The sequence below is a fragment of the Teleopsis dalmanni genome, chromosome 1 (genome assembly GCF_002237135.1).
Source record: "Teleopsis dalmanni isolate 2A chromosome 1, ASM223713v2, whole genome shotgun sequence".
Lineage (NCBI taxonomy): Eukaryota > Metazoa > Arthropoda > Insecta > Diptera > Diopsidae > Teleopsis > Teleopsis dalmanni.
The window spans coordinates 65,887,361-65,949,920 of NC_051846.1; the positions used below are offsets into that span (position 1 = coordinate 65,887,361).

Below are 62,560 nucleotides of genomic sequence, written 5' to 3' on the forward strand. Positions count from 1 at the left end.
TCTGACCAGTTCGTCTGTTTTGTAATTGCCGAAAATATTCTTATGACTGGGAACCTATATTAAAGCTATATTCAATTGCGTTGGCATCTCGTTTAGACATGTGTAGCAATCAAAACCGTGCTAGATGTAAATTGGTTACTGATTACTGGCTTACTACCATATATCGAAACAGGCGGGTTCACAGAAAACCTAAAATGTTGATTTTTATACAAAAATGCATACATATATTTTTTCTATAACAGATTTTTCTCAATTCTTCATTTGTCACTATATTAAAGTAGTAAATTATTTTTTTATCTCGGTAAAAAAATAGTTCTAAAGCCAATATTAAAATTTTATTACATAAAACTAAAACAGAAAAATTTTTTTTTTTGGTTGCCTCAAACTACTTTGTTTTTTGTATAAATTCAGGATACCAACGCGCACAATTTAATTTGCTTAACCGAATTACGTCCTTGGCATGAACTGCAGACAGCGGTTTTATATAAAACAACAAATCCAAAAACAAAGGCGCAAAAAATTGCAACAAAACCCGGACAAATAATTGCGGCCGAAAGCTACACAGCAACACTAACGAAACGAAATGTAAAAGCTGCGGTTGTTTTGTTGTTGTTTTCATGCTTAAACTGTGCTGCGCGGAGGATGTTGTGTGGTTCCCCTTCATACAAAATAAAATGCAGTGACAATGGCAATGGCGATGGCAATGGCGACGGCAGCGGCAGCGGCACAGACAAAGGCAGAGGGTTTAGATTTAGTTTAGTGCGTTTCTTTTTTATATGCAACATTGTAAAACAAAATAACAACAATAATAACAACAACTACAGCAGATACAACAATGCCAACAACAACAGCAACAGCATTTTAAGAGCATAAAACAAAACGTTTATTAAGGATAAGAAAGCTTCACAGGAAGGATGCTTGGCAGTAAAATTTTAGGTTCATTTTATTATTTTATGAGCGGAAGTAAGCACAAAATTTGTTTTATTTTTTTTTTTTTTGTATTTTGCAAAATGAAAATAAAACTCCTCAAAAAATTTGCCAAAATTTATGCTAATTTAAAATATTTAAAATAAAAAAAATATAATTTTAGTATTGAAATATATCACTTTTGGAACTAATAAATATTACGAGCACGAAATAAATTTTAATTTATTTTGCAAATAAACATAATTCAAATAATTTTAATAAAAAAATATTCAGAGAGGTTTTGAACAGTAGTAGGAATAGGAATAAACGGGGTACTAGCCCCCAACGATTGATCTTTTTTGCTGCAACAGACCCTAAACGAACAGAACCGCATTTTGAATAGGGGAGAATAGGTCTCGACCCAGTGATATTCTCCTGGCCAAGATCAAGTCAGGGCAGTCACAGAGAATGTGACTGGAAGTTTCGTCTGCTTCTAAGCAGAGTCGACAATCTATCTCTTCGGACAGATCTATTTTGTTAAGGTGATAACGCAGTTCATGGTGACCCATTAAATATTCCATCAGCAACCTCAAGGATACCTTACTATAATTTTAGGGATGAACCAGCTCCTTAGCCTGATGGTTACCTGGAATGTCGCGCCAGTAGCGACTTCTCTCGGCTGAAAACCATTTATCAATCAGAGACCTAGTTGTAGACAAACTTAATCCACAATATGGCTCCATTCCACAGATTTAAATGGCAGATTCTGACCTCGCAAGACCAAAGGTTGAGCTTCTGCCCTGCCAAATTTTAAGCTTAGAGCGATACTCGAAAAAGATGTAAAATCAACCAAAAATTCAATTATTTAAAAATAATCAAAAATTTTGTTATTATAATTCACTAGTGTTCGAAACAACCCTTTTAACAATAGTTTTTATTAAGTAAAATAGTCACTACCGTCAAAACTGATACTAAAATCAGAATTAATATGAAAAAATATATATATAATTTTCGGTTTTTATTATCATCATCATTTTTGCCATCATTTTAAGACCCATAAGATCAGAAGTTCCTTTATAGACCCATAAGTTCAGTGTCTTTCCAATGTGCATAAATAATATCCTGAATTTTATAATTTCAGATGTTCTTGTTGCTTAAGGTTCTATATGTAGTAGAGTGTTCAAAGCAGCAAGCGAAGGTGTGAGGCTTTAACCCACGAAAATCATTTTTTGGGAATGTATTGTAGAAAGAATCGCAACAGTTAGAACATAAAGGTCAATAGTACTGCAAAATTTATTCCGATAATTACAGTCCAAAAAATGTTCGGCTCTATTTAAGCAATAAATCTGATATTATAGCTATAATAGTGCTCAATAGTATTCTTCAAACAAAATCAGCAACTCCAAGACGAAAAAGGTATTTTGCGCAACTGATGCAACTAATGATAAAACTAAATTAGTATACTATGTTCAGACATACCTTAATTTAGTAAAAATCTTAATTTCATCTTCGTTTCAGTGAAATTAAGCTGTTTTTTTATACAAAACTCAGTTTTAAGGCTATAACGAAATTAAAGAAAATGGCTTTAAATTCGTTGAAACGAAGACTGAAATTAATAGGGAAATTTTAAATGTAACTATATCCGTTTAAAACTAACGAAAATGAGACATTTTTTTTTAAATAAATGTCAGTGACAGTTGACTTTAATAAAACCGGGAAAATATTTTGAAAGTAGTGCAAATGTTTAAGTTTGAATATACAGAAAAAACTGTGACTGTTATTAATTTAAAATAAAGTGAAATTAATAATTCCCATACCTGAAATTAGCTAAAGCTAATAAAACTATTGAAAGCTGTCCTTTATAGTTATAATAATCAACATTCAAAATTTCCCAAATAAAAATGGTATTTGGAGCATATAATTTTTAATATTCGATTTGTAAACAAAAAACATATGATTTCCTTCATTTGGGGCAGTATGAACACTTTCAAAATTAACTTAATTTTATTTCTACGAAATTAAGAAAATTTTGCTATCTGAACATAGTATTACTTCTCTTGTCTGATAGGGAAATGTTTAAAATAAACAATTTCCCCTTTTGTGGAATCTTACTTTTTATACATCTGTTTATTTAACACATATGTACTTTGTTGGCAATGACTAAAACAATAAGTTATTTAAAATAATTTTAAATTTCGTGCTTATAAATAACGACTGAAATACACGTTAAAGTCATTGAGAATAGCCGCTGGTAATAGCCGCTGTACATATACGCAACCGGCGATTTCTATATTTTTAAGCAAGTTGGCATCACTAAATTTTGACACAAATTACTGCAGAAAACACAGTAAAAGAAATTCGATTGCAAAAGAAAAGATTGTGCTGCTCATTAAATTCATGTTTTTGTAATTTAATTATATATATGTTATAAAGAAGTTAAGATTTTTGTAGTGCTGTAAAGTTAAAATAATAAAACATATAAATATGGAAGCTGTGCCGCGTTTGCATATGCTTTGGTTTGCGTTAAAGTCGAGTCCGGAGGGCACGTCTTTCGCCAATTTAAAAAAGGTGAAAATAATTATATGCAAGTAATATTCTGTTTGATATAAAAAATAATGACTAGAAATACAATATAAATCTAACAGAAATTCAAAATATGCATTACCCGCAGCATCAATATGATATCGTTTATATTAGTGGGACATATTTCACTGCTTCAATTATTTTCTATTAAAATTAATAAAACCAAAAATGTATTGTTAACAAAAGATTTTGTCATAAAGAAACCATATCAATGTATTTTTGTTACACAAAGGCTTCGAATTTCACAAATGCTAAATGCTAAAAAATTCTGTTGCTGAGTCATCTGATTATTATCTTTTTATTGCAATTTTCGGTTTCTCTTTCCACGCAATTTCGTAATAAAAACAAACAAAACAACAATCCAATAAACAATTATATTCAGTTAGTCATAATATTTGTTTTTAATTACAGTATATTGCAGAGGTGTATCAAGAAAATCCCGATGCCTATTCGAAGGATGTATTTGCATTGGAGACGCTACGCAATCAAGCCATGCATCCCACAAAAGATGGTTATGCGATAATGAAACGTTATTACTGTCAGCTGCATTCGCTGCAAAATCGTTTCCCACAACTTGCAGGCAATAACTTCTTCACTTTTACCTGGAAGGATCTTTATCAAAGCCATGTACACGAAGTCACAGATATGCGCTTTGAAATGGCTGCTGTGCTCTTCAATATCGCCGCATCTCATACACAGGTGGGTGCTTCAGTTACGCGTGGTGATGTAGATGGCATGAAATTGGCATGCACACACTTCCAATGCGCCGCCTGGGCCTTTGGTGAACTACGTGAACGCTACACTAACGTCAACTCTGGTAATGACTTCATGACAACTGAGCTTTTGGTGTTCATGCAACAAGTGTCCTATGCACAAGCACAAGAGTGCATTTTGGAAAAATCACTCATTGATAATCGTAAACCTAATATTGTGGCCAAAGTGACCGCGCAGATAATTGTGTATTATGGTGCTGCGTTGGCGGCCCTACTGACTGGAGGTGATGATGGTCCAGTGTCACAAGTGATTGAAAGTTCAGTTTATAAATTGTGGAAAAAATATGTACGCTTCAAAATTGCATATTTGAATTGTATATTGTTTTTATACCAAGGACAGCATTCCGAAGAACAGCAAAAAATGGGTGAACGGGTTACCTTATATCAGGTATGAAAAATAATCTTTAAAGTTTTAATTTAACTTATTATAATAAAATGTCTTTAAAGGCTGCCTGGGATAAGCTGGAGGAAGCACGTAAAGAATCGAAAGGGTTACCAGATCAAAAGGAAATAATGGAGTCTCTAGTTTTCACGGCTGACGTAGTAGAGGCGAAACGAAAAAATGCTAAAAATGAAAATGAATTCATATACCATGAGGCAGTGCCTGAACTTACAAGTATAAGCGCAGTACAGGGTGCGAATCTAGTTAAAGGTACACCATTTAGTGTAACTGATCCTGAAGTTTGTGGAGAAGATATATTTGCGCGTTTAGTACCAATGAAAGCGCATGAAGCAAGTTCGTTGTACAGTGAAGAAAAAGCAAAATTATTACGAAAATATGGTGAACGTATAGAACAACATGAAACCGAATTAGCTACCTTCATGAGTTCCCTGTCTTTAGATAATCTCAATATAAATGAGGAAAAAGCTAACAAAATACCACAAGGCATAGTAGACCGCTGTGCAGCTTTAAATGCAAATAATAATGCTATTCCAGATTTAATATCTGCTATGTCACAGCTTGCAGAAATATGTACAGATGTTGAAAATAATCTCAAAGAAATGAGTACTGTTTTAGCAGAGGAAGAGCGACAGGAACATGAATTTCAAACGCTAACAGGTGTGAAGCGAACGCCTAATACACATTTCATAGAACTTACTAGGGAATACCAGAAATACACTGAAGCACACAGTCGTGCTGGTGAATCAAATGACACATTACGCAAAGCAATGGAACTTCATGTTAATAATTTAAAAATACTCTCACGTCCATTGCAAGAGATACAACAATCAGTTCCGAAACTTAGCTCTGAACTGAATACCGCAGAGATTTTTAAAGAAGTCAAATTAATTGTGAATAAAGTAAATGAGATGAAGGCACAACGTTCTCAATTTCATGCAGATTTACGTATCGCTGTCAATGATGACGACATAACTTCTAAAGTAATTGCACACGGATCCGAGGAGGGTCTAGAAAATTTATTTGAAAAAGAAATCAGCAAACATGAACGTTTAACACAGCTAATCGATCAAAATCTACTAGCACAGAAAAATATTTTACAAGCTCTGACGGATTCTTATGCTAAAGCAGCACCAGTGCTAAAAACTTTAGCGGATGTGAAACATAAAAGAGATTCTTTCTTCTCTTCATTAGCTGCATCATATGATGTTTATGAAGATCTTCTAGCCAAATCTGCTAAAGGCTTGGAATTTTATAAAAAACTGTCAGGTAAAAAAGTTTATTTCTCTAAAAATAAAATTGTTTACAATTTTTTTTTAATCGACAGGTAATGTACAAAAACTACTCACCCGTTTCAAATCAGCTCGTGATGTTCAATCAGAAGAGCGACAACAACGTTTAAAAAGTGTTAGCAACAATAAAACTCCGGTACCCAATATGTTTGTTCCCCCAAACACTAACACAACTTCAAATACGCCAAAATTACGCGATTACTTAAAATCCAAAAATGCTACTGCTACTAGCACTTCTAACACAGGACTAACAGATAATACATTAAACACAAATCAAACAATATCTGCAAATCAATATATACCACCGGTAAGACCAAGTCCTTTGGGTTCAGAAAATCCTACTCAAGCTGTATGTTCAAGTAATTACTATCCAACTGCTGTAAATTCAACAGCACCAAATGAGCCACCACCACCCTACAGTTTGCAACAAACGCAATTCTATAACCCCAGTGCACCGGGTTATAATCCTATGCACCAACAACAACCACAGCAATATATAGCACCACCCGCATATACTTTACAAGCATCGCCAAATTCACGTTTTACTAATCTAAATGAGAATATGGCAAATATGTCACTTGCCAACAATTATAATTCAACCCAACAACAATTATTGCAGCAGTATAGTCAAGCTAGTAATGCATTACAACAACAACTACCCATGCAACAATCACTTCAACAGCAACATTTATTGCAACAGCAGCAACAACTATTGCAACAACAACAAATGACGCAACAACAGCGATTACAACAGCAACAACAACCTTTACAACAGCAACAACAACCTTTGCAACAACAACAACAGCCTTTACAACCGCAACAACAGCATTTGCCACACCCACAACAGCAGCAACAGTTATTACAACCGCAGCAACAAGCATTGCAACAGCAACAACAGCCTTTGCAACCGCAACAACAACTTTTGCATCAGCAGCAACAGATATTACAACCGCAGCAACAACAACTTTTGCAACCTCAACAACAACAGCCTTTGCAGTCTCAGCAGCAGCCATTGCAACAACAACAGCCATTGCAACCACAACAAACATTGCAACAGCAACAATTATCAGTACACCAGCAGCAACCACTGCAACAACAGTTACCGACAATGCAACAATATGCACATCCACAACAATTGAATTATGACGCTGGACTAATGCAACGAAATCAACTGGTAAATAACACTAATGCTACATCCAGTAACTCTAATTTGCCACAGCAATTTGTTGGTATTGCAAGCACATCAAATCCACAAACTTTAAGTGGAGTTAACGCTGCACAACAACCTATATCGAGTAATACAAAACAAATAGGAGGCATGCCAGCTACGCCTTACAACAGCGATCAGCTGTCACAGCAAACAATAAATTATCCAACACCGAATCTACAACAACAAAATAATAGCATCAATACTAGTAAACCTAATGCAACTATATCTTATGATAACCAGGCGAATATGGTAAGAATATATTTTGAAATTCATTAAAATTAAATTTTCTCTAACACAGAATATTTTTTTAGGGTCAACAACCGCTCTCCGCTCAATTGCCAAATCAAATAAACGCAGTCTTTGGCCAAACTCAAAATATTCAAGGTTCCTTACAACAAAATCCCATGCAACAAATTCCACAAACACTGCAAGCACCATATGTTGTAAGTTCACAACAAAATATGCAAGAATTGGCTGCTAAGAATATGATGGCTTCATCTACATCTACTACAACGGCTAACACATCTTTCAGTAAGTACGGCTCTATGACCAAACATCCTGGTTATAGTTTCAACCCACAAACTGGAATTTATGAATATGGCAGCGGATATCAACAAACAAACAATGCAAATAAACAATTCTATGGACAATATACATCAGCATTAGTTTTACAGAATGCGACACAAGTTGCAACCACAGATTCTGAAAATGCAAACAAAATGAATATTGCAACTGGATTTGAGGTGAGTTTATAGCACCTAATTAACATCATTCCACAGAACAAAAAATTATTTATATATATATTTTTAGTCTCCTGTTATATCTCACACAAAAGGCCATGTCACAGAAAATAAACTTGATAACTTACAATACTATACACTTCCATATGGCTATCAATCAAATGGTACAGCTCACCAGAACGTTCCAAATTCTGCTGCGCCAAATGCAATGCCAGCTGTTACTAATCTAAATGCTCAGCAGCAATTACAGGACCCGTATACATCACAACCACAGCAACAAGCACAACGACACTCCACTTACATGCAGAGTGGCAGTGCTGCTATTGCTAATACACAAACTACCAAAAGTGCAGCTGAGTACGCTTCAAGTTCTCAGCAAGGCACACCAAATAATATACAAAAATCGAATACGGAAAGTCCGAATGTTACCAAAAGTGCTACAACCGCACCAGCTGCAGCGAGGAATGTAAAAAAATCCTCCAATATTGATTTGCTTACTGGTATAGATTTTTCCGAAACTGCGACTAATGTACCAGCACCTATTCTGCCAGCACCCATTTTAAAACCAGAAATAGTCGCCAGTCCTGCACCAAGTCAAACAGGTGCAGCAACAGAACCGCAGACAGAAGTGGTAGAAGAAATAAAAAAACCAATTGAGGTATTTAAATTATACATTTTTGTAGAGGTATTATAAATGAAAACATTTTTTATAGGTGAAAGATATTAAGACCGTAATCCCCAATGAAACCGTGCAATCAACCGTATATTCAACATCGTCAGTACCATTGCAATTATCAACGCCTACCGATGCGCCTATGACACGTAAACTAAGTTTCGATAATATATCGATTTGCTCCGATCTAAGTTCACTTGATAATAACTTCGATTGGGATTCTGTCTCACAAATAAAAGCAGATAAACATTCCACAACAACGTCCACAACATTCCTACTGAAACCATTCGATCCTTTTACCGATGATAAAATACTAAAGTACTTTCACAAAGAAGTTGAACGTTATGAAAAATTAATCGAAAGCTTAAATATAAAAATGTTGAATGGTAACACACAACTTTCTGCGAAATGGAAAGAACTTCAAGATATGTTAGCTAAAGACATGAACAACCGTACAACTACAGTTGCAAAATTATTTCCAGAGAAAAATCGTTCATTGGATTGCTTACCGTACGATCATGCACGAGTTAAATTAGAAAAAAATACCGATGATTACATTAATGCAGCTTATTTAAATGTAATTTTTGTTTTTAATGAAAACTTTAAATTAAAATTAATGTGTTTTTATTTATTAATAAAGAATCTTGGTTTTGGTTGCCCAAATTTGATTATTGCGCAAACACCACAGCAAAACACAATACACGACTTCTGGTCAATGGTTTGGTCACAAAAAGCACGCACTGTTGTATGTTTACATACACCAAATGAGGTGAGATATTTTCTTTCTTTATAAAAGTTAGTGAATTTTTGCTCATAATAACATTTTTTTTAGATGCTCGATCCCTATTGGCCGCAAAATATTAACATAGAAACACATTATGATGATTATACCATAAAATGTACTGAAATTAAAACATTGTCATATTGTACGAAATATAGTATAAAATTGTCAATGCATGGCGCTGATCCTATAATTGATGTGTCCGTTCTACAAATTAAAGCTTGGACTAAAGGGTATTTATGAGAGTTCCAAATATAATTCATGCTGTTCGAAATTTCAAGCATTTTGATGTCTGTGTAAGCTTGTACTCATGCATTGTTAGATAGACAGCCAGCCGCTCAAAAAATATTCGAATGCCATATGGAGTTCGAGTAGCTCAATTATTTTCGAGTATCTCGAACATCTTCGTTCAATATTATCTTAAGTTGCTCGGTCAATGTCGAGTAGTTAAATGATTTTCGACTAACTTGATCAAGTAGCTTAATCATCATCATATAGGTCAATCATCTGCAAAAGTGTTGAACATCTTCAAGCAGCTCGAATATATTAAACACCATATGAAGTTCGAACATTTTCTATTAAATGTATATAAAATATATATTTTAAAAAAAAATAAGCGGAAACATAAAGATTTGCTTTTCGATCATTATCTGGTTGCTCGAGTAATCTTCTCATCTCGATAATATAGTGCTCATCTAGCCAGATTCAGATTTCGGTACTTATCCACTGCTTATCCCCTTATAACGGAATTAGGCAACATCTCTCCATGGGAGATAATGACGTTCTTAACTGCTACTCGTTTATGGAACTAAAGTGGGTATGTCACAACAATCCTCAAAGTATGCAGTGACGTGATGACAAGTTCCTAACCCGTTTTAAAATCTAATCTAATTTAGTACTCATCTTTAAGTGGTTCGTTCATCCTTAAGTATAGCAGTTCGAACATCTTCGAGTAGCTTAAAAATCTTCGATTCGGATCAATCTAGATGTTCGAATTTGAGTATAATCAAGCTTCTCCAACGTCGTTATGCTCGAACATTTAAATCATTATTTATTATATCTTAAATTTTTTTAATGTAAATATTTTTTTTCCCCATATAATTAGTATACAAGCTCAACTCATTGGTATTGCAAGTAATGCCTTGAATGTGCATCAGGAAAACTGTTTGGAATTCAACACTTCAAACTCTCCCTTAATAATGAATTGTTTAACAGGCTCTGAACGCTCTGAGTTAGTTACGATAGCACTTTGTGCCATTTTAGCTACACAAAATAAACGTCCAACTCTGATAAGTATGTTAACTTTTTATTATATTATTTTTTATTAATAAATTTTTATTTTAATAATTTTAGATATTGTTGATGTTTGGTATCATATTTCGTGTCAACGGCAAAATGCTTTACGCGATTCAAATACGCTGGAACAATCGATGCAAATTGTTTTGAGTCATGCACATGATGTGCTTAATAAACGTAATTATTTTTTTTTTTTTTTTTGATAATATACTTTAATTTTGTATAATATAACCTATTCTTTCCCACTTAGGTGGCATTATGACTTCATATCAAATGAAGATTGCACCACAAGTTGCTTCTAAAGAAAAGGAAGAAATGAAAGATCCACTTAACGAACTAGATCCACTGTGGAAATTAAAATGAAAAATTCAAACTACTACAAAAATAAATATAACTGAAGGTTTGAATAGAGTTGAATTGACTCAACTATAACTGCATACAGTCTGAAAGTGAATAAAAATAATTATCTGGATTTAATTCAATTTAATTTTTATTTGAATTAATTAATTTTTTTTATATAAAATCATACAAATGCTCCTTAAAAGTAATATTTTTAATTATTTCGAAAGTATCTACAGTTGTTCTAAGTAAATTTTAATATCAAATGTTTAGAAATTTTTAAACTTGATGAATGTAATTCACTTTAAAACATATTAGGAATAGAAAAAATAAAAAATAATTTTAAAAGCTTTGCTTAGGTATTTATAAAGGGAATTTTTTCAACTTTTTCAAAATTGAATTTATTCTAACTGCGCTTTAAAAAAAGGCATTCCAAAAGAATTAACTATGCGATAAATTACATTTGATTCAAAATAAAGATTTAGAAATAATCTATTTGCTATCAAAATAATAATTTTCAGTTGATAACGAAATGCAAAACACGATAAAAGATATCAAAAAAACTATTTAGATTGAAATCAACAATTTAAATAATTGAAAAATCTGGCAAAGCAAAACAATAAATGCGACCTAATAAAAATAATCTTTTTTGCGTATTAAAATGAAACAATTCCAAAACAGTTAAAAACTTTTCAGTTCAAAATAAAAATATTATAAAAATAAATCATGGTTTTTAGTTTTACTTTTTTTTTAATTGGATTTATCGTATAAAAAAAATTAACAATCATTATCCCAAAATTAAACGAACTGTTATATATATATATTCCTTTGTACTTCAAACTAATAACAGTTAAAATTGGATTTTATAAATAAAACACAAAAATTCATTTAATATTCTGAAAGTACTACCTAAAATATTAAAATTTTTCAAGAAAATTCTTTGACTGAAATTGTTAACCTCGAAGGTATTTATATCGAAACTAAACTAAAAACTGAATTTTATTATTATAATTTAATTTTGTTTTTGAATTTTTACAAATGAAGAAAGGTATCCATAATTTTATTAAAGCAAATAAATTTTTATAAAAATAAAAAATTTAATTATATGCACTAAATATACATATATATACAAATCATTATATTATTTTACAGTAAAAAACCTAAATACTTAAATTTTGGAATTAAAATAATAAAATTCAATTAAATTAAATTTCCGTAATAAATTAAAATAAATTTTTTTTTTAACAAATTAAAGTCAAAAAAATTCAATAAATTTCTAAATTTTTTCTAAAATTAAAGGAAAAAAAAATTTTTAAAATAATTGCCAAAAAAAAATTTTTGTTTGCTAAATTTGCCTACAAAAAAAATTTATTTAATTAAAAGAGTTTTTTTAATTAAAGGGAAATTGTTTTTTAAATTAACGGGAAGTTTTAAATTAAATTAAAAATTGTTTTTTTTTTAAATAAAAAAGTAATAAATTATTATTTTTTAATAAATTAAAATCAAATTTGTTTTAATCAATTTAAATAATAATTATTTTTTTAAATAGATTAAAATTTTTTTTTTTAATAAATAAAAGTTTAATTTATTTTGTATTAATATTAAAAACTATTACAAACATATATATTAATTATATATTCATATATTATTTTTATATAAAAGCAAACATTGTTATATACAAGTGTATAGGCAGTTATTACAGTTTCGGAATTTTTTTACATATTACTTTATACATCCGGTTTTTTAATTTTTAAATTTCTAAATATTTTTATAAGGAGCTTGCTTATTATCATTTTATTATATATTTTATTATTATACATTTAACATTATTATATTATAACATTATATTACATTTATCATTATTATTATTATATTATAATAATTATTATATAAATTATGTATTACATATTAATAAGTTTCAACAATAAAAAACAAATTATACTTATTTGCTGTATTGTTTCTACTTGCTATTTTTAAGCCTTGTATTTTATTTTAATTTTAAATTAAAATTTAAAAAAATGTATAGCCTTTAAATTTTAATAATTTTCACTTTTATTATTCATTTAATACAAAATAAATCTTGCACCTTGTGTAAATATATTAACGTAATAATAATTCAGAATCATTTTTTTGTTCCAAATAAATATCTGTTAAATACACCCAATGCCGTGAAGTAGAATGCACCCAAAGTCGTAATCGCTCCAGTACACCAAAATTTGGATCTATTGTTCCCACGGCAATACCATCGTCATTAAAACTCCCGACAATATAAAACCCATCCCTAGTAACGTTATAGCGCTGTGCTAAAGTTGTATCAAATATTCGATCGCGCATAGGGAGTGGCAAAATTTCCACCGTTGTATCATAGAAACGTTCATCAGGGTGTTTAACAGTTCCACTGCGAAAAATATATCGTGTCAATTCAGTGGGTTTGACAAATTGAAAAATTATGTTGTCATTTTTCCGTGGTATACCACCATGGAAATAAGATTCTCCAGAATAAGCTAATTTCATTGTATAACCATGTATAGTTCCAATAGAAGTTTTTGTGTACGCAGTAGGATTCTTATGGTGTTTATGAAATCCTATTCTCTTGTCTGTAGTGTGATTATTATCAGAAGTTCGCTTATCGAATATCATAGCAGGTTTTACAGCACCTTTTTCAAACAGCAGAATATGTTCATGTGACCATAATTGGGCAATAAGGAAATTGCATAGTTTATCGCTCATATTATCACTGCATAATTTAGTTTCAAGATATTTGTATAAGAGCAAATGAACTGGTTTATCCTTATAGAATAATTGAAAATATGTTGCAAGATATGGCAAATCACTTGTTTTAAACAATTTTCCAATAAAATCATCATTACAGAAATCTAACCAGAACCACTTCTTTTCATTGAAATGCTCTTTATCCATAATTGCTATTATCGTTGATATAAAATTTTTCCTGCTTACAGTGTTATCATCCAGATGAATATAGTATTTGCCTATAACAGAAATAAAATTATAATATTACGTATTGTCTATTTATTATTTACAATATAACATGTGAACACAATAATCATATCAATTCATTCAATATTGTCATTCAATGAATAATAAAAAGATCTATAAAACATACAAAAATACAAAATACGAATCAAAGAACGAGGATCAAAGAAATCGCATAGAGTAAAAATAGGATCTTGTTTTATAAGTAGACTTCTAAATGCAATACAATATGAACCATATAATAAAATAGTATCGTAACCAATACTTTAAACGGCTGAACTGAATAAGTTATCCCAGTTAACATGAAGATCCAGTGCGGATTTCTGACTTCTTTCTTCTGTAAACCTGATCCATACATCTACAAACAAAATTCATTATACATTTCAAACAATTGACTATAAAACTTTCTCAACTAATTTCTGGACAAAAACACGCTTCAAAGCCAAAAAGCCGGGTTTACACTATCCATTAACCTATTGCTTTGATTCAGGATCATACTACTAGCCTCGTTTTTGAACAATTTTCTTAATACTTAGAACCGGGTATATAGCCAGGAAGAGAGGAGCCATACACGGATTTAGGTCCCCCAAAATTAATCGAAAAATTATATACATATATACATATTCATTATTAATGTGTCATGACTATTTTATAAAATAAAAAACTATTTTAAATTAGTAAAAATATCTAAAAGAACCCATCCCTCTAACACCATTACAATAAACGGGGTACTAGCTTCCAACGGAGCGGAGCACTGTGATCATGACTGATCTTTTGTGCTGCAACAGACCCGCCTTCCGAATAAAGGCCAGGATGTCGACCGTTGAAGACCTCCCAATGTCAGAAGGGGAGAGTAGTACTCGACCCAGTGACCTCCTCCTGGCGCAGATCAAGGATGGGCAGTTACAGAGAATGTGATTGGAAATCTATCTCTTCGGACAGACCCGAAGAGTTAAGGTGATAACGCAGTTCATGGTGACCCGTTAAATATCCTACCAGCAACCTCAACTCTGTTGTGCTGTAGAAGGATATCTTACTATAACTTTAGGGATGAACTAGCTCCTAAGCGTGACGGTTACCTCGACAGTTGCGCTTGTAGCGACTTCTCTCGACTGAAAAGTATTTATCAATCAGAGACCTAGTTGAAGATCAACTTAATCCCAAATAAGGCTCCGGTCTACAGATTTGAATAGCAGATTCTGCTCTCGCAAGACTGTCGGCGGACTCATTACTATTGATTCCTGTGTGATCAGGCATGGCACCATTAGAAACTTTTGTTTAAAAAAATGAACTCAAGACAATTAACGTTTTAAATAGAGTAATTAATGAGAAAAAAATTAAAGAGAAATTAAATTAAAGATAGAAACCGAATTAACTAATTTCATTTAAATTATTAATTAAATAATTGTTGTTGATCACATACAGAATACATGTATAAACATTATTCAATAATAAAATATTTTCCATAAATTATTTATATGCACATACCTTTTACACTTACATAACCCATCAGATATGCTATATCCAGATTTTGTTTACTCCAATTTTCAATATCCGTGAAATCCTTATATGATTTCTGTAATTCCTTCGGATAATATTGTGGTGGTGGTGCGATTATGTCAATAGTACCATTTCTAGTATACGGACTAAAAAATGTATTTAATAGCCTAACACTTGCGATAGCTCTATTAAGATTTATATCTGCTACAAATATAACAATTAATGAAGCTTTTTGTTCCATTTCATTCATATTTGTCAAAAGGTCTTTCAATTTATTTAACAGTTCAATTTCCTTGTTTCCTGGTGTTAATATAAATCCCAGTACAAAACTTACTTCTTCGTTATGATGACTGATTATATAAACCGGTTGCCATACAATCGGATCCTCTGGCAAATATGGCAAGAACTTGAAAGAAATCGGTAATCGTAGATTTAGTACTTCTTTGTCAACATTGTTAGACGAGTTATGGTACATCAATGCACATATACTAGTTACGAAAACTACAACTGCTACCACAACCATTCGCAAAAAAATTCTTTCCCGGAAACGCATCTTACCATTTACGACATCATAAGCTGCAGAGATGTGAATTTTCCAGAAAATAGATGATGTATGGATTTAAATTTTTTATTTTTTAATTTTTTAGTAATAAGTTTTGACTTTTTTCTCAATGTCACTTTTTTAGTAACAATGATATTTAAGATATATATTACTATTATTTTATACTATGTCCTTTTGAGTATTTTCCAGATGTTAACCTTTCTAACTGGTCGTCCAAGCGCGAATGAATTGTTTTTTTATTTATAGTTGGTGGAATGCATCAAAAACCACCGTGTGAGACTTGAACCCACTAAAACCACCTTATGTGAATGAATATGGAAAATGTCAGCCACGTTCAGCGGATGCAACCCCGTTTCAGTAATTGAAAGCAGAGAGGATGTCATATAGGCTTAATATCTAGCGTGCTAGACGTATCTAAGCCAGAAAGCATTGATTAGGTATTGGAATGGAGTAAGGGATGTTGGTGAAAAGTGTGGGATGAATTGTGTACTAATAGGAGTGCACATTTCGTGCTGCCACACGATCATTATGTTGAGTTAATAAGCAAAAATTAAACCCTACAATTGTGATTATAATATAACATTATGCTAAATTAATAGCTAAGGTTAAGAGCTATTAATTTAGCATTCTCAGCCATAACAAACATGACAAAATACAATCCTGTAATATATCAACAATGACACACCTATAAAACTACGGGTTTAACTTAAAATATCGAAAAATATACAGCGCGCGAATTTTAAATGAGAACCTCCGAAAACTTTTCGGTCACAATGTATTACAAATGTCTTATTGATAAGAATATTGAACTGCATGTAAACTATAAATTTTGCATAATATAATTTAATTTATTATATAAATATGCTCCTTTCATTACAATAGATCGTGCTGATCTAATACGATTTGACTCAACACGCTTATTACTTTGTTCTGGTGTTTCATCTGCTCTAACAACGATAAGTCTAAACGATAAAGTCTCATAAGCTCTATGTTGAAGAAAATATTTTATCATTAATTTTTACATTAAGCGATAAATATAATACTTTAAATTAAATTGTAAAGAATTATAAATTGTGTCGTGAAGGAGAATATAATTAGTCGGGTCCTACTATCCCCTTCTGATATTTTAAAAACATCAACAAGAGACATTTTGGCGTTAATTCCAAAGTTTGAGTGTCTTCTCTTCGATTACTATCGATTACAAGTACATAAGATCTCCTAAGGTCACAGTGCTTCCCTGTACCAAAAGACCGGAACCTTGTTAATTTTTAGTCTATTTTATATACATATTTAAAACATATATCTTTTTTTAATTAAATATTTTCAATTACATATTTTATTACTTTTATTTTATTTATTATATGTACATATTTTAAAATACGAAATTGAATCTTTGTATTATTAATTCATATTTCTCAGATATATTTTATGTTCGAAATGAATTCTTTGCTTTACGGGGATGATGCAACAATCAGTTTCTTACTATAATAATTTTATTTTTACTTTCAATAATTATTAGTTATATCCGAGTTTCTATATAAATCGTATTCAAGATCACCCAATTTTCACTATCACTGTGGACATATAAGCGCATTCCTCTAATTGCGCCAAATAATGCTCCTAAGACACCGTGCGTCATACCATATACATTAAACACTCCAACAATTAAGTAACCATCGGTAGTAGAATTGTACGTGCTCCAAAAGTATGCATATTTGCTTAAACTGACGGCGGGTAATACTTCTACAGTTGTGTTGTAGAAACGATATAAAGGATTTTTCAAATTACCACTTCGAAAAAAATAACGACGAATTTGTATTGGTTTTTCAAATGTAAATTGCACGATGTCACCCGATTTTGGTGGTTGACCCCAAAAGTACGTTTCACCATAATAAGCGCGTTCAATTGAATAATCTTTATATGGAATTATGGTAGACATAACTGTCGCTGGTGGATTGGGTGAAAGCAACGATCCAAAATCATTGTCTGACAGTCGTTGGACTTTACCCTTCAGAGATGAACTTGTACCAATATGCTGAAATAATGATATTCGATAGTGTAACCAGTATTTTGCTTTTTCCTGATTGCACTGCTTTTTATCTTTATCATTGGTACATACTTTTGATTCTATGAAACTAACAAGCAACCAATCGACCGGTTTATCATTATAAAACATATGAAAGAATGTTATGAGATATGGCAGATCAGTCGACTTAAACATTTTCCCAATAAAACCTAATTGGCAAAAGTCTAAAATAAACCAAGGTGGATGATACGAATTAGTTAGAGCACTTTTAGTGATGGCAAACTTTTTCATCGTTGTTATGAAACGGCGTTGAGTTAAAATATCATCTTCCAGCTGAACGTAAAATGTACCTAATAATTAAAATAATTAAAAATTTTACATAATTTAAAAAAAACTTAAGTAGAGGGTGATCAATTTAGTACCATATATATTTTTTAAATGTGAAAGCGGACATTTTTTTACAATTCGCCCTCAAATTGATATCTGATTTTACCATGCCAAACCACCATAGAAGAATATAAAAAAAACTTAAGTAGAGGGTGATCAATTTAGTACCATATATATTTTTTAAATGTGAAAGCGGACATTTTTTTACAATTCGCCCTCAAATTGATATCTGATTTTACCATGCCAAACCACCATAGAAGAATATAGAGTCGACGAAATTATAATATAAGATACTAGTACCAGCCCGACCATTAACACCACGCAGCAAGGTACGCTTTCTTTATCTAGGCTCATTGTATGGGAGCATTGAATAGATAATTGTTAAACTACTAGTGCTAGTCCGTCCCACAAAAAGACTTAGTTCACTCACCTTCTTTGAGTGCGGTCATTGTACAGAATTTACGTTCAGGCTCAGTCAATACGTAAATTCTATGATCATTATAATATAATATAATATATGGATATAATATATAACATATAACACATAATAACATATAATATATATATTTGAGTTGGTAAGAATCTAACCCGTTAACAACGAGAACCTAACATAATATAAAAAGTATAAATGTACGAAACTGAAGTGGGGATGCAAATCGCCAACAATTAATTGCATGCCACCTTCTGGAAGATTAGCACTTCAAGACATAGGTACATTGTATTTACTTTAAATGACGAACGATACAAATACATGATTAGATTATTTCAATTTGGACGATATGTGATTTCAATAAAATACTACAACCAGTAGCGAGGCGTCAGCTTTTTGGCAAGGTGTTCACAATTTGATCAAAACTGAATTCCAACTATAACGTATTCCCCCTACTCCTGAGTTTTGTCCTTTCCACAAGCAAATAGCGTACAAGACCAACAAAACAATTTATTTAAATGTTCGCAGTCTGTGATCCACTGGTTTTTATTTACCATAAAGCTGTAGCTGCAGGAAAACGGCGACTTACCACAGATTTCGACATTTTTACATCAGGTACCAAATTCTTCATATCTGGAGTTGATCTATTCATTTTATGAATTAAAATCTTTTTTTCAGAAGATCGTTTAAAAAATGATATTTAAATCAAATCTTTAATCACACATTTATCCATTTCTAAATATTATTTTTCATTTCAAATTTCTTTAATTTTTTTCTTTACTTTTACCATTTGCTAGTATAATATTGCAATAATGACTTTGATTTTGATTTATTTCCAATCTCTATATAAGTGTAAGAAACTCACATGCATTCATTAACTCTTTTACTTTGTATTTACTATGCACGGTTCAGTTTTTTTATTGAACCATTTGCCCATATAAAACGGCAACCGTGACTTTGATTGTATTTGCACGCTTTGTATGAACTTGGGATTCAATTTAGTCGATTGAACCTCTCGTCAAATGTAAAGCGATTATCGCTTAGTCATTTCTTTTCTCTTTTGTATTTACTTGGAGGTTTTGTATAACATTGGAGGTTCACTTTTTTTATTTAACCGCTTGTACGCATTAATTTAAGAGTTATGATTATTTTACGTACATATTTTGAGGGGCTTTCTCTTTTATTTTTATATTAGTTTGTATGTTTTGTGTTGTGTATTCAATATTGAACATAGTCCCAATGTGAATGTTATTTCATTAGCATGCTTTGTAAGCAGCGCGGTGCAGTTTGTATTCTGAACCTTAGTATATTTTAAGAGGAATGTGTTTTCTCTTTTATGAATTGGAAGTAATGTTGGGTGTAACTAACATATGTATGTGCTATTTTGTTTGTATTATACGTTTTGTGTTTATGTTAATCTGTTTGGAAAAGCTATTATCAAAAATGTTAAGTAGCAAAATAGCGACATTATTTGCCTAATAAAAAAAAGATCTAAAAAGGAAGCATTGTTAAGGTGTTCAGTGAACACTCTGAACCATTCGACGCCTCGCCTCTGACTACAACATATCATAGGAACACATGGCATAATCAATCAAGGTCAAGTTTAAAATATACACATCTTGTTCGATCGCCCTCTATAATAGATATTATTTATTGCATACCTTTTGATTGTGCATAGGCCATTAAGTACGCAAAATCCAAATTTTGTTTACTCCTCCATTTAACCCGTTCTAAAGAATCATTCAGTGTTATACGCAATCTGTTAAAGTCAGGATAATACGAAGAAGCTGGTGCAATAACATCGATTAGTCCACTGTCGACGTATGCTTCGAAAGTAGTAACTATTTGTTTCGTGATGAATTGAATCGTACTCTGATCCATTTCCCCAATGAAAACTATGATAAGTGTTTCATTTTGCTCTTCTTCATTCATATTTTCTATTAGATTTTGTAATGTGCCAAGTAAATAGGATTGCTTCTCTCGTTTAACCGTTGGTATGCCCAAAACAATACTAACATCAGCGCGACCCTTACTATATAAATAAGCAGGTCGTAAAGATGCGGAATCATCGAGTAAATGGGGCAGAAAATGATAAACAGTAGGCAGACTCACAGCTGTATTTGTGGAGTAACGTTGTGCAGAATGAGCATGTGATGCATTTTTTAAAGTTTGGCGAGCTTCAGGACTCAAAGATTTCAATAAGTTAGCAGCAGGACTACCAGTTGCAGCAGATACGAACGTAAGTGAAGAAGACGCATGAATATGCAATGGTGGCTCAGTGGACAACTGTGGACCCATCATTATAAAAAGCACAACAAATGGTATTGAGAGCACAAGTGACGTTAAAAGTAAGCAATTATGCAGACGTGGTTTCAACATTTTGGTACCGCATAGATGTTATATATTCTCAAATAATACGAATAATGTTACATTTTTCAAACTTTTAGTATTGTAGTATTATTGTAGTATGTAGATTGCATCAAGTGACTGCAATACTCTAGATCAATTTAAAAAAAAATGTATATATAGTTAATCTCTACTAAGCTTTCTTAGTTTTTAAATGTGTATCCTTCATCATATATACCGCGGTTCTGAAAGTAGAAAACAATTTATTATATTTATTTAATTTTCTCTAAATTAAAGCAATCCATCACCAAGCATATTCTCTTTATTCTAATACTACATATCATCATGATACTTTAATTAGCATCAGAGTTGTAGGAATTTTGATGCGACTCCCATAGATATTTTAGAGACCAATTATTTTTTTAATATTTGAATATAGTCTTACCTAATTTTTTTCAATCAAGAAATCGTTAGTATATCGTTAAAAGATATAGTGGCGATAACTGAAAATTAACTTAATTCCTTAAATTTTTTCTAAGAACTAACGGAATAATTAAGTAATAAACGTTTTGGTGCTTTCAAAAAAACATTCTTCAATTTTTTATTTATTCATTAAATAATTATCAAATTATGACAACGAAATCAGAGTATAAACGTTTATAACCTCATTATTTATAAAGTTTTTTCAACGATAACAATAGCAATAATAGTGATTCCCAATTCATACTTTGAAACTGTTTGCACTTACTACATTGAAGGAAAAATATTCTAAAAGTGACTGGAGCTACAGACACCAATATATTTTGAAGTAAAATAGCTTTATTCCCAGACAAATCCGATATAGTTTCAATTCTGTTTAAAGCCAAAATCGTCGATCACCGCTTATTGTGAATACAACTGTCTGGCAGTATAGGTATTAATATTATGTTGTGTTTTGAGAAATTTTTTAATCAAATTTTTAAACTAATCTAGATAAAGTAAATATTAAGTCTAACTACTCTAAACAAATTGTTGACACATCAATGGAACCGCTCAGGAACTTAATTTCCATTTATTATTCATGTGATATTGGGATATTGGTAGATATATTTGTATTTCGTTTAATTTCATGCTTCACAAGGTCAGAGGTTAATGTGTTTTTATCAACTCCGTTATGTACAAGTCCTTTTACATAGAGCGTTACGATACTTTACCAGGCGTCATAATTCTTCTCCTGATATTATTCATCCAGCTCAATTTTCCATCGATCTACTTAATAATATAAAATGTAAGCCTCCATAATTTATACCTATTTATCTGGGCGACCAGAGGCGAGGCGTCGAATGGTTCAGAGTGTTCACTGAACACCTTAACAAAGCTTCCTTTTATATCTCGCTATGTTGCTACTTAACATTTTTTATAATAGCTTTTCCAAACAGATTAACATAAACACAAAACGTATAATACAAACAAAATCACACATACATATGTTAGTTACACCCAACATTACTTATAATTAATAAAAGAAAAAACACATTCCTCTTAAAATATACTAAGGTTCAGAATAAAAACCGCACCGCGCTGTTTACAAAGCATGCAAATGAAATAACATACCCATTGGGACTATGCTCAATATTGAACACTCAACACAAAACATACAAACAAATATAAAAATAAAAGAGAAAACAAGCCCCGCAAAATATGTACGTAAAATAATCATAACTCTTAAATTAATGCGTGCAAGCGGTTCAATAAAAACAGTGAACCCCCAATGTTATGCAAAGTAAATACAAAAGAGATAAGAAATGACTGAGCGAAAATCGTTTTACATTTGACTAGAGGTTCACTCGACTAAACTGAACCATAGTTCATACAAAGCGTGCAAATACAATCAAAGTCACCGTTGCCGTTTTATATGGGCAAATGGTTCAGTAAAAAAACTGAAACGGGTATAGAAAATACAAAGTAAAAGAGTAAATGAATGCATGAGAGTTTTTTACTCTTATGTAGAGGTTGGAAATAGTCATTATTGCAATTTTATACTAGCAAATGGTAAAAGTAAAGAAAAAAATTAAAAAAATTTGAAGTGAAAAATAATATTTAGAAATGGATAAATGTATGATTAAAGATTTGATTCAAATATCTTTTTTTAAACGATCTTCTGAAAAAAAGGTTTTAATTCATAAAATGAATAGACCAACTCCAGATATGAAGAATTTGATACCTGATGTAAAAAAATCGAAATCTGTGGTAAGTCGCCGTTTACCTACAGCTACAGCTTTATGGTAAATAAAAACCAGTGGATCACAGACTGCGAACATTTAAATAAATTGTTTTGTTGGTCTTGTACGATATTTGCTTGTGGGAAGGACAAAACTTAGAAATAGAGGGAATACGTTATAGTTGGAATTGTGTTTTGATTAAATGTGAACACCTTGCCAAATAGCTGACACCTCTCTACTGTGGGCGACGTCGTCCGCATTTCTCCTGTAATCCCGCTCTACAATCGTGTTTATAACAACCCTTTACATAGACTTTACTCTTAGTTAGTAATTACTACCTGTCAATAACATCCTTTTTTCCACCAGCAAGAACATGCTTTCTACCACCGGAAAAAAATTTATTTTTCCTACCGGAAATCTTAAAAATGTTTTTTGATCGTGTTTAGATTTAAATTATTTTGAATTATTTTGAATAAAGATAAAATAATACACTTTTTTTATGTTATTTTTTTTGTTTGATTTAAATGGGTTGATCATATATCCGGAGAACAGATAACCAATCAATACTTTTACAATCAACTTACCATTAACATTGGCGGTGAAAATATATAGATAAAATGGATAATGAACTATGGGGAATAGTCGTCACTAACTTGAAAGAAAAAATTAAGAATAAACAAGAATGGAAATCTATCATTCGACTGGCTTGATGCTTTCAAGGACTGACACATTATTTTAGGGAAGATCTATGTTTTATAAGCGTTAGTAACGAGTTTTAAATTTGATGGAACAATGTATGAGCTATACCTCGGAATTGACATAGTTAAAGTCGTACGAATGTATGAAAATGTTCTGGCTAGAAAGGTGTTTCATTTGGTACCCACTGATGTAAAAACATTAGAAAGAAAGTGTCCGCATCTTCAGTAAAGAGACTAAGTGACTATTGATATTATAACACACTTGGTGCTACCAACTCGCAACAACAAGCGCTGATCAAAGTAACTGGAGGAGTTTACTGAACGCAAACAAGGGCCACTAACATCAATTAAGAATAACAAAGTAAAAAAATTTTTAGAATTTTGTGAATTGTACATTAAAAATATTTTTTAGTATAACCGATTCATTTATATGAAAATAGTCTCTAAACAACGATTTTCGAGGTTTAACAGCATTAGCATGAATAAATGTTTTAGATCATTGGCAGTGATATCCTTAAGGGAAACAGCACAAGCTTTTTATATGGCTGTTGCGTTTACAAAACATTTTCCAGTAATTGTCAAAATTCATTTTTCAATTCAGTTAAATATGTGGACTAGTTGATCTTACCAAGGCTAATACATGAACTCAGCCAATTAACAGCCAATCCACATACCTTGGCAGATCATACATCAATATTGTTGAGCCCAGAGAAGTGACGGTAAGAAGGCAAAGTTGGAGGCAATTTGTAGATATCCTAAGCCCAGTATAGAGGCAACTTGGAACCATTTGACGCCAAGCAGGGGTTAACGGACTCAGCACGAAAGACGTGTTTACTTTGGAACGGAACTTATCAAGCTGAACTTGTCAATGCTTTGACAGTAGTTAAAATGTGACAATATGGACAATATGAATTTTATTCTGTACCTGTGAAAAAATAAAAAGCATTAATGTTTTTTTTTTAATATTTATTTTTCGTTAAATTCACATCGATAAAAAGCTTCGAATATACAGTATACACATATTACATATATATATATATATTTTCTTTTTTTTTTTTTGTTTTGTTAATTTTTATTTACATCGCATTTTTTTTTATTAATCGAATTATAAATATGACACCTAATCAAATTGTGTAAATTTATACTAAAAAATAAATTTTATTTGATTTGGGAAGTTCTATGAATTAAATAACAAAAAGGAGCAAATGCATTTCTATTAGCTATAAAAAAAATTATTTGGTGTGAATCAGTTTATTGCAAAAGCTTAATAATTAATAATTTAAAATTAAAAAAAAAAAGTAATGTCCACAAATTATACAGAATGTTTAAGAATTTAATTTATTTATTTATTATAATTAATAGCCTAAATTAGCACACAATTATTCCAATATAAAAATATATTAAAGAGAGCTCAATTCGTTTCATTTTGGCAACATAGATATTTTTTAGATTTCACTATACGACACTTTATACTCTTTTTCGATTTTTCAACAGTTTTAGTTTAATTATATGTAACTGAGGTCACGTCAGTTAAAGTTTAAAAACCCTTTTTTCTTACACTAAGCGACAGGTATTTATGGGCGTTCGGCAAACTAGCTGCGAATAAATGGACATGTATTTATATATAATATAATAAATTTTGTCTTAGACATCATTTCCTCGATTGTCTTCAAATGCAATGATTATTCTAATATTTCATAAAATCTTTGATAATCCTTCCTTTTGAGAAAGGAAGAGTTCCCTTAGGAAGATTGACTCCCCAGAAGAGAAGAGAAGAGAAGAGAAGAGAAGAGAAGAGAAGAAAAGAGAAAAAGAGAAGAAAAGAGAAGAGAACAGAAGAATAAGAAAAATCTTCGTCTCTCAAAAGGAAGAAAGAGTTTTATGGTGAAGGTTGACTTCTTAGAAGGGGAGAGAAAGAAAAAACTGTTCCTCTCTCAAAAGGAAGAAAGAGTTTTCTGGGGAAGGTTGAATTCCTACAGGAGAAGAGAAGAAGAAAGAGAAAACTCTTCCTCTTTCAAAAGGAAGAAAGAGTTTTCTGGAGAAGGTTGACTTCTCAGAAGAGAAGAGAAAAAAAACTGTTCCTCTTTCAAAAGGAAGAAAGAGTTTTCTGGGGAAGGTTGACTACCCACAGGAGAAGAGAAGACGAAGGAAGAGAAAACTCTTTCTCTCTCAAAAGGAAGGAAGAGTTTTCTGGGGAAGGTTGACTTCTCAGAAGAGAAGAGAAAGAGGAAGAGAAAACTGTTCCTCTCTCAAAAGGAAGGAAGAGTTTTCTGAGGAAGTTTGACTTCCCACAAAAGAAGAGAAGAGAAGAAGGAAGAGAAAACTCATTCTCTCTCATAAGGAACGAAACGTTTTCTAGGAAAGGTTGACTTTCCAGAAGGAAAGAAGAGAAGAAGGAAGATGAAAGGAGAGAAAAGAAAAGATTATCAAAGATATTTACATAATCATTGTCTTTGAAGAGAATCAAGGCAAGAATGTCTAAGACAAAATTTATTATATTATATATAAATAGATATCTATTTATTCGTAACAAGTTTACTGGGGACACAAAATTCTTATGTTTTCAAAAAAAAATTTATTATTAAGCGTTTACAAACTTTTCTTTTTGAAATTTAACTCGTTATTGTCTGAGATCCAGATATCTACGAGAAATATGATTTGCATATTTCAGCTCAAAAATCTCAAATTTTTCTAAAACCATTGAAAAATCAAAAAAAAAGAGATAGCTTTCAAGCTTTTTTAAAAAATTACTTAAAATTAATAAATTGTGAGCAAAAATATTTTTTTTTTTTATAAAAAAAAACATTATTTAGTTACACATAACACATTTATAAAGCAGTCTACAAATATTTTATATAAATTTTATTTGTTTTTTTTTAAATTGTAGTTTTAATTTAATTTTACTTTTATTTAATTTTTCTTTTTTAATTTTATTTAAGGGTCAGTTTTACAATACACACAATAAGCTGATTTGACAATAATTTTACTTTTATATTTATATCTCATTTTAGTGTCTAAACGGTTACTTCACTTAAGTAAGGTTTGTAAAACTAGCCCTTCTGAGTACCATTTCTTTATTAACAATTATTTATTTTTTTTTTATTTAGTTTAATTTAAGCAATCGCTTTTTAGTAAATGAATTCAAACAAAGCTTTCTTCAAAAATTTTATTATAATAAAATTATTAGTTCAATTTAATCAATATTTAAAATTTTTTGTTTTTAAACAGAAAAATTTATTTATTTTATTGTTGATTTAATAATTATTTTTACTGAAACCTATTAGCATACACATTTACAGCAATAAAAAAAATCACAGTAAACAGCAACAATGTAAAAATCTTAACTATTTATTTATTAATTGTTATTCAATTAGCATTAAGTTTTTTATTTAAATTATTCGAGCTTATATTGAGCTGCCATTGGAACTGATATTTATACAAAAATTTATTTAAAATTTACTTAACATAATGTGATACTAAAATACATCAAAAGCTCGTAAGCAAGTTTTTTAAGATAACTATTAAAAAATGACAGTGAGTTGTTAAAAAGCTATTTATAAGAAAAACTCAAACTTATATATAAATATTTATATTGTATCTAAATTATAGACAATAAAAAAAATAAACATTATATGTAATAATTCGAGTGTGTTGGTTTTTATATAAAAATCATTTGAATCATTAAAAATATTTGTAAAAAATTTATGCAAACATAAATTTACATGTTGTGAAATAGGCTTAGTTATATATACAAGCATGAATTCAGCAATATATAATAAATTAAATAATTTTATATTTTAACAGGCTAATTGGTCAGTAGTTAAATAATACACATTTAAAAAAAAACGTTATTTCGAATATTATCTATTTCTAATAATAATCAGGGTGCTATGTAGTACCTACTGTCCAATTAGTCCGTTAAAAAACAAAATTATTATTAAAAATATTTGGTCATTAAAACAATTAATTAAAAAATTATTAAATATAAAAAATGGAATAATGGAATACAATAAAAAGCTCTATGAAAAATTTCCCGATTCAATAAATTAAGTCTAATTGATTAGAAACCGAATTTAAAGAATTTAAAAAATAACTTCAACTTATATTAAGGTTTTAATTATTTTTTAAATTCTTATCATTAAAAACTTTTAATATATTAATAATTTTTTTATATAACAAAAACGAAATATAATAAAATTTAAATTAATAATGGAATGTTTAAAAAAATGTAATACTTGGATGTGTTCGATTTAGTTTTTTTTATTATGCTATTATTATAAAAATTTTAAATTGATTTTATTTTTTCAATTTAAAAATTGGCAATTGGCAATTGTTCTTATACGTGGAATAATTCGAGGCATAACTTATAAAACAATAAAACTAAAGCTTAAAACACTACAAATGTGACATGGCTAAAAAAATGTTTTTAAGATGTTTATAGCATAAAAAAAATACGCAACTTAGAAAGTAAGTATAACAAAAATTAAATATATAATTTTTTTTTAAATTATGTACTGGAAATGTACGTCCATTAATTTTAACAATATATTAAATAACAAATTTAAAGTTTTTAAATCTAGAGCTGACATAGCAATCGATAAAGATATTTTAAAAATTAAATTAAACATTTTTTATTATATAAAATAAATTGAAATATAAATATCAATATTAATAAACAAAAAATTAGATAACAAATGAATTATGATATTATATTATATGATATTATATTATATATTATTATTATATATATTATTATACATATTATTAAATATTATAAATGTATTTGAGATAATATAAGTTAACGTAACAAAAATATTTCAAAAATTAAATTAAAGGTTTTATATAAATTTAAATTGTTTTAAATGTATATTTCAACTTAACAAAAAAAATTTTAACTTAAATGAATAACAAATTAATGAGTGTAAAAGTATATTCGAGATAATGGAAATTAACATAACAATAGATAAACGATCAATAAGGTAAGACAATGTATATAAGCTTCTTTGAATCTATGAAGCACTTATCAATCGAAAAATTATATTATTATTTGCTCAAAAAATATTTTAAATGTTACTTTTATTATTATATTTTACAAAAAAAAGATAAATCAAAATATTTCAGTAAAAAATTTGTGCAATTTATTTAATTTAAAATACCACAATTATATTTCTTTGAAAATCTTTAAAATATTTGGATTAATAATTGAAATTCAAATAGTAAATAAGATTCAATTTCATAAATTTTTTAAATTTATCCAATATGATTTCTAAAATAAAATATAATTATTTAAAAAAAAATTAATGTTTTGTTAATAATATATGTAATTTGTGCTCTTCAATTCATACCTATTCGATCTTGTTCATTTCTTTGGCTCTTTATGATTTCTAACAAAAATTAAAAAAGTACAGTAGACTCTGTCTATAACACAGTTAAAAATGTTCTGTGTTATATCAATTCGTATAATACGTATCTCCTAAATCAGGGTTCCTCAACCACTAGTTGGCACCGATTCTTAAAACATTTTCGCCATTAACGATATTATTTAAAAAAAAGATATTGGTATTGGCCTTTGTTCAAAACGATTTACTTGTTATAAATATTATTAATTTTTTTTTTTTGAAAAAATTTTAAAACAGAAGAATAAATCAGTTAATTGAAACACAAATTACGGTTCTGTAATAATATTTTCAAAAAAAAAAACATAATATATTTCATTATTTTCAAGAGCACCCCTAAGATGAGTATCGAATGTTGCTTAAAAACATTATTTCGAAATAATCATTTGTGTTGTTAATAAGTGACTTATCAGCTTATTTCATAATTTATTTAGATATATTTAAATTTATATTTATATTTCCTTTTTTATTATTTTTATGGTCAATACCGTGTTATAGATGCCTTTTTTAACGTCTTATATGAACACGATCACAATTTTTCTGTCATATTATACGAATCTGTTGTATAAGTAGGGACTACTGTATAACAATTTAAAAATATAATAATAATTTAAAAATTTTAACTTGAAGTAAACTATATAGAATATCTGAAAGATAAAGCAAAAGTCAAAGAGCACATATATATACATGGCATATTAATTAATATCACAAAAACTTAAAGATTCTTTTAAGGCTGTCAATACAAAAGTTTTATACAATTTACACTAATAAAATAGTTTAGATTTAGTCGAACAAATACATTTTTTATATAACATAAACAAAACACAAATTGGATTTGACAAAAGGAAATAGTTTAAAATGTTTAAAAATTAATAATTCGAACAAATATTGAATAAAGGCAAAGTATAGATTTTTTCCAAAAATTAATAAATACATTGTTTATACAATATTAATTGTTTATACAAAATTAATTGTTTATACAATATAAATTATTTATACAATATAAATTGTTTATACAATATTAATTGTTTATACAATATTAATTGTTTATACAATATTAATTGTTTATACAATATTAATTGTTTATACAATATTAATTGTTTATACAACATTAACTGTTTATACAATATTAATTGTTCATACAACATTAATTGTTTTATACAATATTAATTGTTTATACAACAGTAATTCTTCATACAATATTAGTTGTGTATGCAATATTAATATTAATATTCGAAATTATAAATGATCGAGATTATTAATACACATAAGAAATTAAATATATATATATAATATAAAAAATTAAATATATATGTAATATAAGAAATAAATATATTAATATAAGAAATTTAAATATACATTATATAAGAATATAAAAATATATAATACGAAATTAATTATATTTATATAATAAAAGAAATAAATTATATGGTAATATAAATTTATATATAAATATAAAAAATAATTATATATATATAAGAAATTAAAATATATATGTAATATAGAAATTAAATAATAATGTAATATAAGATTAAAATATATATAAATATAAAAATTTAATATATATATAATATAAGAATTATAATATTAATATAATAAATATATATATAATATATATATTAAATAGTTCTTATTTAGATAGAGCGAATATTTTTAGTTTGTGTTTGATCTTTATCATTTGTATGATGTATATTAATTTTCTGTTATAAAAGAAAACAATTTATTATAAAATATAACAAAAAATATCAATAACAACATAGTCAAAAAAATACTTAAATATTATATATCAATTCCAGAGGCAAATTAATTACAAATATTAATATAAAAAAAAAATATTATCTAATTTCTATTTATATATGCAAAAAAAAATCATTAAACAAAAATAATTTCATGTACAGTAATTTTATAAAGTAGTAGACCTATAACTTTTTTCAGTGTATTTTAGAACTTAATGATTATTAGCAATAATATTTCGAACTTCTCAAAGCATAAACAATTCTATATCTCCTATTATAAATTATATATATAAATTCAATTTTTGTTTATTTTGTTTATTAGTATACTTTTTAATTGAAATTTTTTCTTCTTCTTTTGAAAGTTAAATTCATAATTCATTTTTCTTCATAAATATTTATATATCATTTTGTTTACTATTTCAATATTAAATATTAATACAATTATTCACAACATCAATATTTTTGTATTTTTAGTACATTAGTTACACATAATTCAAAAGATTTAATTTTCTTTCATTAAATATATTAAATTAATTTGGTCAGATTTTATTATTTGTGTGCATTTAAAAATATTTATAGTTTTATTAATTTTTTGTTCTGAAATTCAAATTATACAATTAACACATTTAATTAGTTTAATTCTATTGTTATATTTCGTTGTTCTCTAAAAATATTTAGCTAGAGAATACAATACAATCAGACTTCAAAGCATTTTTAAACTAACAAAATTTTAAGTAGCAGATTTCCAACCTCAGTTACACCAAAGTTTAAACCATACATACGACTAACCTAAATTATAGTTCTTGAACCGGTCCAATCAATGGACGTTTCGCACAGTAATGCTCATTTCGTTTCATACATAGTAGAGCAACGTATTAACTAAAAAAGAAATCCTTTACAAGTTGTGCAAAATACATTAACTTCAAGCGATATTTTATTTATTCATATTTCTCAGATCCTTTTTTCTGTTCGAAAGTGATGAGCTTTCGCACATCAGTTTTTCGAAATTAATTCTTTGCTTTACGCGGACGATGTAACAATCAGCTTCCGACTGTAGCAATTTTATTTTTATTTTCAGCCTCAGCATTAGCCACACCCGCAGTTTGTAGATCAATCTCACTTAAGAGCACCCAGTTTTCACTATCACCGTGGACATGTAAACGTATTTCTTTAATTGCGCCAATCTTTGTATCTAAGGCACCCTCCGCAACGCCAATTGCATCAAATGCTCCCACAATCAAGTAACCATCATTTGTGGAATTGTACGTGCTCCAAACGGATGCGTTTTCACTTAAAGTATCGGCGGGTAATACTTCAATTGTTGTGTTGTAGAAACGATCTGAAGGATGTTCCGAATTACCGCTGCGAAAGTAATAACGACGAATTTGTGTTGGTTTTTCAAATATAAATTGCACGATGTCACCCGGTTGAGGTAATAAACCCCAAAAGTACGTTTCGCCACGATACGCACGTTTAAGTAAATAATTTTTATATGGAGCAATGTTAGACTTAACTGTAGCTGGTGGATTGTGTGGATGTGCAAAGAATGTGGGAACTTTCCATCCAAACTGTTTATCTTTAAGTTTTTGGACTTTACCCTTTAGTGATGAACTTGTGCCAATATGCTGAAATAATGATGGTCGATAGTGTAACCAATATTTTGCTCTTTCCTGATTGCAATGCTTCTGATCTTTATCGGTACGACATACTTTTGATTCTATAAAACTACCAAGCAACCAATCGACCGGTTTGTCGTTATAAAACATTTGGAAAAATGTTATAAGATATGGCAACTCAGCTGATTTAAACATTTTCCCAATAAAACCTAATTGGCAAAAGTCTAAAATAAACCAAGGTGGATGATCCGGTTTAGTTAGAGCACTTTTTGTGATGGCAAACTTTTTCATCGCTGTTATGAAATTGTGCTTAGCCAAAATATCATCTTCCAGCTGAACATAAAATGTGCCTAATAATTATAGTCATTAAATAATTTGTATAACTTAACTAGAATATAAGTAGAGGATGATCAATAACTAGAATATAAGTAGAGGATGATCAATACCAATACCATATAATTGAGTTTAAAGTTAAAGCGGCTATTTTTTCAGAATCCTTACAAAAATTGTCATTTGTCTTCAATATTGTTTGGAAAAATATCATGGAAGAATATAGAGTCGGTCAGTGTGATGAAGCTCGTACAAGTCCCATATATGGGACTAAAAGAAATAATGCTATTTGTATAGGGAATTGTTAAAAAACTATCGCCAGCCTATCATAATAGAGCCGTTGTACAGAAAATCGTTAGAATTTATTATATATATAATGAATTTACGCGGACTACGTTTCCTATATAATGTGAAATTTATGATCGATATAATCCATCTAAGTTAGTGATGATAAGTATCCAATCCGTTAAAAACATGAACCTAATAGTAAAAGTATAAATGCACGGAACTAAAGTAGGAATAAAAGTTGTTAACATTTAATTATGTGCCTTTCTCAAGAATTTGGAGTTTGCATTTTAAAGCATATAAGTTGATCCAAAAACTTGAACCAAATAACCAATATTGCAGAAAAATTCTGCAAATCGGCCTTTAAAGTAACTTGAAATGAATTTATTATTTGATAGAAAAATAGATTTTAGTAATTAAAGTCCTTTTAATGATCTGATTCAATAGATCGGCATTGATATCCACATCAATGATATGATCGACATAATATATATAAAAAAAATTGGCATCCACGAAAATTAAAACTTTGGTACGGTTTATGGTCTAGAAGTCTAATTGGGTCTTATTTTTCTAAAAATCAAAATCACATGACATAATCAATTAGGAAAAATGGTCGAAATATATAGATCATATTCGATCACCCCCTATAATAAATATTATTTATTGCATACCTTTAGATTGTGCATAGGCCATTAAGTACGCAAAATCCAAATTTTGTTTACTCCTCCATTTAACCCGTTCTAAAGAATCATTCAGTGTTATACGCAATCTGTTAAAGTCAGGATAATACGAAGAAGCTGGTGCAATAACATCAATTAGTCCACTATCGACGTAAGCTTCGAAAGTAGTAACTATTTGTTTAGCAATAAACTGAACCGTACTCTGATCCATTTCCCCAATGAAAACTATGATAAGCGTTTCATTTTGCTCTTCTTCATTCATATTTTCTATTAAATTTTGTAATGTGCCAAGTAAGTAGGATTGCTTCTCTCGTTTAACCGTTGGTATACCCAAAACAATACTAACATCAGCGCGACCCTTACTATATAAATATGCAGGTCGTAAAGATGCGGAATCATCTAGTAAATGGGGCAGAAAATGATAAGCAGTAGGCAGACGCACAGCTGTAGTTGTGGAGTAACGTTGTGCAGAATGAGCATGTGATGCATTTTTCAAAGCTTGGCGAGCTTCAGGACTCAAAGATTCTAATAAGCTAGCAGCAGGACCACCAGCTGCAGCAGATGCCAACGTAAGTGAAGAAGTCGACGTAGGTACATACAGTGGTGGCGTTGTAGGCATTTGACTTATTACTGAGCCATTTTGCAGTGCGCTCAGATACTGCGAGAGTATTGCAACATCTTCCTGGCGAGCACGATACATTGATTCGAGATATTGTATACGCATATGACTTTCTGCTAAGCGTTGCGTCAATGATTGCTCGGTGGATAACTCTGGACCCATCATCATAACAATCAAAATACATGGTGTTAAGACCAACAGTGTTGTCAAAAGTAAGCAACTACGCTGACGTAGTTTCAACATTTTGGTACTGTGTAGCTTTATCGAAGTTATGTATTCGAAAATAATTTATATGCTCTTTAAAAAACTATAGTCATCTTCTAATATACTTTGATCAATCTTATATAGATTAGTTGTAAAATTAATTTTTTATCAAAAGGCTTAAATGTCGTTGGTTTAAGTATTTTTATTTCAAATAATTATATTTTTTTATAAATATAGAATAGATTTCGTTCGAGAATTAGTAGTTTTACAATATGTATGCAGATAGTTTGTTAAAATAATCGTTTCGCAGGTCTGAAAGTAGAAAAATTATTTAATAGTTTAATATGTATTAAATGTTATCTATTTAAAACCTTGTTATAGGTTGTTATATTATATTATATATACAATATTACTTGTAACTCAAAGAATGTAATTCTTAACAGAAACAGAATCTATCAAGAGATATTCAGTAACCCAACAATTTGTCTATATATGCACTTCAGAGCTGGCTCATCTCCTAATTTGCGGGTTCAAATAATAATACTAAAGGAAAAATTTTATAAATTTGAACAGATAATTGATTTATTAAGTTATGATAAAATCAAGAAAGAAATTCTCGGTTTTCTCCTATTCTATTTATACGGCAGATATTCCAAGTATAAAACTTAACTTATTATTCTTGTACTTCAATAAAAAAGGAATGCTCATCTATAAGCAAATAATCATCTTTGTTGTATGATTCTGTTGCCTTTAGTACTGCAGCTAACGCTACGATTTAGAAATTTTGAAAATTTAAAAACATCACCCTAACGAATATATGAAAAATTCCATGGTATATCAGAAACTATGATATTCATAGATGTTTTGCCGATATCCGCAGTATCATACTTCAAAAAAAAAAAACACCCCAATAACTCTTTAACATCGGTTAAACTGTGAGATGAAAATTACCAAGTTCTTGCAAAGCAGATTGCTAGTAGGTGCTAGCTATTACTAAACTCATTAATCCACATTTCACAATTTATTGATAATTGAATGAATGGAATCAATTGGTTATCTTATAGTTTAATCTATCATTAGAAGAATATTCAACTAAATCTGACTATAATTCCGGTGGGTCAATTAACAAGAGGCACATCCAACATTCAATATTAGAAGACATTGAATATAAAACAAGTGGGTTTGGATATGACTTCGCTATAGATATGTTGCGGTATCCGAAATAAATGTAGTCTGTTCAAAACATTACTTCATTAAAAATTCATAAATTTTTTACATTTTAAAACTTTCTCTTATGACATGATTCAATCAGTGAGATCCCATAAACATATCAACTAATGTTGATATATACGACTGGCCTCAAATTAGTTTAACATTTTGTAGCTATAATTACCTAGTTTTTATAAAAACAAGTAATTGTATATTGCTTTGGCTCATACTATATAAATGAGTTTCATAAATATTATATCCCTGAATCCGACTGTTTGAGCGGAAACTTCTTCAGGATTGCACTAACTATAAGCGCAAGCCTGACGGCAAGCACTTCTCCATCTCTGTCCTTTACGACAATGCCAAGATCACCAGCATTGACAAGTACCTTTTGACACTCTCTCTCTCGTAGGTACCTCACCCGGCACCATACCCGGCACCCGGCTCTCTATTTCTATTGCCCTCCCTGAAGATCTTGTTCTAGCCTAATACCTGTCCCACTACCTCGATGAGTGGGACCGTAACCTCCACTCCATTTCCCTATATAACCGCGGCTTTCGTGATCCCATTCACAAAGTTTACCGCTAACTTCGCCACCCGCTCATCTGCTCTAACCCCACCCCTCTTCTCTATAACCCAATTTTTCTAATGTACGCCCTTGCTTTCTGACTGAGATAAATCTAGTTCGCTAGGTACTAAGTCTATTTGTTCTCCTCTCTCCCCTGATTACTGGAATGAAGTTTTCACAATGATGTGCAAATCTCATCCATTCATTCCTAAGAGGTGGTTTAGTGGGTTCAAGTCTCACACGGTGGCTTTCGATACTTGCACCTACTGTCAAAAAAAAAATTATATCTCATATTTTATTTGGATGTAATTTTCTGCAGCACCGAGACATGTTGTAATTGATATTGGTCAGATCCCCTTTAAAGTGTTAAAAATATATTTTCTAACTTTTCGTTTATTTTTTAACCTGTTAACTATTTTTATCGTGTACCGCTTTATGTCACTACATGTAGAAACAGAGAATAGCATATTTTACATACATATGTATATTGAAGATTTTTCGTTATCTGCTACCTATGCTTTTGAGTAGACCTACATTCATCCTACTCAGCAATATCTGGTTAAACTAAAGAGTTAACTCTTGACAAAATAGTCATTTAATTATTGGTATTAAGATTTATCTACAGAAGTTCAGGAGAAAATGCCAACATCAAAATACGATAATTAAAAGATTAGGGTTTTAAAAGAAACTTTCAAAGAGAACTATGAAAGATACTAGACTCCTTTTGAAACAAAAAATAATAGTGGCCTCTTAGAATATTTCAACTGCTTTTATAATGAATTCAAGATGAGATCAGAAATGATCAAACAATTAACATATATGTTTGGATCCGTTCAATCAAAAAATTTACAATCGATAAGTAAATATGAGCTACTGATGTCCGTTCTCAGATTCACTTACTGTATGACAAGATGTCTACAGATGAGGTGCTAAAAGGAGTAAATATTGATCTTCACAAACTGAGCTCACTTCACAAGAACTGTTAGCAGACCTTTTTTAAACTTGAACTTATAAAAACTATACACTATACACGTTTCACGATACAACAGTCAAGGTTCACACATTTGGCTTTATTATCAAATTGACCAAGTTTACAGCTAATTGTTAAAAAACATTTTAGAGGTGAAGCGTAGCCCATCATTTTACTTTCTCCTTCAATAAAGCTCAGCAAAAATTTCATTAAAATCAGTTGAATTATGTTCTAGGGCATTTAGAACAAATAAATGAAAATACTAACTTGCATTTTTATAAAAAGATAAATAAATATATAAAAACATTTAGAATGGAGTATTTCTGCTAACATAGCAAGTCTCTTAAACTCAAAGCTGAACTTGGTGATTAAAACTGTAAATAAACAATTTTTTTTTCTTGAATTTCTCGTAGTGAAGCAATTACTTCTGCTCTTGAAGACTGAATATACATCTACAATTCAGAATAAAAGCAAGTCAGAACAAAATAAATTAGTAGAAGGCGATAAATGTAAAAAATATACGACGAAAAATGGATTAGAACGCATAATATCAAGTTTATAACCTCAGTAGATACATAAAAAAAAAGATTTCAATTAAAAATAGTCAGAAGGGTCACATGACTGTTAGATTACGATTTATACAACAAATTAAGAAGGAAGTGCCATGTTTCAAACAAATCAAGAAGTAGATTTTAATAAAAAAAAATTAATATATAGAAAAATGGTATTATATTATTATTTTGTATATAATTTAAATAAATCTTCTCAAATATTGTATCAGACCGCAATAATCTTCAGCGATGACGATAGCCATAATCAGTAACTCAATTCATACTTCCTGGAACTGTGGATATCATTCTGGTTGTTCTTTGGAGCTGTAAACTGTGCGGGGTAAAAATCTGAAGGAAATAGTGAGTGAATCACAGTAAGGGTGAGTTATATAGTGTACTCAGAGATATATATAAAAATATGTTGCTTATATGATTTTAATTGGGGTAGGACATAATGCTGAAGATAAGTGGTTACTCACGAAAGAAAATGAAATAAAATCATATTATTTTATTTAAATTATTTAAAAATAGAAGAGAAAATTACAATCAATAGTTATTTTTTATACAATTGTTAAAAAATTTTAAATAAATTTATTAAAATGGAACAATTCTACGACAAATACACAGATTTTTATGACCAAGAAAATCCTTACAATATGCCAAATGGAGTGATTTTAGAAATACAACGATACTACATATATCATTATATTGATGACTGCACAGTTTAAACAATAGATCTCTAATATCTATTATCTAATACGTGGACACCAATTGTTGCTTCCTCTTCTACATTATTGGGATACGCATATTTGCTATCAATGTCTCTATTAAACTAATCGCAAACACATTACTTTCGTATGCTTGTTAGGGACAGTTTGTAGATTATTGTGATCCTACGTAAAACGTTGGTTTTTAGTTGTTGAAGACATAAAAAACTCCATATTTTTTTAAAACATATATTATTTTTTGTAGGGAAATACAATCAATTGCTATGTAAGACATTTATATTAGCGTGTAATACAAATGACATCTTAATGTTACCAATCAGCAAAGCCCTCTCTCTCTCTACTGTTTTTTTCCACTGCAACGAAGATATAGTGAATTGTAGAGAACAAGGACAGTGACACAACAATTAAATAAATTTAATTTAAGACTTTATCTATATTTTTACTATATATGTAATTTATTGTTGCTCAATGGTGTTTCTTAACTCTCTTCAGGAATACGATTTTACAACAATAATTTTAAATCGGTGTGTTCTTAAAATCGCGAAGAATAGATAACCAACCATTGTTTAGTATACAGCCACATATTAGACAGTTACTTATCACGCATAAGTACTACAATCTATCTTCAATATGTGCCCCTAGTGCAACTCTACCACTCATGACGTCACCCAAGTCGTTCCGAACTAACTTGATCGCTATGGATCATATATTATATATCATATATTATATATCATATATTATATATCATATATTATATATCATATATTATATATCATATATTATATTTCCGATTGATATAGCAATACTGATTCTCAAAATTCAATATCCCTATCCTCCACCCACACCACATTTTTGTACTGCACCGTTTGTCTATAGCTTTTACTGATTTATAATTTGTCCTTTTTAGGTCACATTATTCATTTATCTGAAGCCGTTGTTCATGAATGTGATACAGTCTTATATATACCCCAAGTACAATTATACTATACATGATATTGAGTCACTTTATATTCATGGTTACAAATAATTGATTTGGCATGCATACCGTAGTACCAGATTTCACTCAAGTGGATTGTTACAAGTAAAAATACACGTATCACCTTTTATTACAGATATGCCATTCCACGAGAATATTCTAACCTCAATTTCAAAGAAAGAATATATTGAGTTAGTAAGATACCTTCATTTGAACCAGTTATCACTCATAAACATGACACTCTTATATGGGCATTGAGAGTACCACATGTGAGAACCAACTTACTACCAGTTATACTGCAAAACAATATTAGGTGGTCCCTAATAGTGTTTAGTTGCCTTTTACAACAGTTGTGCCTTACTGTGAGAACATTATCATCTCTATTTCGAAAAGTAGAACTATTTAAATAGACAGATACTTTCGCTTGAACTAGTTATCACTCATAAACATGACACTCTTCTATGTGTATCCTAAAAACAACAAGTGTGAACCTACTTACTATCAATTACACACCAAATCAGTAAAGAGTCGTGCCTAATGAATTTTAGTCACCTTTTACAACAGTTATGCCTTACCGTAAGAACAGTCTAATTTCAATTTCGAAAGGTGAACCTATTAAGGTAAGATTCCTTCACTTGAACCAGTTATCACTCATAAACATGACACTGTTATATGTGCATCCCAAGCGCAACAAGTGAGAACCAACTTACTACCAGTTATACTCAAAAATAGTATTGGATGGTTCTTACTAATGGTTTTTAGTCGCCCTTTATTATTGATATGCGTGTACTCTCAGGTTGCTGTTGTTTTTGTAGCCCGCGGAGATCTATAAAACACGTAATATGTAAGGAATTAGAAACGCCTCTACATGTTTAGGATATTGTGATATTAAATGAAATTGTTTAGGAGTAAGATTAGACTGAGGATGGTTTGGGATGTTTTTTCATGTCAATTATTCAGGCAACTACAATAACAAGGTTTCAAAAGCGACCGGATCTACTTCTGGAAACCACACATCGAGTTGTTCGACTAAGTGCCGTTCAATACTCCTTAAAGGGACTACGTAATCGGCTCTACAACAACAACAATTACTATTACTACTACAAAAACAATAAATATTGCTTCTAGTACTGCAACAGGAACTACTACAACAACAAGGGTTCCAAGAACGGCCGGGTCTACGTCCCGGAGCCACTCGTCAAAGACGACCAAGTGCCGTTCTACCACCCCCAAAGGGACTTCACAAGCAGGTCCCGGCGGGTTACAACAACAACTACAACAACAACAACAACCCGTATATTATCATTTCAAAAAAAGAAGAAAATTATCTCGTATTTGCAGTGTTTCGGGATCCATAAAAATAAAATTTCATATAATTTAATATCAAATTGATGTGACATGAAACTCGTCTTTTGTGATCCACATAATGGAAAATGGTTGTGACGAGCATTCCCTTAAGTATGAGACTTAAGGGCATTTACACTCTAAGACCAAACCTTAATTCAAGTTTTTCTTTTCTATCAAAATGACGCAGCCAAGTTATATATTTTTAAGTTATTCAGTTATTCGTCGTCAAACTATCTCACGGAGGAATTGCATGGTGGCTGCGCTTAATTGAGCTGCCTAGTACATATTCACCCGTACATGCCGTAGAGCTCTGGTATTTACATTATATAAATACGCACAAGTGCACACATAAACGCTTTCAATTAAATGCTTTCATCGCCGCTTTTCTTTATGTTCGAGTACACAAGGGCGAAGGTCACATCGTTTAGGTTTACGTTTACGTTTTATAGGTAATTATTTAATTTTTCTTTATTTGCATTTCTCAAATACTTAAATAATTTATTTCGCATTATGGGACCGGGCCCTACTCTATTGAGGTTGGGGCAGAGGTTGATTCGCCTCAACCGATGTCAGTTAGTGAACGCCTTGTCAACTATTCTTCGCTTTAGCTGTCCTCAAAGCAAATGTTGCGAATCGCATAGTTTAAGTGACGCAAAAAGGAACGCAAAAAAAAGACAAACTTAATTGAAATGCTCTGCTCCCCCAAATGGGAAACGTAAGTTTTTATTGACAAGGAAAGCAAAGGAAAAATTGACTCACCGCTTTGCGTCATGCCATGCCCATGGCATGGGTACATCCTTGAAATTCCACTGCCAATACGAAGTGCAACTACCCAACCGCCATAATAATTTCACTTCATCGCATAAAAATTTGATTATCTAAGCAAAAATCAAATTACGGCGTTAACTTTTTAACAATGTAACACATTTGTTTAACCGATTTATATCTATGAGTAGATGTATGTATGTATGTATGTGCGTGTGTGTATGTGTGAAAATGTATTAACTATCGAATTACACTTAACGCCATTGGTTTTTGGCTTGTTGTTATTGTTGTCTGATTCGTTGTTATTGTTTTGATAATCGTTTACCTTTAATCTTTAATACGCTGGCTATTTCGTTATTGCCACAAAAATTAACGAAAAACTAATTACGAAACTATTTATAACTTGTAGCACACAATATTTTTTTCACTTACAATGTAATCACATATGTAATTTATTTAATTATATTCTATTCAACTTAAATAGGAACTATTTTTATTGTATTGAACGAGCAGCACTCCACCAAAAATTTTTCTTTTTTAACAATTTTTCTTTTATTTCAGTGTAGACAAATTTCGAAATCTTTGTTTACACTTTCTCGTATTAAAATATTTTATATATATATTAAATCACGGAACATTAAAAATTATTCGATAATTCTTGCACTTGTTCAATTATTATTTTTACTACTACTAAAATAGGGATAAATATACGCATTAACAAAACTGTGGGTAGTGGTTGTTGTCGGTTGGGCTTTATTTCTTCTTCTGCTAAATCAAGACACATATTCGCAAAAACAAACAACACAACAAATTAACAGTGTTGGAAAACGTGAATCTGTACCAACAAAACATACTTCTTTCGTTAAAATACATTTCATGGGTTTTAACGAAGCACACTAATTTGAGAGCGTATTCCAAATCAATTGGCCTTACAAAAAATTTGTTCAAATCCATTATTGGTTACTAAAAACAGTTTAACATTAATTTTAATGAAAAACATCGCATTAATGAACTGAAAACAACTCTAAAACCATTTGTTAATTTCTATACGTACGCTCCCTTGAAATTTAGTTTAAAAATTATTTTTAAATTATTTTAAAAATGAAGTCCGTTATTGCTTACTAGAAATAGTTTGATTTTAATTTTTATGAAAAACATAGCATTAATGATTAATAATAATGATTAATGATTAACAACTAACAGCAAAAACAACTAAAATTATTTTAGTTGTTTTTAATATTTACTTATTAATTAATAAAGAGGTTTCTTCGAACAGTAGTGAAACACAACAACAAAAATTTATTTTTTATATTATTTTAATAAATTTAAAATTTATTTATTGATTGTTTATGTATTCATTGTTTGAGGCTTTTAGTGAACTTAAAAAAAAAATATTTCTACATATATATATTGCTGTATATAGTTTTATATATAAAATATATTGTAATTTAAATTCTTCATTAATTTTTATAATATCCCGCTATGATGAAGAATTCACAAAATTTTAAACTGAAGTTTTTGCAATTTTTATGTAGACTGTAGCTGTTTATAATAGAAAGTCATCAACTATTTTAATTTGAAAAAAGTTCACAAAGACAGAAATTATATTAAAAATAATCAGTGCTAATTTTCAAGATTTCTCAGTGGTTTGTGTCCGAAACGGTAAGTGTCAGATCTAATTGGATTTTACCGAATATAATTGACTCTATTACATCATTCTTCTATTGTTTAATTGTGAAAACGCAACAATTATATGCAGCATAGAGTACGATTTAAAAGAACAATTAAAGAATTTATACATCTTGTTTTTTTTTGCGTTATTTTGCTTTAAGCACTGTCAATTGAAATTTCGTAACCATTTTTTAATCAAATATAATAGAATTCTATTTTAAATTAAAACAACGGATATTATAATTTTCAAAATTTCTTTCACAATTTTATTCAAAATTATGTGTCTTATGTTTTATTTTCGAATTTTCTGATCACAAAAATTAAAAAAGTAAACGTAAAAGAAGAAGAACTAATTTTTCTTTTAATGTGGAACGGCTCAATTGATTTCTTATAGGTTACTAATTCAGCTTTGAGCATGTACTGTCAGATTTAATTCAATGCACAGTATTTCAATGGATATGTGAACGTTATATATATATTTTATTTGAATGATTTGATCACAAAATATTACGAAGGCTTATAGTACTGAATTAACAGAAAGAACAATGTATAATATATATATATACAGTTACATCAGAATTGCACAGAGTTGACACAGCTTATTTAAAATAACAAATATTGAATATAAAAGTAAGAGTATATAGTGTATTATATGTAACATAATACATAGTATAATCTTAGTATATTATTTTTGTTTGTTTTGTCTTTTAACTATTATCATTAATAACATAATACATCTTAAGCTTGTTTTGGCTATTAATTTCCTTTTTTGTATATTTTAATAATATACTACTCAATACATTACTTAAATTCATATAAATGCAACCCTGTTTATTTCAACAATTTACCTGCAAACTCTGCCACGACTTTTACAATTATGATAAAGTGACGCTCGCGACATTGTATAGAATAAGCTAATTTTAAGCAACGAATATTTGAAATATTTTTAAAAAAAAGTAACAGTAACATTTAAATATTGTTTTTAAGTGCAAATATTTATAAGGAAGTGAGATTAGTTCGTTTTATTTGTGAAAGAAAAATCAGCATTTTTTTTTAGAAAGTTAAGAAAATAGTACACCAACACCAAAACAACCCGAATTTGTATGTGTCGCTGAGGGGTACATGTTTTTGAGTGGAGACTTGATTGCACATTAATTTGTATGTCTCTACACAATTGGAACAAAAACAATAACAAATAATAGAAACATACCAAATATCTACAGTTAAAAAATTGTTAATAACTAAAAACAAAAAGATATCAAAGAAAATTCATTGTGCAATTGAAAATAAAAAAAAACAAGTTTGAAGAGAAATTATTGTTTTTATTATAACAAAACATTGTGCCCAATAATTTGCAAATAATTGTGACGACCAATAATAAAAGAGAATAGTTCAATGTTGGTGTACCTATCTCGTTTACACATATGTACAGAACGATTTTCCATCGAATGCTTGTAAAGAAAAAAAAATTTGTTGCTGTTTACTTATCAATAATCTATTATAATTCCAATTAAATTATATTTTTTACAAAATTATATTTAAAATCAAAAATAAATTGTGAGACAAATTCTTTATTCAAATAAGTTTCAAAATAATGAACGTTGCTTTAAACTCCGTCGTTGCATCTGCTCCGTCTTCAACGCGAACAGTCACAACAACAACAAAAACAACAAAACCAGGAGATTTGCAAAATCAAAATGGTAAAGAATATTATTGCAAAATAAGAAACATAAAAAACATAAAAAACATGAAAAAATAATGCTTAGCTTTTACAAAAATTTCCATCAGATTTGAAATATACACCGTTATGAAGTGAAGTGAAAAAAAAACAACAAACATGTTCTATAATTTTTTACAGTAGGCGGTCGGGTTCACTTATTTCTGTATAAATTTGTATGTATGTAAAAATGTATGTATACTTTTTTTAAAGGATAGAGTTTCTGAGTTTTGCCAAACTGAATTTATTTTATATAAATGGCGACTTACTTTTATTTTATTTTTTTTCTTAAATATATTTATGTGTTATTGTTTATATTAACTAAAAGTTAATATATCTATATTTGTTTATATGTATATCTAAGTGAGCAAATAGAATAATTTTTAGCTCGAACGATACAGTTTCATTATGGAAATTTTTCTCCACTTATGGCTTAGACTCGTTTTTACTAATAATAATAATAAAAATAAAGTCATAAAAAATACTTTAATATTTGGCTTAAAATTTGCCTGGGTACTTAAAATATAATAACTTCCATTTATGAAAGAAAAATAAACTCTTAACATAAATAGGTCTATTAGAAACCTATTTATGCCATTCTATTATGTGTACCTAACTTATGACTATAATATGATAATGTCAACTAATGTTATTCCTATTCGAAACTGATCTGATTTAACTAACCTTGCTAATAAACATATTCAGAATAAATGGTTAAATACTTATTAGCTTCTCATCTCGATTGAGATGGAGCTCCCATATGCAAGAATTGGCATAACGGAAGTGGTTGCGCTTTGTGAAGCATGTGAAGGTGGAGTGAACTTACAGACCTTCGAAAAGGTGAACTCTAGTAAGTCAGTCGCCAAGGCCGACTTCAAGTCATCTTCATCATAGGATGAGAGAAAGTTCTTAATCAGGACAAGGTTGACTCTGTCTTCTTTTTCAATTGGGTAGCACTTAAAAATTCTGTTGTGAATTGGTCTTCAGTAGTACTATGATCTCAGTATGTTTTCTCAAATTGCTCATTGCCAAGTATGCCATCAAATTCGACGTGTGAATATCATTTTAATTTAGATTTCAGAATCGAGATTATATTTTGTGAATGAGCTATTATCTTATTAAGATTATTATTTTAAAACAGACAATCGTTTAAACATAAACTCTTAAGCGAACACTTATCATCAACCATGATAAGTTGATAAGTCTTCTCTCTCGTTGAGGAGAGAAGTTTGAACAAAAATGGTTAAGTTCCCAGATAATGACAGTAAAGTGAAACAGAAAGTAGACAAAATATTTAGTTTTAGACACCTAATAAGTATATCCGTAATTATTAAGTTATAATTGTTTTTAAAAAATTGTTAAAAACCAGTTTTGGTGTCATAAAGTCCAAAACTTAATTTAAATCATTATTTAACTCGAATTTCTTGAGATTTATTTAATGCTTTAGCCTAAATTGATTAATATTTTTCAACTTCTCATCTTAGTATATTACAGTTAATACTTAACCCTAGTCAGACGGGTTAGGTACAGTTGTAACTTTTGACTCTCCAATTGCAATAACTTTTTTTACCTATACCGCAACAGCTTGAACTTTAGAAGTTCTTTACATTTTTGCTGTAGATGATATTTTGAAAAATTTTAGAAAAATATCGAGATACTTTTCTAAGATATGAAGCTGAATTGATTTCACTGTAGTAAAGACGTCTTAGGTATTATTGGACCTTCATGTATTTTGAACATAATAATGAAAAAAAAAACATTGCTTTAAGATAAGTTATTATTAGAAAAATTAGAAAGCTTTATATAAGAAGTAGAAATTCGCTGTTGTATTGAAAATAAAGTGTTCATCACGAACAGTTTTCACGCAAACCACACAAGACTTTTTAGTGTTCCTCTAAACTCTGACTCTAAAAGTGTTCCTCTAACTCTAAAAAGCTTCAATCGACATACCATATGTGAATCCGACCGATGAATATAAAAAATGAATGAAACATTTCTATGTTGACTCGAAAAAATAATATAAACTCTCTAACCTCTTTATTTTTTCTCAAGTAGTTAGACATGAAAGAAGAATTTGACTGAATAAACAAGAATATAAACCTTTGTATTTTTTTTTTCTTAAGAGTTTTAAAACGTGTGTCCTCGGATATGGAGCATACTGAATATAATGTCAAGATCTAGTTTAAAAAAAACAGACAATATAAAAATAAAACAACAATAGGACAAAAATATATCAACAGTAACAGCTAACAACACCAAAAATAAACAGAACACAAAGCAAATTCAGACATAAAGCATAAAATAATAGCACTAAAATGGCAAATAAATCAAGAATATGTACCCTTAAAATTTAGAATATCTTAGATAGACCTTTCCTATATGTTAGTTGTTTATTAAATCTAATCATTAAACTTGCGAAATGAAAAAGAATTTTACCTTAAGATAGCAATAACCTATCTATAATGTTCTTAAGCTATATAATGTTTCTTAAATATAAAACGAAAAAACTAATTTAATCATATCTATTCTATTTAATAATTTCAGCAATTTCATCTAATAATGGTCTCGCTCTCTTGGCAGCAATTACGCTTAAGAATGCTTTAAATATCAATAGTAACAATTCTACTAATAGTAAGGCAGTTTTACTTAGGCAAGAACAGCACGTTTCAAGTGGTTTTGCGAATAAACAGACAAGTATATATTCTTTTAGTGCTACCGGAATAACGTGTGAGAATATTGAAAATATATCCTCCTCCAGCGATGGGTTGCTGGCAACTAAAGCGTCAATTTTTCACGTCTCTAGTTCAAGTGAAGCCACTTCAAGTAACATCACGAACAACAAGTATGATACGAACAGAGAAGTAAGTCCAATAGTAGTTGATGCTGCAGTTATATCAACAACTCCACCAGCGACTCCGTCGTCAGTAACAACAACAAACTTCAATTCATCATTAACAACGAATTCAAATTCAACAACTGTTACTCCGATAACAAAGTCTAATTTAAAAACGCCAACCACAAATAACACCAATGGCAACACCAACAACAACAACAACAGCAACAACAAACATTTCAAAATTCCGTCCGATATACTTGACGATTTATCCAGTCGTTTTATTATAAACGTCCCTGATATGGAACTAAATGATTTAATAAGAATTTGCTTTCAAATCGAATTGGCTCACTGGTTCTATTTGGATTTCTTTTGCACATCGGATGATAACAGAAAGTTGCAATCTTGTGGTATAAAGACATTTGCTATGCAATTGTTTCAGGTATATTTTTATTTTAAAATAATGTATTTATAGAATTAATGTTATGTATGATAAGAAGAGACAATCTCAATTTTTTATAGTTTTTTTTGTTGCTTATAAAAATATAATAACATTCGTTTAATTACTTTTTTAAGTAAGTGTCACACTTAATATTATTCCAAACAATCCTAATGTGGAGAAACAGACTTCTGGGTTTGGTGAAACTATATAATCAAGCACTCATTTTCAATACCTTTTTCCATGTTAGGATTAGAAATAGGCAATCAAATATTAACTGGTATATTTCGTAACCTAAATATCTATAGTCAACACTGTACACTTAGATATAATTAATTAATTTACATTCTTATTTAAACCCTTTTGAAGATAAAGATATTCTTTAGTTTAATTATGTTGAGCCTACTTGAGTCAGTGCACCTGAGCACTTTTACTCTCTATTAACTGCGAGGTTTCTTCAAAACCTGTCTTTGTGCCTTGACTAGATTATTGCTTATCACTTAATCAAACTAAGCAATAATTGACCTCAGATCTGCATACCTCCCCGAGGAGCCTGTAACTATTCTGAGATTTGATAACGCGGTGTTGGTAAGCCTATCAGTTTTCGTAAATAATTTCAGGGCTCTATCCTTTATGTATTTTTTAATCCGATCAATCTTGAGGTCACTGAGGATGTCATTACCTTAGTAATGAGTAGATCATCAATGCTATTTAAACACTATTTTTTTTTATGAAGAGATAGTGGCATAGAAAATTAAATCCTATATTTATACTAATATATAAAATCTGAAAAAGCTGAAATAAAATTTATATTTTCTTTTTTTTTGTATAAGAATTTTTTTTACTTTCTAATCTCTTCTTTGATTTATTGTATTCTTTGATATATAGCGCTGTACTTATACTCTCTTTACGTCTAGCACTTATCCCACCAGTTTAAAATTCGGCGATGACGTATAATACTGGCAAGATAGTAGAGGGCTTGTGAATAGGTAGATTTCTATTGTGAAAGAAAAATATATTATTGTAGAGTTGACTCTAGTTTCAAGCATATATGTATTTACTTGTCGGACCAAATGCGTTGTATACAGATAACTCACAAAAATAACTACAAAATAACTCTCTGAATTATAGGAATATTTTCATCAATTGCAGAACAGATAAGCTAGCCAGAAAGGATGCTTCAGGACCTTACTCAGAACACTTAAGTAATCTGGGTATATCATTAACATCATGCAAGTTGATACTGATTTCTTTCTGTGCTGAAATTTTTAATAAATGTGACAAGACTCAACGATATGCAAGCATCTGTATGCAATCTCACCACTTTCCATTAAAAAAAATCTAATATTCTCATTGAGATGTTGCGTAGAGATATTAGTTTTATAGTAGGTTTATTTCCACAGGAAACCATGCTAGAAGATTGAATCTCCTTTACAATCACACCTGTCACAGCTGTGGGGAATACGATGAGAGTGCCATTTACTTGTTTTTGCCCAACTCATACAAGAATTAGTTGATAACTAAAGTTATGCTCGTCTAATCATAATTACAGGACATACACTGTATAGATAAGTGGATGTTCCGCTTTTACATTAAGACTGAAAAGTTTTCGGAAATTCTCATTTAAAATTCGCGCGCTGTATATTTTTCGATATTTTAAGTTTATGTAGTTTGGCAGCACTGTCCTTAATTACTATGCCAAAAATGAGCTCGATCTGTCAGACAGTTCGTTTACGGCAGCTGTTGAAACCAGTTCACCTCAGTAGTGCGTTGCGAAATGTCTTCGACGGTCGTACGACCGTCCTGGAAGGCTTTGTACCACTCATAAACTTGAGTTTTCGATAAAACTGATTCCCCATAAGCCTTTTGTAGCATTCGCAACGATTCTGCACACGAAATTTCGTTCGAAACACAAAATTTGATGCAAACTCTTTGTTCAATATTTTTTTCCATTGTTTTTTTCGCAACGCCCTACTGAGGTGAACTGGTTTCAACAGCTGCCGTAAACGAACTGTCTGACAGATCGCGCTCATTTTTGGCATAGTAATTAAGGACAGTGCTGCCAAACTACATAAACTTAAAATATCGGAAAATATACAGCGCGCGAATTTTAAATGAGAATTTCCGAAAACTTTTCGGTCTTAATGTAGATTAAGTTAAGTAGGAGTTAAAGCGCACTTGAGCACATATAATGACCCATGATGCCACGGGTGTGACATTGTTCGTTTATCAGACTTTAGAGACCACACTTAAGATAAGAGTTCGTTGCATTTAGTGCATGAAGTGTATTTTTTCTGTGAAGTAAAAGGAACAAATAACCTGATAAGTCTATAACTTAAAACTTATTATTGGTCGTTGGAGGGTTGACCACTAATCTTATTTCGTGCTTTTCTAATATGTGATGCCTTTTTACCACAGATATCGTTATATTCAATAAGTTTTGCTTTAGTTGAAGCAACTGTCTATGTTTCGCTATTATTCTTCAATATCCAGATATCAACAAATGTATGCATTTAAACTGCTTCGCGTCAGAAAATTAAAGAATATTAATATATTTCCAAATATTTATTTCAATTTTAATAAGTAGCCGTCTATTTGAAATTACTCATTAATATTAAAGTGTGTTATTTTTAAAGAAGTAACAACAAATTTGTTTCTATGAGCCTCATAAGATTACTGCTTCAGTATATATTATTTTTAATTATGTTGAGTCAGTGCACTTTTACTTTTTATTAACTGCGAGATTTCTTCAAACCCCCTCTCTACACCTTGATTGGATCTCTGATCTGCATACCTCCCCGAGAAGCCTATAACCATTCTAAGACTCGATAACGCGGTGTTGGTAAGTCTGTCAGTTTTCGTTAATAATTTCAGGGCTCTATCCCTTTTTATTTTTTGATTGGATCAATCTTGAGGTCTCTTAGGATGTCATTCGTCCTAATGTGAATTATATTTCATTTAAAAAAAAAAATTTTTGTTTTGTTAACCCTAATTAACATTATTTCTTGATTAATTCAAAAAAAGAATTTCTACTTTATATAATATTTTGTACAATTTATTTATTCTGAATTATTTCTTTTCAGCATATTCCATTTCTAAATACACATTTATCGTCGATCGATAAAGTTTTAGAAGATTGGAAAAACTATAAATTATCAGTGCCTACATATGGCGCCATACTGATATCAGAGGATCTCAATTACTGCCTATTAGTGCAGTCTTATTTTGCAAAAAGTTCATGGGGTTTTCCGAAAGGAAAGGTCAATGAGAACGAAGATCCAGTGCATTGCGCCACAAGAGAGGTAAATAAATATATCTAACATTGCTTATATGTTTATATATATTTATATTGATTATTTTATTACTTTTATTTTATAGGTGTATGAAGAAACGGGTTACGATATAACTAACATAATTGTACCAAGTGATTTTATTGATGCTGTTATAAATTTTCAATATACACGCTTATATATTGTACAAAATGTACCCCTAAAAACAAAGTTCTCACCACGAACACGCAATGAGATTAAATGCTGTGATTGGTTCCCAATCGACGCATTGCCTAACAATAAAAATGATGCCATATCAAAAGCCAAATTGGGTAAAAACTCAAATGCATTTTTTATGATAATACCATTTGTGAAACGTTTAAAGAAGTGGGTTAATGAAAAGCGAGCACTCAGTACAGAAACGAATTGTCAACTCTTAAATACTTTTTCAACAACAAATTCCATTCCACAACAGACTGGAAAAATATCACCAAAATCCACTTCACCGGTGAATATTTTACATACCAAAACAACAGCAAATAATGCTAGCATTAATAATCAAAGGCTTCAAAATTCAAGTAATAATTCAAGTAATAAAAAGAATAAACTGCAGCAACAAAATAATATTATTGATGATAAAAATGCACTAAGGAATTGTGATATAGTGGCAATGTGTAATACAGCTTCTAAGGTTACACTATCAACTTCAGTTCCCACAACTTCGTCAACAAGACAGTCAGGAAGACAACGCCATAAATCAATGGGTGATTTAGATGGTGTAAGAGTAACTAATTTAAGCAATTATAATCAGAATCCATCTAATAGTGCAAAGTTAAGAGCTAATCCAAACAGTGATTTAAATTCTCACGCTAATGGTAGCAATCAGAAACGTAATATGGGGAAGAATGGTAATACTTTTAATGGCAGTTTTAATGTGTCTCACGGCAATGGATCAAGTAAACGTCAATTGTTTCACAGTCAAAGTCAGACTGGAAATGGTAATATTGCACACCAAAACGAAAAGGTACACTTCTTTTAGTTTAATTAATGTTATCATTTAAAAAATAATAAATTAATTCGTTATAATTACAGATTGTCAGTTCGTTTGATTTAATACGTAAGGAAAAGCAGCAACAACAGTTAAAAAATTCAGCACAAAATGAAAATACTGCAAAAGCACAAAGACAAACTGCGGAAAAAGTAAACAAAACGAACGTATCTGGGGGAAATGGGCGTGTACGTGCAAAATCACAAGGGGACAAAATGAATTTAACCCCACAACAATATAGAGAGCCTAAAAATAATGCTAACAACAATGATATAGTTAGCAATAATACCAGCTACAATATCAATCCATATCAAAAATCGCGCATGCAAAGACAAAACTCAATGTCTGCAACTAATTCAAGTGGAATCAACAATAATATTAACACAAATACTACTACTATACATAATAAAATCCATACTGCAACAATTATTGGTAGCAATTCTCATAATATAAATAATATGAATAATAGTGACCCAAATGTTAAGACCAATGGTCTGAATACAAATAAAAACAATAATAATAATAATAATGACTCGATTATTAAAGCCAATAGTCATATAACTCCACCAACAATACCTGGCACTGATTTAGTTGCCTTAGCTTCTTCAGTTTCCAATAGTACAATGACAGCTTCTCAACCAAAACAACAACAAAAAACTGAAGTGAATATTCAAAATAATTTCGAAGCTGTAACAAAGCCTTTAAAAACAAATGTACAAAAGCCACGTCCATCATCTGTTTCATTGCAATATGACAAAATGCCAACATCAGATGGTATGCACCAACTGCAACGCATGGCTTCAGGCACTGGCTTACGTATATTGAAACGTGCCAACTCTTATCAACCTTCACAGTTGCAACGGCAACATTCACCATTTAATCCAAGCTTAAACTCTTGGACCAACTTCTCATTTACCAAAAATTTTATATCAAACGTTTTTTGTTAAAAAGTAAAAATATTCTTTGTATTTTTGAAACTTTTTAAATGCGAGAGTGAAGTGATTTCTTATATTTTCATGGTTAATATAAATATTTTTTTGACCAATTTCCTATATTTTTGTCATTCTTCTTTTCCATTTGACTGTTATAAATTTTTTTTATTATAAAAATGCTACTGATATTGTGTAAAAATTAATTGATGTTGTTTAGGCAGTACTCGCGACTTTTAAAGTGCAAATTGTACTGACATGCTTCGAAATTATTGTACAAAAACAAAGAATTAAACTTCAATATAATGTCTGAATAAATAAATGTAATAATATAAATCTTAATAATAAAGTTATATAAAATTAACTTTATGACTTCATGGAACATTTAAGTTTTTGAGAAGCTAAAAATGTTTTAAAATTTTGTAAATATATATATTTATATATATAGATATATATATATATTTGTATATGTATAAGTGTACTTAAGCACAGTAATATTTAAGTTTTAATTTCAAAACTAACTGCGCTGGAAAAGCATAAATTATTGTAAACAGAATTTACGTATTTTAATGATTTGTGATATTAAACTAACAAATATGAAAATATTGTCGAACAAATGCTTAAACCTTGACAATTTAAAGTGAATTGCTTTCAAAGCCTTTTTTTATATATATATAAAATAAAATTAAAACTATTGTTGCTTTAGTAAATGTCTATATGACAAACTGTAATAATTTCCTTTATCCTTAGCATTTTTATAAGCAAAACTTAAGTTGTTAATCAGTTAAAAAAATTGTTTTATATATTTTAAAATGTTCTCATTTTTTTTTCTTATTATAATAATATTTTTATTTTGCAATTCTATGTCTTTGCTTGACTTTGTATGAAGACTAGCAATTTCATAAAATTTATTATAAATATTAAGCAAATTATTCAAAATGAAATAGTAGAAAATGTATTTTTAAGTAAAATTTGAAAACAATTCCCACTTTAATTATTTGTCAAAGATACTACGCTTATGAAAATCTTAGTATTAATTAAAATGGAAAATTAATTATAATTGAAATTTTAATATATTTAGGGGGCCAGTTTTACAATGCACATTTAAATTTAGTATTACTTAAGAGTTCGATATAGAGCACTAAAGTAATACTTAATAAATATTACCTTATTGCCAAATCGGCGTTTAGGTGTGTTTTGTAAAAAAAGTTTCTCAAAAAAGTTTTCATAATATAAATAATTATATCAAACATAGTTTCACTATATTTATATATATATTGTAAATATTTTTGCATTTGTTATAATGGAATATGTAGCATATAAAAATTGTATATCTTTACAAATATTAAGAAATATTTTAAAATATTTATTTTTAAATATTTATATATAAAACTTTAATTGTTAATTTTCTTTTTAAACATCATACATACTTTCACCTTTTTATTTTGAAAAATTTGCTTGTAAAAATTCCAAAATCAAATGTATTTAAATTTTTGTGAAATTTTCTTTTCTCAATTGTTAATAATCAATTATTATTTATACATTTACTAAAAAAATTTAAATGCATTTGATTTTTAATATTAAACTCACCATTATAAAAAACAACAAATATTTAATAATTAAAAATAAATTCTAAAAATGGTGCAGTTAAAAACAATTTACATCTCAAGACACACAATAGACCAAGAACTCCAAAAGACCATCGACTCAAAATTACATACAATTTAATAATATACCATGTGCACATTATAAAGACTATAACTAAGCAACAAAGGGATTTATCAAAAAAAGTGTAGATACTAACAAAAAATCAATTGTATCTTTATATTTTAGTAAACTTTTTGAAACAACTTTGTTGCAAACATTTTTCAACAGCGAATATAAATTAATATATGTAATAAATAAACAATAAAACAATAATAGGACGGTAACTAAACAAAAATCAAACATAAACCACAAACCACAAACATCCTAAGTACAAAATAAAAAATATTTAAATTTTATGCTAAACATATTATTATTAAGTTTTATGCAAAACTAATTTTAAATTAAATTTCTCTGTTTGATATTTTGAAAAATTCAATATTTAAAAAATATTTCTAAATAATTTGCTATATATAAAAAATATTGTAAACATTTATAATTCCTTGCATAATTCTGATATATTTTTGTAAACTCATAATTTAAGTAATAGTTTCTTAGTTTATTTAAGTACATATTGTATTGCTTTAAAGTTATATACAAATTTTTATTTTAAAACTCATGTTTAGGAAAATGAAGTATTTTGTTATAAATTTAGTACTAAAAGATTTTTATATAATTTTGTGACTTTAGAAATTGTACCAAAGTGAACTTATATTTTATCTCTATCTGTTTCAATTCTGTAATATCAGCAATATTTGCATTTTTTTTAAATAAAATTAATTTTTTTATTTTGTACTTGCAAACAACAGCAGAAATATGTTTTTTTTTATTTAATTTAAGACATCAACTAGTTTAAGACACTGCATTATAGTTTATAATTACTAAAAACGGAGAAGAGAAGAACGAGCTTCAGAAATAAGTAAGCAGAGAAAAAATAGGCAAGAAAGAGATCGAGTTCACACTGCTCTTGCTCGATCATTAGAAACGAGTGAGCAGAGGCAAACAAGGCAAGAAAGAGATCGAGTTCACACTGCTCTTGCTCGATTAATAGAAACATGTGAGCAGAGGCAAGCAAGGCAAGAAAGAGATCGAGTTCACACTGCTCTTGCTCGATCATTAGAAACGAGTGAGCAGAGCCAAAAAAGAGATCGAGTTCACACTGCTCTTGCTCGATCATTAGAAACGAGTGAGCAGAGGCAAGCAAGGCAAGAAAGAGATCGAATTCACACTGCTCTTGCTCGATCATTAGAAACTAGTGAGCAGAGGCAAGCAAGGCTGCAAAGGAATAGAATTTGAACGATACATGCTGATTTGAATTTATGTGGTTTCAATTACAATCCCTCTGTTGACAAACAAATCAACAGATGGTGCCAACTGAATATGAGTACTAAATGAGAGATTGTCGCTGAATTACAAAATTTGTTTGAATAATATAATGAATTAATGAAATTATATAAAACCGCCATTGAACAAATGCGACACGAAGTTCGCCGGGTCAGCTAGTTATATATAATATTTGAAAATTTATATACTTGTACTTTAAAGTGATTGAGCATAAAACTACTATATTAGTTCGAGTGTATTCAGAACGAATGCTCGAATAGAAGCATCTTTAAATGTTAGAATTCTCGCTTAGAAGCATCTTGGAAAAGCTCGAATCTTCAATCAACTACAGAAATATTTGAAGCACTACTCGATTAATGATCAACTATATTAATAATCAGTCAACTAGAACAATATTTGAAGCACTACTCCATAAACGTAATTGTCAAGAAGACTGAAGACTGAATTAGTTAAAAATCAGTTAACTAATTCTGACTCGTAATTTCGAAAGAGACGATGTACGAATGGACGGGAAATGTAAGAATGTGTTGGATTATAATTTTCGACATTAATATGATAGAAGTTGCTTGATGTTTACATTAAGCTTTGATTGATTATGTATGGACGTAACTAGTCACTTTTGTTTACAACTAAACTATTCTAGGAGCAAGCCCATAATCTAAAGCTATTCACCTTCTCACTCAATCACATGTCACTCGTCCCGTTGAACAACGACCAAAACAGCGGACATATTCGGCTCGTATACTATATTTATATATGTACAATGGAATCGGATAGTTCTGACTGTTAAAGAACACTCTTTTCTTGAAACATTCGCCATTTAAAAGAACATACCATGTATAAGGAATTAAAGATAGGGACTAATAAATTTACAGAGTCAAGAGTGGTGTCGACTTATAAGAACAAACATATATATAAATTTTACTGTATGACTGTTATCAGTATATAAAAAATATACTTTTAATTTTAATAAAATATTTTAATTGTATAATTAATATATCATATTTTGTTACATATATATGGAATCCTTTAACTCCTAGGAGAAACATAGGGCCTCTTATTGAGGTTTCGTTAATCAGTTGGTTTAAGATTGGCAGGTGATTGGCCTACCGCATCCGATTCTGGTGTTGGGGCTGCCAACTGTTGCTCCAGACCAACAGAAAATAGTGTTACTGATACTGGTACTATTTTTAAGTAAGGGAGTTGTAAAAAAATCAGGTGATATGGATAATGAAATAAAGTTAGGTTCAACATAAATAAGCCATAGGATTGAAGAAAGTAAATCATTTTCAATAGTTATATATTTTTCTCTTTATTGCAGTAAAATTAAAAGCTACAGTTTCAGACATGAGAACGCCAAAACCACCGCAAGGGAATATGAATTGTGATACAGTTGCCAGCTAGTTAATGGACCAGTCCATGAGGTGATAATTGGCTAAATTTTTACTCCAAAAATGAAAAGCAGGATGCTTAAAAAGCGGTACTCTTAGCAAGTTAAATTCATTAAAGCTAGAAGAAAGCAAAGAAACAGCACTACAATGGAAGAAAATTAAATGATTTTTTCATTTATGGGAATAAATAAAAAAATTTTATATTATATATTATTTATATTAAAGCTAGAAGAAAGCAAAGAAAGAGCACTACAATGGAAGAAAATTAAATGATTTTTTCATTTATGGGAATAAATAAAAAAATTTTATATTAAAGGAATTTTTATTATATTTTACAAAAAGATTGTGGTCTAACCATATTAACCGGGCTGACAATGGCGTTTCACTCCGGTACGCTATCCCACTACTGCATACCACGGAAACTCTTGGCTGCTGGTTTTCACCCCTGGCCCGTTACATCTCTCCTTAGCAACCTGAACGCCGAAGATTCCTCTTTGGCGCCCATGTTGATGGCAAGCTTAGTGCGGACGTTCCGTCAACATGAACAAGTCCACTGCACAGAACTCCCGGTCTCAGGGTATCCCACAATCAGACCTCACAGAAGCGTGATTACAGAAGATGCCAACCTCCCAGTCGAAATGTTTGTGCTAAAAACTGTATATTAATTATTGACTTAGAGTTACCATGTATATTTATTAATAAATAAACGTGCATGGCTTCCTATAAATTTATATAATATATAATAATAAATGGTAAGTGTATAATTTATCTAATATTGTTAATTATATAATTTTATTTAGTAAAATAAAAAAATAACTGCAGAAAATTATTTATGTGTATGAAATGCAAATTTATATATATTTTTAAGAGTATAAATTACATTTTTTTATTATATTTTGTATATATATAATATGAATTAATATTTTTATTAAACAATTAAGACTTATTTAATAGTATGGATATATCTAAAGGGATTGAAATCCTAATACGTAGAAAATTAGAATTATTTGTGGTACGCAAGTACTTGGCAACCCTTCCAAACATTTGATAATTTTAAGCGCGACGAGTTCAAAGCTCAGTTGTGGCAATCCGAAATTATTATATTTTATATATAATTTTTATTTTTTAAATTATTATGACTATATTTATAATGGAAAAATAATATTTAATAATAAAAAAAGATATTATTTTAAATAATTTGTACAAATTTATAATAATAAATAATTTATATAAATTTCCTTCAAGCATTAGAAGACAAAATTGATTTCAATATGAAATATAGATTTGATTATATAGAAATATTGATTGAAAATATAGATTATCTGAACAAGACTATATTGTCATATTTAAGATTAAAAGGTTTTAGGTATAATTTAATTAATATTAAATATTAAGTAAAAAACTTAATTTTAATTTCAAACATAAAAATCTTAAAAATGACTTCAAAATTAATTAGTTATTAATCTTGATCCATGACAGCTCACAATCGTTTATATATAGTGTTACTCTTCTTAGGAGGGACAAAATTCATACATTGATTTTCTCGTATATATTCTCTAATTAACGCAACTACATATTTTTAAGTAAATGAATTGCAATTTCTAACTTTTAATATTTTATAATTTCATATTACGTTTATACTTCAGTTGTCAGAACTTGAAATATTTATTAAATTCGGAAAGGAGTTTAATAAACTACGTTATATTACCAGTGCAGTTCCTTAAATTGTGAACGGTGTGTACTAATAAAACATACTAAAATTTGTCAAGATTTGACAATACTACCATAAATAACTTATATATAGTAATATATATACAATATCAGACAAAGTAAATGTCCACTAAAATTTTTAAATTTAACTGTTCGATCATCAGTTATACATCTATTATAAATTCAAGAATAAATATGTTTAAATAAATAGAGGAAGATAATGTAAACTTTTTCCATATATATATACAAAACAGATCATATAAAATATCCAAAGCCATAAGTGTTCTTTGAGTAAACTTAAAAAGCTTAACTTTTCAAATTAATTATGAAATATGGATAAAGTTGTTTTTTTTTTAAATTAGTGCCGATTTTGCGATTGAACTTGGATATAAATACACAATATAAGTTGTTTATGATAATACTACACTGTGTAGTATAATCTTATTCTACATCAATTAAGCAATTAGATTTAAAAAGTTATATTAATTAATATAAGTAAGATGTATTAACAAGTTATGCAATCCGGCGCACCCCAGCTAATTATTATAGTTTGAGTTCACATGTTTAATAGTACATTCACACTGTCTCATTTAGGTGGTTTTGCTCATTATAACCACTAATGAGGATGATTTACCATACAAAAATCTTTCATATAATTGAGCTCATTATCAATAAATCAGCTTATTTAACACGAAAATAATCGAATATAACCCTTTAAAATAAAGTTACCAAAATAAATTACCAAAAGTTAAAATATTTATCATATATTTCAAATAACAGCTGGGCTTTTGCGCTTTTGTGGTAAAAAATCTTTGTTTTTCACCATTAAACTTGTAATTGATATATAAGATGTATATAAATGAATTAATATATCAATTATATATAAAATTTTTTTATGTGATGTTATATTAAGTGAAGTTTATAAAAGTTTATAAAAGTTCTATCATTAGCTCATTATAATGTGAACGTTCGCTCATTAATATAAATGAGCAAGTGTCTAAATGAGACAGTCTTAATGTGCTATTAAGCAACATTACAGTTTGAAATCGTTACAAAAGATTGAAATCGAATGGAGAAATGAAAGAAATGTGTTACTGGAAAAATTAAACTTCTTCAACTTCAACTTAACTTTTCTACTTATTAGAAAAACAACACTACTAATAAGTTTTATAAATTGTATTACTATGAATCAATCTATATATATTTATTCTATATTAAGCACTAAGAATTTTTGTATCTTAGAATAAATAGATCTTTCAAGTTTATTAAAGGGTCCTCTAAATGATTGATTTCCGATGAACTAGTTACAAAGTTTCAATAAAATATTTTTTGAGATCATTTAATAAAATATATACAAAAATTTAGATAAACAATTTTTTTTGAATCTTCTAAGTAACACGAAACATCCTCAAAATTTATTTTTAGTACTTCTTAAAGATCGCTTAGTTCAACCTAGTAAGAGCATCCAACTATTCGTCTATTTCTAATGAAATAACGCTTTTTATGGACTCATTTAAGTTGATCCTAGTATTTTGCTTCTAAATAGGAATAATTTGCGCTGTTGAAAGAACTTTTTCGAAAGCTTTTATTTAAGCGAGATTTGTTTGATCATTGTAGACTTATAATGAGTTGATGGTTTTGAGCGCAGTTTGGAACTATTTTATATATATCATTATTTTTATTATACATATGTTTTGAAAACAAGAAATATTACAATAATCTAATATTAACTTGGTGTCAATTTAACTCTACATATAAGAATTTTGTTTTTTACGATTGTGTTAGCAAATCTAAACGATTTTAAAAATATCAAAGAAAATTACGCGACGAAAGCGTTTTTAAATAAATTACTTTTAACAAAGAGCGTTTAGTGTAAAAAATAAAAATTCATCCATATATTGTCATTAAGTTAAATGTATCACACATTTAATATTGGATTTAACGACAGTCCTTCCTTAATAAATAATAATTTTTAATTATATATAAATAATTTAATTAAAGTTACTTATAGCTTAAATAAACTAAAATCATATTAGAAACATATATATACACTTCATCTATATAGATGGAATTACTTCTGATTTCGCTCGTCTGATTAGATCATGATAAAATATGTAATTAAAGTTTATTCAACTGTTCTAATTTTTTTTAAATAATATTACATATAAAATATACTAAATGCATTATTTTTGCAAAAAGATTGTGGTCTAACCATATTAACTGGGCTGACAATGGCGTTTCACTCCGGTACGCTATCCCACTACTGCATACCACGGAAACTCTTGGCTGCTGGTTTTCACACCCCTGGCCCGTTACATCTCTCCTTAGCAACCTGAACGCCGAAGACTCCTCTTTGGCGCCCATGTTGATGGCAAGCTTAGTGCGGACATTCCGTCAACATGAACAAGTCCACTGCACAGAACTCCCGGTCTCAGGGTATCCCACAAT

At 29.4% G+C, this 62,560-nt stretch overlaps 5 protein-coding genes across 5 annotated transcripts; 2 read left to right on the top strand and 3 right to left on the bottom strand.

Annotated features, from left to right (window-relative positions):
• Window positions 1–3,257: 3,257 nt before the first annotated feature.
• Window positions 3,258–11,166, top strand: LOC119678652 (tyrosine-protein phosphatase non-receptor type 23). The gene is made up of 12 exons (XM_038090657.1): window positions 3,258–3,474; window positions 3,901–4,650; window positions 4,710–5,931; window positions 5,990–7,413; window positions 7,476–7,907; window positions 7,975–8,562; window positions 8,618–9,154; window positions 9,218–9,346; window positions 9,410–9,591; window positions 10,464–10,651; window positions 10,712–10,831; window positions 10,905–11,166. Exons 1-12 carry the CDS (start codon window positions 3,391–3,393, stop codon window positions 11,015–11,017), a joined length of 5,769 nt encoding a protein of 1,922 aa, XP_037946585.1. The 5' UTR covers window positions 3,258–3,390; the 3' UTR covers window positions 11,018–11,166.
• A 1,855-nt stretch (window positions 11,167–13,021) lies between these two features.
• Window positions 13,022–16,114, bottom strand: LOC119673376 (alpha-1,3-mannosyl-glycoprotein 4-beta-N-acetylglucosaminyltransferase B-like). Its single transcript, XM_038084638.1, has 2 exons — window positions 15,476–16,114; window positions 13,022–13,983 (listed from the first exon to the last, which is right to left on the bottom strand). The coding sequence occupies exons 1-2, from the start codon at window positions 16,038–16,040 to the stop codon at window positions 13,094–13,096; spliced, it is 1,455 nt and encodes a 484-aa protein (XP_037940566.1). The 5' UTR covers window positions 16,041–16,114; the 3' UTR covers window positions 13,022–13,093.
• A 1,341-nt stretch (window positions 16,115–17,455) lies between these two features.
• Window positions 17,456–21,772, bottom strand: LOC119676012 (alpha-1,3-mannosyl-glycoprotein 4-beta-N-acetylglucosaminyltransferase B-like). The gene is made up of 3 exons (XM_038087236.1): window positions 21,684–21,772; window positions 20,554–21,483; window positions 17,456–18,425 (listed from the first exon to the last, which is right to left on the bottom strand). Exons 2-3 carry the CDS (start codon window positions 21,269–21,271, stop codon window positions 17,569–17,571), a joined length of 1,575 nt encoding a protein of 524 aa, XP_037943164.1. The 5' UTR covers window positions 21,272–21,483; window positions 21,684–21,772; the 3' UTR covers window positions 17,456–17,568.
• A 10,397-nt stretch (window positions 21,773–32,169) lies between these two features.
• On the bottom strand, window positions 32,170–42,561 carry LOC119676006 (alpha-1,3-mannosyl-glycoprotein 4-beta-N-acetylglucosaminyltransferase B-like). Its single transcript, XM_038087229.1, has 3 exons — window positions 42,112–42,561; window positions 34,172–35,315; window positions 32,170–33,235 (listed from the first exon to the last, which is right to left on the bottom strand). The coding sequence occupies exons 2-3, from the start codon at window positions 35,040–35,042 to the stop codon at window positions 32,310–32,312; spliced, it is 1,797 nt and encodes a 598-aa protein (XP_037943157.1). The 5' UTR covers window positions 35,043–35,315; window positions 42,112–42,561; the 3' UTR covers window positions 32,170–32,309.
• A 2,517-nt stretch (window positions 42,562–45,078) lies between these two features.
• Window positions 45,079–54,081, top strand: LOC119670388 (anaphase-promoting complex subunit 1). Its single transcript, XM_038080638.1, has 5 exons — window positions 45,079–45,488; window positions 48,050–48,780; window positions 51,861–52,079; window positions 52,156–53,070; window positions 53,139–54,081. The coding sequence occupies exons 1-5, from the start codon at window positions 45,383–45,385 to the stop codon at window positions 54,039–54,041; spliced, it is 2,874 nt and encodes a 957-aa protein (XP_037936566.1). The 5' UTR covers window positions 45,079–45,382; the 3' UTR covers window positions 54,042–54,081.
• The last annotated feature ends 8,479 nt before the right edge of the window (window positions 54,082–62,560 follow it).

Coding starts and splice junctions, on each gene's coding strand:
- LOC119673376 (XM_038084638.1), bottom strand. CDS start 16,040: ATGCGTTTCCGGGAAAGAATTTTTTTGCGAATGGTTGTGGTAGCAGTT. Junction 13,984..15,475: donor GGGTTATGTAAGTGTAAAAG/GTATGTGCATAT, acceptor TTTCTGTTATAG/GCAAATACTATATTCATCTG.
- LOC119676012 (XM_038087236.1), bottom strand. CDS start 21,271: ATGTTGAAACCACGTCTGCATAATTGCTTACTTTTAACGTCACTTGTG. Junction 18,426..20,553: donor GGCCTATGCACAATCAAAAG/GTATGCAATAAA, acceptor TTTAATTATTAG/GTACATTTTACGTTCAGCTG.
- LOC119670388 (XM_038080638.1), top strand. CDS start 45,383: ATGAACGTTGCTTTAAACTCCGTCGTTGCATCTGCTCCGTCTTCAACG. Junction 45,489..48,049: donor AGATTTGCAAAATCAAAATG/GTAAAGAATATT, acceptor TAATAATTTCAG/CAATTTCATCTAATAATGGT. Junction 48,781..51,860: donor TTGCTATGCAATTGTTTCAG/GTATATTTTTAT, acceptor ATTTCTTTTCAG/CATATTCCATTTCTAAATAC.
- LOC119676006 (XM_038087229.1), bottom strand. CDS start 35,042: ATGTTGAAACTACGTCAGCGTAGTTGCTTACTTTTGACAACACTGTTG. Junction 33,236..34,171: donor GGCCTATGCACAATCTAAAG/GTATGCAATAAA, acceptor TATAATTATTAG/GCACATTTTATGTTCAGCTG.
- LOC119678652 (XM_038090657.1), top strand. CDS start 3,391: ATGGAAGCTGTGCCGCGTTTGCATATGCTTTGGTTTGCGTTAAAGTCG. Junction 5,932..5,989: donor ATTTTATAAAAAACTGTCAG/GTAAAAAAGTTT, acceptor TTTAATCGACAG/GTAATGTACAAAAACTACTC. Junction 9,155..9,217: donor TTAATGCAGCTTATTTAAAT/GTAATTTTTGTT, acceptor TTATTAATAAAG/AATCTTGGTTTTGGTTGCCC.